At 39.6% G+C, this 70739-nt stretch overlaps 4 protein-coding genes across 4 annotated transcripts in view; 2 read left to right on the forward strand and 2 right to left on the reverse strand.

Annotated features, from left to right (window-relative positions):
- The first annotated feature begins 1942 nt into the window (after positions 1-1942).
- On the forward strand, positions 1943-5097 carry CKS2 (CDC28 protein kinase regulatory subunit 2). The gene is made up of 3 exons (XM_067315504.1): positions 1943-2076; positions 3398-3525; positions 4621-5097. Exons 1-3 carry the CDS (start codon positions 2018-2020, stop codon positions 4671-4673), a joined length of 240 nt encoding a protein of 79 aa, XP_067171605.1. The 5' UTR covers positions 1943-2017; the 3' UTR covers positions 4674-5097.
- A 1012-nt stretch (positions 5098-6109) lies between these two features.
- Positions 6110-35120, forward strand: SECISBP2 (SECIS binding protein 2). Its single transcript, XM_067316058.1, has 20 exons — positions 6110-6130; positions 6483-6910; positions 8585-8632; positions 10479-10671; positions 12588-12717; positions 13148-13380; positions 14486-14573; positions 16272-16417; positions 17006-17161; positions 20607-20708; positions 22013-22132; positions 23391-23523; positions 26230-26399; positions 28038-28176; positions 28437-28584; positions 30275-30495; positions 31281-31435; positions 32243-32444; positions 33265-33370; positions 34476-35120. Exons 1-20 carry the CDS (start codon positions 6110-6112, stop codon positions 34567-34569), a joined length of 3033 nt encoding a protein of 1010 aa, XP_067172159.1. The 3' UTR covers positions 34570-35120.
- A 2193-nt stretch (positions 35121-37313) lies between these two features.
- LOC106498618 (uncharacterized) lies at positions 37314-52149 on the reverse strand. Its single transcript, XM_067316390.1, has 5 exons — positions 51785-52149; positions 50572-50682; positions 39584-39793; positions 37974-38071; positions 37314-37396 (listed from the first exon to the last, which is right to left on the reverse strand). Exons 1-5 carry the CDS (start codon positions 52062-52064, stop codon positions 37367-37369), a joined length of 729 nt encoding a protein of 242 aa, XP_067172491.1. The 5' UTR covers positions 52065-52149; the 3' UTR covers positions 37314-37366.
- A 4718-nt stretch (positions 52150-56867) lies between these two features.
- Positions 56868-70739, reverse strand: part of LOC106483380 (semaphorin-4D-like) — a 21496-nt gene continuing 7624 nt past the window's right edge. The window contains exons 5-14 of the mRNA XM_067316389.1: positions 70392-70485; positions 69332-69445; positions 67862-68013; positions 65976-66151; positions 65712-65868; positions 64866-65088; positions 64315-64430; positions 59544-59716; positions 59164-59207; positions 56868-58019 (exon numbers count right to left, since the gene is read on the reverse strand). Coding sequence (XP_067172490.1) covers positions 57103-58019; positions 59164-59207; positions 59544-59716; positions 64315-64430; positions 64866-65088; positions 65712-65868; positions 65976-66151; positions 67862-68013; positions 69332-69445; positions 70392-70485 — 2166 coding nt within the window. The 3' untranslated portion in view covers positions 56868-57102. The remainder of the gene's footprint in view (positions 58020-59163; positions 59208-59543; positions 59717-64314; positions 64431-64865; positions 65089-65711; positions 65869-65975; positions 66152-67861; positions 68014-69331; positions 69446-70391; positions 70486-70739) is intronic.

Consider the following 70739-nt stretch of genomic DNA (forward strand, 5'->3'; position numbering starts at 1 on the left):
CTCTCTGCTGTTCAACATGCATGAGATTGGCACATAGATAAAATATCTTCAGTCCCACAAAATCTCTTTGTTGCAGTGGGTTTATCTTTTTTCCATTGTTACATTCTTAATAGAAAAGTATTCTGAGTATTACCTTCCTTAAGTATTAGAAAAAGAATAGCTGTGCAGCCTGAAACTAAGCTAAAAAAACATATTTTACTTCAAAGAATGCAGGCATGTTAGAAAACTTACAGGTAGTCTGTACTTGCATGTACTTACATGATTATATTAGAATTGATACTCCTATTGAGGATCTTTGCTAACAACAGGAATTTTGACAATCCCAAAGATTCAGTCCAGTGAAGAGAAAAATATTACCAGTGGGTTATGAGAAGCACTAGCACATACCACTACCATTCATAATCATTACTCAAGGCCATGTTATCTGTTAGAGATGAGCAAACACTTTTTAATGGTTATGAGACTGTTTAAGCTTTAGCATTTAACTTCACATTCAGGCTGCAGTAACAGTAACAAGGCCACTTTCAGTGAGCTGCTGCTAAAAAGAATAGTGTGTCAGTATTAGACTCTCACATGGCTACAGATCGGACTTTTTTTTTCCACCAGAATAGTTTTCAGCCATATCTATTACATGATCAGAAGGGCTATGCGAGTGTGCTAGCACTATGGAAGCAGAAAATTAAACTAGTCTTCTTTTACTTTAGAAGTACAACAAGGAGAGGAGAGGAACACACTGTAGATGGAGAATGCAAAAGGTGAGGAAGAAAGGAATACTGAGCTCACCCTTCCTGGTGACATACACATTAGACAGGCTTACCTAATCCTTGGGGGCCATTACACCCAAGAAATACCACTGGAATTTAGAAAAGTGCAGAATTCAATATTTATCTACTGAAAAATTTTCATGTTAAAATTAACATTCACAGCCTAGAAACTGAAATATCTGTACTCAAATTTTGAGAAATTGCTACTTGATTTTACTACAGAAATATTAACTATGCTATTTTTCTGGTACTCAGAATGCTAGTCCCACTATTCAGAATGCTTCTACGTGGGAATCCGCTTCCACGGAAGCCGCATGGCTCTGAACATCCCTGCTCCCTTATACATATTTTCTGCTGCACTCTAAGCCTGTTAACACAGTCCTGAGGCCAACACAAAAGCAGTAAAAGGAACAAAATGACAGTCCCTTCATAGTCTCTGTATTACAAGAAAAATTTCCTAGAAATCCAACCATTTGCTCTACAGGCTGCATAGCAGTATTGCAGCAGCCACAGCCTAATGTCAAGGGCACAGATCTGTTTGCATAGGAATAGCCAGGGCTCACTATACCAAGAGTTCATAAACCCAGCTAGGCCCCAGAGGATGTAACAGAGAGATACGAAGGCAGAGTGTACATTTAATGGAAACCTGAAGCTTTATTAGCAGATCGGAGCAGGCTTCCTCCCCACCGCCTGCCATGAGCAACCCCCACAAGGCCGGCCCTGCAGAGCGGAGCACTACAGCTGCTTATGCTGCCAGGAGGGCCCGGGGCGGCCGCAGCAGCCATACCAACGCATCGCCACACGACAGAGGAGCAGCAGCTCCAGCCACTAACGTCCCCGATGCTCTCGCGCACACACCGCCGAGTGGGCTCTAGAAACTGCTGGAACCGCCCGGCCCCCGGCCGCAGCTGGCCAATCACGGCGCCGCCGGTGCTCACGCGGGGCGCCGCTGCCTTGGAAACGCCGCAGAGCCCAGAACTCACGTTCGGGCCGACGTGCGCGCGCCTCCGCCCCGCTTCCAACCGTCACCCTCTTACGCAATCCTGCACTGTCGCTTCCGGGGATTGGTGGAAAGGCGAGAGCCCGTCTCCGCCGGCGCGGCCGCGCGGCACGCCATTGGCTGGCCCAGCCCGCCAATGAGCATGGAGCTGCTAGATTCAAATCGAGTGGGGCGCGGCAGTGGGCGGTTAGTCTTCAGCAGCCGTCCGTGAGGGGAGTGTGCTGTGCTGTTACTGCCGCCACCGCCTCGCGCCATGGCCCACAAGCAGATCTACTATTCCGACAAGTACTTCGACGAGCAGTACGAGTACCGGTACGAGACCGGGGCGAGGGGCGTGTGCTCCCTGCCGGCTCTTGCTGGGGGCGGCTCGGGCAGGCGCCTCTCCCGCGGTCAGGGGGGAAGGCCCCGGTGGTCGCGGTCGGGAGTGCGGCCCCAGAGAGCGGCTCCGCTCCGCCGCCTACGCGGTGGCCTCCAGCTGGCGGGAGGGGCAGCGCCTCGCCTCCTCAGCACGGGCCCTCGCGGAGCTTTCGGCCGCTGGCGTGAGGCGGGGGGATGGGGCGCTGGTCTGGGGCGCTTCCGGAGTGGCCTCCGGTGAGCGGGCAGCGCCGACCCCGGTCAGGGGGCCCCGAAAGGGGGGAGGGGGTGGGGGCGAAGCCCGCTGGGCCCCCGCGGCGGTGGCGGGGGGGCGCTCAGCCCCTAGCGACGAGACTGGGGCGGCAGCCCCGGCTGCCCCGCTCCTCTGGTGGCGCGATCGCTACCCGCACGGCCCGGCGGCGGCGCCTCCCCCCGCGTGTGCCTCCGAGGCTGCCGCGGTCCTGCCGCCTCGCTCTATATGCCCCGGCGAAGTGAAGTTGGGTATTCAAACCCAGGCGTTCAGGAGTCTACAGAACTGGGGGTAACGTCTTGTACTGCCTCAGTAACTGATGCTGTTAAAGTTTAATCCCTCAAGCTTACCTGAAATTGCTACTACAAAGCAGCTTTTTGCTCATCTCTGTATGTAGAAATATAAGTGCCAGTTAATTAGTTGACTTTTACTATTAAAGTCGCTTAGTCTCAAAAGCTAGACTGAATACTTGTCTTTGCTTTCTATTAAGTAATAAAAGAACTTGCAAATGTGAGAAGCAGGCTTTGTGCTTCTCCTCAGTTGGCAGATCAGGCTTTAAGTGCAGTTAACGTTCTGTGCTTCCCAACTACCACCACCTTAATATCTGAGAGGAAAAATATATATTTGTGATTGCAAAATACTAATAGGAGTGATCTTATATGAACTTTGCACTTTAGAGTGATTGATATTTTAAATCCAATTAGTCTAATGGGTGGTATGACAGCCACCTGCCAGGGGTATGTATACCTCTATACAAGTAGAGTGATTATAACATGCTGGGGAATGACTCATTTCAGGAAGTAGGAAGATGTAATGTTTTGTAGGCAGAGTGAACTTCAAACTGTCTTTTGGAACTGATGCATGGTAATCAAATTAATTAGTAGTACCAATCAACACCTGAGGCTAGAGAAGATGTTGGCATAACTGACCTTGCTTACTATCTTTCAATATAGATATGTACAAGTTTTAGTGTTGACCAAGACAGGCATTGAGTTATGTAATGTGAGATTAATTATTGAACTTCTACAGACATGTGATGCTGCCAAGAGAACTTTCAAAACAAGTACCAAAAACCCATCTAATGTCTGAAGAGGAATGGAGGCGACTTGGTGTTCAGCAAAGTCTTGGCTGGGTTCATTATATGATCCATGAACCAGGTAAGCACAGATGAAAAAAGGAGTCTAAACCATCAACTGTCTGGTGCCCAGAACTGAAGGTTCAAGTGTATAATTGCTTTTGCTCTAGAATCCAATTGGAAGTTCCTACTAGATGTTTAGACTTCTCTTTATCTGCTTGCTACTCTAGCTGCTTGGGAAAGCAGGCAATGTAGCAGCCTTTAATATCTCAGTGATGGCCCCAAACTTTATACAGCAGTGTATTTTTATATCATGAAACAGTACATTTTCATACTCTCAAAACCCTAGCAGATGCCCTCCTGGACAAGGTCCTTTGTGAGCGTTCAGGAGAGTCTACAGCATAGTTTGAGCTCTAGCTACACTGCCTGCTAAAAGCTACACTAAAGCCACAGTCTTTCAATTAATGGGGTATGAAGCTCTAAAACTTGACTATATATATATAGTCATGTATAGTGTACTAAAAACAGCCATTCAGGATAACATTGGTAAGACTGACCAAAGGGTAACTTAATTGGTAATGATGAATTGCAACCAGTCCTGTGGAGTTCCAAACTTCCAAAGATCCAGAAGAAACAATTAGCCTAATCCTCCAGTGTTTGCCTCATCTGGACAACTTTGATATTTTGAAAGTATTGCCTGGGGCTTTTTTGGAGGAGCTGACAAGTCAGGTCAACAGTTATGTTTATACAGGCAGCTTACATTAAAGTGGCTCTTGTTGATGCTTGACAGTCAGTATGTATGTGACCAGGACAATATCACTAGCTGGTTAGAGTAAACTAGTGATAAAGCTCATGAAATAGCCTAGTGTACAGAGACAGAACTAGTACCAAGTCTGCTGTATTTTTCTGTACTTCCTTCCTGTAAATATCTCAAATTTAGAGGACTGCCAAATTCCAGTATAAAACTTTTGAAAGCATCTGTTTAGTTGTTTAAGGTTACTGCAAAGTGGTTCTTGAAATTGTTCTGCATGGGGAGCTGTCTGAGGTCTTAATTTTTTAGTCTATTTAATATCTGACAGTAAGCTTCAGTTATTGTTCGAGCTCTCTTGAACAGAAGAAGACCCTGTAATCAGGATTTAAGGACAGACTAATGCTTTGTTCAATTTTATTTCCACAGAGCCACACATTCTTCTTTTCAGAAGACCTCTTCCAAAGGATGAGCAAAAATGAACTACCTTCTAGAAATCTCCTAAATCTTCTTCTGGAACTTTATGTATATGAGTGTATATATGTTGGTAGTATTCAGTGAATACTTGAAAATGTACAAAACATACATCCATACCTGTGCATGAGCTGTATTATTCACAGCAACAAAGCTCAGTCAAATGCAATTCCAAGTAGGCTGCTATGGTGTTCAAAGATTAATGAAATTTTTCTTTACTGTTAATGTAAGTGCCTATTTGACTTTTCATTGAATTTTTGTTTATTAAAGTTTATGTTGCATGTTCTGACTAGATGATCACTTGTTACATGTGTTCAAAAACTTTCATACTGAGCTTTTCTGCTAAACAGTGTAGCATGTTCAAATCCAATGGCTCACTTGTTCAGTAGTAGGCATAAAGAAATAAACTCTATTTTTAATGCTCTATAAATACCTAAATGTCTAAAGTTTTAATTCACCAGACAAAATGACTATCTTGTGTGCTAGAAGGGGGGTATTCACTTGAGAGAACTTGGGAGTTGGCAAAGCTACTTTGTTTCTCTACAAGAACTGTTTTGCCCTACTGTCTTATAGTTTCTGACCCTTACCTGAACCTGTCTTAAATCAAGTGGGTCCTACAACTGCTTCTAGCCAATTTAAAAATGAAACTGGTGGTGGTAATACTCAAGGTATTCAATTAAGCAGGTGACATACTGTTAAATTGAGGTAATACTCAGACTAGTCTATGACATCCTAAAATTATAGGACTGTAAAGGTAATGATGATTATGATAACTATTTATCCTGCAGTTACTTAAACTATCTCTGTGGTATAAACTTGTAAGATGCTAATTATACTAAACTTTATTAAGCTTTTTGCTCCTTCTTGGTTACTTTGCTTGTACAAAACTATCTTCCTGTCTCAAACTTTAATTAGTCTGGGGTTTTAGCCTATACTTCCAGTCTTTCACTTTTTTTCTGGGAAGCTAAGCTGGTACTCTGTCTTGCTATGTAGACAGTAGTCCTTAAAAGCATTGTCAAAGTAAAGTGAGTGCTTTTCCTCTAATAAAAGCAGCTGCTGGTAGCAGGACAGTACAAACCCAACTTTAAGTATAAAGGTTCTAGGTCAACCCAGTAAAATTTGGATTAGTCCTTACTTAGAAACCTGTGTGCCAGCACAGGTGAGCTGGTGTATGGACTAAAGCTAACAAGTTCAGAGGTGACCAGTTGCTTCAAATGGGTCCCTGTGGCATACTGAAGCTCTCTAGTAGTGGCCCAACAATCAACTTTTTTGAATGGGTGCTTCAGTAGAACTTTGTTCAGTATTGGTGCGACTGTAGTGAGAATTGCAAGCTAGCATTAGATCTGTAAGGTTAGGAAGGCCAAAAGAAACAGGAACATCTTCATGTCACTTAAATGATGTGGTACATGATCTTCCTGCATAATGTCAGCATGCAGTGAAGGTGATGTTACAGTGCCAGAAGGAGGTAAGTGACCTTATGGCCCTATATATAACTACTATGGCTGGAAGCTGTAGAGATCAGAGCTGTGTGGCCAAGATCTTAATATCCCATTGTGGATCCTTCATCCTAACAAAGTATGATTCCTCAGTGTCCTTCCTATTGCTATGAACATGCTTGGTCATAGATGCTTATGTCAAATTTGATGAGGCAAGTCATCCTCATGGTCTTGACTCTAGAATTGCTAGAGCTGCCTACTGTCGTGGTGGCTCTTGGTGCTGCACTGCAAGGCTCTAGTCTTGCCCCTAAGGTGGCGTTTCAGGCAGCCTAACCAGAACCACCAGCAGAAACCGTCATCTTGAGCCTGGCTTTTCCTCAGGCCCTGGCGTCAGGCTCTTGGGTGTTGACTGCAGCTGCCCCTCTACCGTCGCTGGTCTTCAAAAGCCTTGGCGCCCCTCTGTTACCCCTCAGCAGAGGGATCAAGCAGGGCCGCGCACCTGCTCCGGGCTACCAACGGGATGTTCTGCTGAACTGCCTTACCGGCTCTCGCCGTGCTCACCACGGCGGGGCCGCCCGGCACGGCCCGGCCCGGCCCGGCCCCCCCCGCCTGCCCCGGCTCGTTTGCCGCTGTCCCGCCCCCCCCCGCGCCCCGCCGGCCGTTGCTGATTGGCGGCGACGTCATCGGGCGGCGCCGGCGCCGGCTCGGAAGCGGGTGCGGAGCGCGGCGCGGCACGGGGGCCGGGGCCGCGGCCCGTCCTCGCCATGTCCGCGGAGCGGCGGCCGGGCGCGGGCGGCGGCGGCGGCGAGGTAAGGGCGGCGGCGACCCCCGCTCCGCTCCGCTCCCTCCCCCCGCCCCGGCCTCTTACGTAACCGGCGCGGCCCCCACGGGGGCCCCCGCGCTGGGGCAGGGCCGGGGCCGGCCTGCTCGCCCCCCGGAGGAGGCGCGGGGCTGCGGCCGCAGCGGGAGGTGCGAGTGCGCGACCCGCCGCGGGGAGGCCCGCGCTCCCCCGCCCTGCGCCCGGGGGGGTCGCTGCGGAGGGGGGGAGTCTTGCTAGAAAGGCCAGACCCGGGAGAGCAGAGGGTGCGTGAGCTGATGCCCAAAACCACGTCGCGTTTGGGGAGCGCGGAGTGCGCCGGCAGGGCGCGCAGGCGCCGCTGTCCCTTGAAAGACACAGCCACAAATCCCAAGTAATCAACGTGACGTTGCGTTGCACATGGGTTTCCTAGTCGGGCTGAGGTGGCCTTAAAGTAAGCCGCTAGCCTTAAATCACGGCTGCTTCCTGTAGCACGTTACTTGCTTAGTGAACATGGGGTTCCTGATACCTTACCTGCTCGTTCGGTATTGCCTCCCAAGTTTATATATATGTGTGTATATACATAAATATATATATATATACACATATATATTTATGTATCAGTACAGTATTTGTCAATGTTAAAATGGATGTTCTGCATAGATTGGCTCTGCCTGATCACTGCAAGCTCTTTGGGTTCTGAATTTATCTGTTGTTTACTTAAGAAACCTCTTTAAATGTTTACAACGGATGTGAGTGTTGAGCCACCAGAGGGTGCGCTGAGTCTTGTTTATCTGCTCAAGCATTGAAATTACTGTTCCTTTATTTTAAAAGGCTTAATGTGTTATTGTAGGTGTTGAAATGGGCTTTGGCAAGAAGTAAAAAGATCCCAATTATCCTGTAGTGCGTTAGTTACCCCAAAATATATAACCGACTATAAAAATGACTTGTTGCATGTATTACAGTGAGTAAAACTATACAACACTGTCATGGCAATAAATACATTTTGAGTCTCATTTTGATGTCCCTTCATATAAGAGTATTTGGTTTAAGTCGATGGTAATTCAGAACAAATGGAAAATCAGTATGAATAGATTTGTGATGTGTCAAAAATGTTAGAAGGCTGCCTAATTTAATATTCATTTCACATGAACTCCCTTAAAAATACTAATATACACAAAGCCATTGTTGTTAAATACTTCCAGAGTTGGATCTTGCAGTAATGGTAGTTACGTGTTAGGAGTTTTAGTTTATATTGTTATAATATAAAATAATGATTCTTATTTTGGAGTTTATTGCCTCTTGTGTCAAGCAGGCCTCTGTCATTTTTGTAATGGGGCTCTGTTAGTATTTCGTATTAAAGGTGGGCACATTAAAGAAAATAGTTTTCCAGAGCAGTCACATTTCTCTTAGAATTCCTTCTCCCTTTCCCTCCGTTTCCTTTCTGTGAACTTTATAGTTTTGCATGTTTTATTAGAAGAGCGCAAACTAACTCTTTCCTAGGATGGTTAAGCTCACCAGGATGCATATTTTTCACTTATAACATTAATCTCAAAATGCATGTAGCCAAAAAACGTTTTGTTTCTCAGGGCATCAAGTTATCAGCAGAGGTCAAACCGTTTGTTCCCAAACATGCGGCGGTAACTGTGGCATGGTCAGAACCCTCAGCAGCATGTGTCTTTCCTAGGTACTTAACTACATGCTACCCATTTGTTCAGGAACCAGCTCTGGATAAGTATGTATATTTTCTGGATCTTATTTCTTGGGGTGTTTTTACCTTTCCAGTTTCTGACATTGAATACCAAGCTGAAGCTGTGACACGTTAATATTCTAATTGTAGAAATGCTTGTTCATTGTCTGCAGGATTTCAGTTTTGCATTTCTGTTCTTCGGGCATATGTCTGGTACCTAGCCTCTTGCTCATGAGGGCGTGTATCATTACTGAGCATTAAAGAGAATAAGGGAAAGTGGTGTTGGTCTGTAGCGATTGATCTGGATATTTTATATTTGGGAAGGAGTTAAACCCACTCCTTGGGTGACAAGAACAGTTGTTACAACAAGACTGAGATAAATACAGTTGTGTAAAAGGAAGAGGAAGATCCTCCAAGAAGGTTCTTCTTACTTTAAAACATTTAAATAATGGATGGGATTTTTCCTGGATCTTCTTCCCCTCTCATTCCCTCATACCCCCCTGCAAAGGCAATTTCATTAAGAATGTTATGGGTTTCTAAATTTTTTTTTCTTATGAGGCCTAGAAACAGGTCTTCCATGTAGCTTTATAAATGTATTGTTAACCCTGCGGCAATCTAGAAATAAAGTCTGCATATCAGGATAGGAAATAACTAAGTTTTGTAAGAACCTTGTCAGGTTCCATAATTCTGCAGAATGCTAAACAATTAATTTTGCAATTAATGCAAAATTATTGCAGTGTCCTAAGAAATTCAGTTAGAGCCTTAGAGAACACATTCATTGTAAGCTTTCTTAGTACCACAACCATTTTATACTACAGGGAATCTCAGTATTTTCAATCCATTTTGGTTTTTAATTTAAATTTAACAGTGAGGTGAGTATGGCCTGATCTACAGTATTTTTTAACATTGAAAAAATCCAGCAGACAGCAGCAGTACTTCTGTGAACTTTTTGCCTTGCTGGGGGGTTGAACCATAGTTATCATTTTAACTCAGATGTGTTATTTTTCTTCTCTGTGTGTAAATTATGATAATGAGAATTGCTTTGACTTCAGTCTTTCAGAAATTAAACAAACAATAAGAAATGTGTTATCTGAAGTCTTATCTTGATAAGGATGTTTTTCTGTTTTCATTATCTACCCAAGGTTATGGTAAACTGTTATAAAAATTAAATGCAACTTTTTCAGACTGAGAAATTTCCTTTCTCCCTAAACAAATTTGGATCTCAGTATACAGTTTCTGCAGAAAGTGTAGGAGGAAATTGGAAGAGGACTTTGAGTATACCTTTAAAGAAAAAGGCATGCTACAGACATGTTGTATTTTCATAAAATGTGATGGCTAAGTTCAGCTCTGGTTTTGACTGTTTTATAATCCTTCATTGTATTTCATACATACCTCATACCCTGTAGTGTGCTATACTCTTTGTTATTGAGGCAGTTTAAGACAAGTTTTACTATTTAATATTTCTGTTTTTCCAGTCAAATGTGTAATGCACGTCATGTAGTTATACTGTGCTTTTGGTTTGTTACACAAGAAAAAAACTACCAAAAATAAGTAGCAAGAATATTGGTATCCCTACAGAGAAATGGGGCTTGTAACTGTAACACAGACTAGCTTTGAAATTTGGAAATAGGTTTTCAGATAACACCTGTATTTTTAAATATTAACTAAAATACATGTTTTCTCCAAAACAGAATTAAAGTATTATTAAAAGCAGTCTATAACCGTGAATGAATACTTAGTTTAAATAACATGGAATACTTTTCTTTTGAAGTATAGCCTTCTTGTTAAACAAATTCCTCAGCCAAGGAATGATGTGCTTATCTAGACAATAAGTATATGCTGAAGGTTTGTCCCATGACTTCTCATGTCTTTCTCAATATCCCTCATGTAGCCTTGTGGGAGATCCTACACTCGGTGAATACTCCTGCTGCTCTTATTCTCCCGATGTTGTTCCAAGTGTCTATCCAGTAGCGAGCTCACAATATCATTCTAATGCCTCTACATACTATAATAGTGCCGGAAGAGTCAGTGAATCTGCTGAACGAACGTATCCAGTCAGACCGGAAAGTAGGAATGTTTCAAAGGTAAGCAAATATACTATTTCAAAAAATTAAAATTAAGACATTCTTATTTTAAGTCAGTCTTTCCAAATGTTGTGTCCGTTTTTGAGGTGAATAATCACTTTCTGTTCTTGTAGCAATAATGAGGCATTTTAAAAGGATGGTGGTATTAACACACTCAACTTTAGATTTCAAAGAAGGTTATGGAATTCTGTAATTCGAGCGAATACAGGTTTTCAAGTAGTATATTTGGAAAATGAGGGGCCTGTATTTTTCTTCTCAGAAAGTAGCATAGGGAAAAAAAATAATCATGTATTTGTGAACTGTGCTCATTCATTGTCTGGGCTTTTTCAGAGCCTGGTGTCAGCCCCTGTGACCTGAGTTAAAAAGACCCATGGCTGATATCAGCTAAGCGGCTGATTAGTGATGCAGACCACATTTATCAGTGAAGGAATTCCACCTGCTACAGGTGGAAAACAATCCACAAGCAAGAAAAAACTTGGGTTGGAGTGCAGAGGGAGGAAGGGTTAATGTTAGACATGTTCTCCTTCAATCAAAAGGAAAACAGATGTTTGTGATTTTGTGTGTGTTTGTCCATTTGAGGATAAATTCCCTGAAACTTAGATAAAATTTTCAAACAAAGAATAGACAAGCTACTCCAAATTTTAAAATCAGGAAAAAAAATCAAATGTAGTATTAAGCCATTTCCCTCCGTGGTTGGACACTGTGAATCTTTAATTATATGCAATGAGAACAGCCTTGCAAATTAAAGTTATCTGTACTCCAGTCACATCCTTCTGGTTGGACCTTATTCTCTAGGCAGAGACCTGGTATCTTCACTGTGGTAAGGCACGTGTAGAGGAATTGCAAGGCTAACAGTTATATTAAGATACAAAGGCCAGAGACTTAAAATAAGCATTTTTAGTGCTGAGAGAAAAGTTAAACACTGAAGCCGTATGGCTCACAGTACAGGTGAGGTAATATTAAGAAATATAATTTGACTTCTGGGAGGAATTCTGTGATCTATATAGGGCTGGGCTGAGCGCTGTTTCGTGTTCGTTTATTTCTTTGTGAGCTTTAAGAGAGAAGTTACTGACCTGTGTGGCTTTGCATTAATATGAGCACATCTCATAAGGCCTTAACATGTTAACTTTAGAGGTCAGGAAATATCTCTTCCCCCCCATCCAAGAAAAAAATATTTGTGCCAGATGTACTTAGCCCAGTATCCTGTAATCAGAAAAAGTTAAGCCACTCTTCTGTGTTGGTGTGAGTGCATGCCTAGTGCTTTTTTCTTGCCTATTTAGACCATACTGATTCCTGAGCCCAACTCTGGCAAGGTAAATGCCTGGTGAGAATCACAAGGCTTCAGGATTTGTGTGAATATGTTTGCTTTAGTGGGATCACATAGGTGCTTCTTTTCAAATTACTTTCTGGCTGCTCGAAGTCTTTTGGATGTTGCTGGCACATCAGGCAAGTTTTGCCCGTAGTATGTAGATTAGTCAAAGGCTTGGAATGCTTAAAAGATTTTAGCCCTTTTCCAGATGAAACGCAGTTTTAGAAAGTCAGACTGGATGATTTAAGACCAGGTTTAGGTTTTAAACTATTGGAAATGCTCCAGTTAATTTTAATGAGATCTTGAAAGTACAGTTGTCTAGAAACATATGGATATGATCCATCTTGCTTAGGCTGCAGTATGTGCTAAAAGTAACACAGTTAACCAAATGTAAATAGGATTCAATAACAAATCTCTAACTGGCTGTTCCTCTGGTTTTTATTGATTATTGATGGTTATGGTGTACTAACTGTTTATGGTGTATTAACTTAAATTTCAAACTCCAGATGCGCAGTTAGTTAACTATAACTCAAGTAATAGTAGGGCAAATTTGATGATTTAACAAAGCTCAAGTAAAATCAACTAAATATGTCACAAATATTTGCAGCAGAGGAGGTCAAAAGAGGGTGAGAAAAAATTGGACAAGAAAAGGCATGATGGAGATGACTCTTCTGGCAGAATTGTGAACAGGACTTCTTTCCAGACCTCTGCATGCAGCAGAGATTCCATGAAACCAGGTACACATGGGCTGTTTGGTTACAAATATATAGAGTAGATGCAAAATAGTTGATTGTGCTATAACCCCCAGTTTGTGACCATGTTTCTAAATCTGTACTAGTTAAGGAGTAGGTTTTTTCCCGGGTAACTTTTTGACAAGAGATGGTGACTTACCCTTTTTGATGATTCCCCAGGTTCGTGTAAACTGATAAAAAAAGAATTTCCGAAGCAAGCAACTGAATTTACAATTGCTGTGGATTCACTGTTGTTTATGCATCTTGATTATAATGGCTACTTGGTTTTGTTTTGTTTTGTTTTTTTAATATGAAGTAAGTGTAGCCATAGTTCTTGTGACGATTACTGTGGTTATGTCAATTGGTGTGCTATAAGACATACATAGAACTGATCACAGGCAAGTTCTGTTGTTTTGACTTTGTGTACTTTATTCAGACAGGTTCAATAAAGCCACGATCAAGAAGTCAACACAAACTCCAAAAAAAGAGAGTTTACCTGTACCTGCTGTTGAAGCTTCTGCTTTGGATTTCTCCAAGTCACAGATTTTGGGAAGCAGTGAGGTATTGGATGTACAGTGTAGAAGTGGATCAGTATGTTCAGTGGAAAATAACATTACGTGCCTTAGTCAACCACTGAAGATACAGATGTCTCCTTCGTTCAACACAGAGGTTAGCTGATGCTTTCATGTTGCAAAGCTCATAAAAACAAAACTTGCATTAAGTTCAAGAAGTTATTTTTGCATTCGCTATGGTAATTTGATACCTGTTTAAGTAGCTTGTAAGGAAGTTTTATAGCCCAAGGTTTTTACAGTTCTTTTTGTTGATGGTGGTGCCAGTGCTTGCCATCTCCTCTTTTATTCTTTCTCACTATTCCTTCCCTGACTATGCTGGCAGTAGATAGGGGAAAGCCATGTACTGTTAGAATGTAGATTGGTGCTGCTATGGTCTTAGATTTCTAGCTTGCCTGTACAGAGCACATATATTCCTAGAGGTTTCTTAATGGCTTTTTGCTTTATTTCTCTCCTGGAAATAATATGTAAGCAACCATTTATTCAGCAGTTTTAACAGATTAAAAAAAGGAATCCTGTGTCTGTAATATTGGTCTTAATTGCTGTGAATATTGTTCTTAATTGCTGTGTGTTAAAGGATAAAAATAAGAAGCTGAGTTCCCGAAGGAGGGAAGAAGTTATTGTTAAGATATATAGGTTTCTTAACTTAATTATTCATGTAGATTTCCTTGTTTCCCTGGTTGTTAGTAAATACAATACTGATGCATTCAGCAGCATGTTAGATGTGTTGTATCAGAGTTTTCAACAGTGATTAAAGATGATCCTTCTGTTTGAAGGATTCAAATAGCATAGTTTTTCCCAGTTTTGCCTTTCAGTGGAAATGCCTGTGATGGAGAAAATACCTTGTTGCTGACACTGTAATTTCCTTTTTCATTGCTAGTTTGAATTTGATGATGGACTTTGTTTTTAATGTTTTTAGAAAGTTAAAACTTTCTTGTTTGTTCTTAGAATTATTGTTTGGATGCTGTTGTGAAATATAAGCAGACATCATCTTGCTCGTATAGCAGTAGACAGGCATCTGCTTGCATTTTGTAATGTTATAGGGTCCAAATAGTTCCAGTAAGAAGAACAACAGAAAAACTAGGCTACAAAATTCCCTACACCTTGATCTGTGTATGGATTGGGGACTTTTTTTTTTTGTTTCGTTCAATTTAGAGTGGTCATTATATTCCTATTTTTATGATATCTAACCATCTATTTTATAGGAAGATGTTTCTATGGAAAGCAAAGCTCCTTTAAAAACTTCAGATGAAACAGTAGCCAGCTTAATTCCCTCTTCATTTAATGGTAGAGGTAAGTACTACAGACATAAATTATTTCTCTGTATTTGAACTATTTGCATCTTATTAATTTGAAAAGATAAAGTATTCGCAGGAGCTGTTGAACAATAAAGGAATTAAACAGTAAGCTCATTACAAAACAAACAAAACAAACACAACTCCAAACCTTCTCTAGGGGCCTTTTAGTAAAGCAGCTGGCTACATCTCTTTCTTTGCAATACCAGTGTGATTTGGATGGTTTTGTAATTTGTAACATTTGTAAAATTTTTTAATTTAACACTTTTTGAAATACAAACAGATACTCATGAAAGGAATTCAAGTGAGAAATCATTTAAAGTTAATCTTCAAGCACAATGCCAAAAATATCGTGGAAGCAAATATTTGAATGAATTTAAATTTTCTTGTATTTTCATTAATATGCAAGTTGATTGTGTGCTGTGTAGTGTGCACCATGTTAATGGCTTTGATCAGTTTTAAGTGATACAAAGCTTTATCAGTTTCTTTCAACTGAGATAATCATTTATGGCTTACTCTTACTTATAGATTTCATTAGCAGATCAGAACTGTGATTGTCCTATTTTTCTCTGTGGTCTCATTGATGCTCAAGGGCTAATGTTGCTGCAGTTGCCTCCTGTGTTGATTATGAGGAGAGAGAGTAATACCTGTTGATTTGTTGGAAGTCTGTTGAGTCATTTACAAATTTTTCAGGAATAAGTGAGAGGTAAATATTTGATCAGTCTGGGTAAGCAGATTTTCTTTAAATAGCTGATGGTCTAGTAGGTATGTGTTTTTATTCTGTGGCATATGTTATTTTTGTCAAGCCTGTTAAAAAAGAAGATTGCAGTGGAGTACTGTGATATTCTACATTAGTGCTGAAACGTCCCATTTGTTGTTTTTGCTTACCTGGTCTGTGGCTGTGAGGATGCAGGGTTTTTTGTTTTTTTTTTTTTTTTTTTTTTAATAACCACAAAAATATCAAGTGGCTAGTTTCAGGTAAGTATTTAGATGTAATTGAGTTACCTAAGTCCAAAATTATGTGAATTGTCAGCAAGACTCGTTCCTGGAGCCATCAAATGTGTTAAGCACTGAAGTTGTCTACACACCTGTCACCATACTTCTGTGCATGCACAGAACTGCACCAGTCTGGACAGTTCCGTGGTTATCTTCCCTCTGACTGCCATAAGGATTCAGAAGTGACAGGCCGATCTGCTTAAGTGCCTTGAAAGGCCTACTAAAGATAAGATTTTTCCAGAAATTTTGAAGTCATCTGATAACATTTTTTTCCCAAATGCTGTCCTCCTCAGTTCTTATCCCCCAGAATAAAATAGCTGCAGTATTTATTTGCTCAGTAAAGTTTCTCTCATTCTTAAAGAAGAATTTAGATTTTGGTCAGTATTTGTTGTGTGTTAAGAATATTTTCAAGATGAATTAAGTATGAATTCTTTCAAAGTGCTGATATCTCTGGATGGTAGTGTGGATGAAATTCTTGCACACTAAAGCACATAAGAAAACCTTTCAGTTTGTATATTCTAAAAAGCCCTCTGGAGAAATGAAAAGTGCAAGTGAGCATCTTATTTCACTCTTTACGAGGAAAGAACATGGCTCTCTACTATATTTGATAGTACTTGATTCATTCATTACCAATCCTTTGCTTCTGAATCCCTGAGAAATATTTTTGTGACATCTTTGGATATCACTTTTTATGTAACAGCACTTCCTCAGACATCTGCAGATGGTTCTGCTCAGCCGCATGTGTCTTGGGCCATGGTTCTTTCACAGCCCCCAAAGAAAATTGTGTCATCGCCAGCATCTGAAGATCTTTCCAGAAGCAAAGGGAAGCAGGATAGTCAGGCAAAGGTACTTGAGAATTGTCTGCTCTAAACTCATTTCTATTACTGTGTAATGGTGTCTCTTGACCTGATGGATTGCCATTTTTTCTAGACTCCGTACACAGTGTCCACTTATAATGTAGCTTTTAAGAACAAATTAAAATTACCTTGTATATACTAGAACTTTTTTCTTAGCATCATTAAAAAAAATAACAGGACAGTGCAGCTCCAGCAACACTAACTTCCAAAATAACTGATTTGAATACATTATTTTTAAGCTGGACTTTTTTCAAATTTCTGACTTCGGAATCAGACAGAAAACATGGAAATCTAGTCTTATTAAGGGTGGATATTTCCTACTGAAATCTCAGTAGTGCAGATACGTTCTGATAACTGTGCAGTGTTCTTCAAGTGAAGAGTTCTTGCATTACCTCTGAATTTATGATAGGTCTTGAATTCACCTTGTCCACTTAGTATCCTAGCATAGGTTAATTAAGATATGCTTTAGCTGTGTAAGTTCGGTCACTTGTGATTATTTTGAATTTGTTTTTACTTTTATTTTCATATCGAAATAAATCAATGTTTAACAGTCACTCTCCATGATTTTTGTCAACAGTCAGAAACAAGAAATGATGCTAGTGAAACTGAGCCTGAAGAAGGGTCAGATAAGAAGAAAAAAAAAAAGAAAAAGAAAAAGAAGCCTAAATCATCCATTGAAGTAGAGAAACCTCATAATGAAACTACTACAGTACAGGAACCACCAAGGATTGAGGTACAGTAGAAAGGTCATGGTTGTTGTTATGATTTATTTTTATTGTTGTTTCAAGCGTAATGTGTGTATTGGAAGGCCAAATGTTAACCCAGCTTTCTACATATTCAAGCTCAGATCTCTTTTGCAGAGGAAATTTGGTCAGGGCTGTTTCAGTTAAGATGTTTGTTGTCAGAACTTACAGGTAAGGAAGAGACATGCCTTTTGATTACCAAGGATTGAATGAGCACAGAGGAGGGCAGGAGAGGCAAATGGAAAGCAACAGACAGAAAAGACTTGGGAGCAAATTTGGAATGATGAATCTGAGTGTCTGGATGTTAACAGATTCTGAAAAAAGTAATTTAATGTATTGAGTGCCATAGTGATGCCGTGATTTTAAAGAATGTGGTACTAGTATCATCTCAAATCTGGAAGTAATTTTTATGGAGCAGAGTTGTTACTGATTGTTTACATCCCTGATTGGAGGGTTGTAGTCACTATTTGCAGATTTTTTCAAATTCATTTAGTCATCGTATGCGTACTAGTATTTTGATACTTCTGTGTATCAGTATCATGAATGCTTTAGACTCTCCCACCTTAGAGAATTGTTGTATGGTCTGTGGTTAGGTCTCTCTGTTCTTCTGTGTTCAGCCTTCTGTGCTGGAATGACTGCCTGGGTAGATGAGGGAAGTGTGGGACAGGTGAGCAGACAGTGAGGTGGACTGAGAACTGGCTGAATGGCAGAGCTCAGAGGGTTGTGATCAGTGGCACAAAGTCTAGTTGGAGGCCTGTAACTAGTGCTGTCCCCCAGGAATCAATACCAGGTCTGATCCTGTTCAACTTCTTCATCAATGACCTGGATGAAGGGACAGAGTGCACCCTCAGCAAGTTTGCTGATGATACACCAGAGGGCTGTGCTGCCATTCAGAGAGACCTGGACAGGCTGGAGAGGTGGGCAGAGAGGAACCTCATGAAGTTCAACAAAGGCAAGTGCAGGGTCCTGCACCTGGGGAGGAATAACCCCAGGCACCAGTACAGGTTGGGGGTTGACCTGCTGGAAAGCAGCTCTGCGGAGAAGGACCTGGGAGTGCTGGTGGACACCAAGTTAAGCATGAGGCAGCAATGTGCCCTTGTGGCCAAGAAGGCCAATGGTATCCTGGGGTGCATCAGGAAGAGTGTTGCCAGCAGGTCGAGGGAGGTGATTCTCCCCCTCTACTCAGCCCTGGTGAGGCCACATCTGGAGTACTGCATCCAGTTCTGGGCTCCCCAGTACAAGAGGGATGTGGCACTACTGGAGCAAGTCCAGCGAAGGGCTACAAAGATGATTAGGGGACTGGAGCATCTCTCTTATGAGGAAAGGCTGAGAGAGCTGGGGCTCGTCAGCACGGAGAAGAGAACACTGATGGAGGGGATCTTATCAGCGTGTTTAAATATATGAAGAGAAGGTGTCAAGAGGATGGGGCCAGATGCTTTTCACTGGTGCCCAGTGGCAGGACGCAAGGCAATGGGCACAAACTGAGACACAGAAAGTTCCATCTGAATTGAAGGGAAACACAAGGAAGAAGGATCACAGTACAGGACACACACATTGCACCAAAATCCATGAAGTGGATGCAACATCTATTGTGGCAGTGGGGGACACTTTTCAAGAGCTCCTGGTTTGCTGGGAATGCTCATCAGTGCGAAAAAAGGGGGAAGTGCTTGTATGGTACTCTTGGATTAGAAGAACGTAAGAAGATTGTACACATGGAGTTTCTTGGGATGTAGGGGATTTAAGAAAATTCTGCTACGTGCAGAAGTTTACCAGAACAATTGGATTACTTGCTAGTTTTGTAAAAATTGCTAATTTATAAACCTGTTAAAGAGCATAAAGTGATGCACGTGGGGAAAAATAATCCTGTCTTTATGTACACAGTGATGGCTCTGAACTAGATATTTTCCTTCAGGAAAGAGGTTTTGAAGTTGTATTGATAATCAGGTCAGTGCTGGTACTACTGATCAAACAGGCAAACAGTGTTAGGAATTATTAGGAAAGTAGAAAAGAAAATAGAAAATATTATGACCACATAAAAATCCAGGACATGTCTGATCTAAATAAAATGTGGATTCTGTTTTCTTGTCTGTTCTCCACTCCTTAAAATTATTTATATACACATACACTAAAAAAGATACAGGAAAGGCTCCAGAAATGATCAAAGGTGTGAAACACTTTCCATATGAGGAAAGACTGAATAAACTAGGACTTCTCAGTCTGTAAAATAGATGACTAAGAGGGAATCAGAAGTGACAAGAAAGTAAAAATAAGCTATTTGTTTTTTCTTGTAATTTTGTTTGATGTCCTCTGGTTGTTACGGATAATGAGAACAAATAAAAGGAGGTGTTATATCACACTGAGTGCTAGATCTTACCTGTTCACTTTGTTACAGGATGTTGCAAATGCTGGAAACTTATGTGAATTCAAAAAGTGAATGGGCAAGCTGAAATAAAAATTTATTCCACTGAGGGCTTTTTAAATCCAGATATTACCTCTGGTCCAAGAAGTCCCTAAGGCAGAAGAGTGTGTCTGTAAATTCATTTTCCCTTTTTTGCATTTTTCTTTTGATATACTTACAAGCTTCTCTCAAAAGTGGGATATTGAGTTAAGGTATGACTGCTCTGACTCAACGCGTCTGTTCTTATGGGAGACTTTATTAGCATGGGCTATTTAAATTAAGATTTTAGGCTTCAGAAGAAGTATTGGTATGTTCGGTAGTATTGTATCACAGCTAAAAAGTGCAAGGAGAAACAATCAAACAAGAACAACTCTGGTGGATTAGCGTCATTGCTGACTGAGGTAGTGAGCTCCCCCGGACACAAGGTGGCCAGTGCAGAGCAAGCTCCGGTGTTTCTGTACTAGTGATTTAGTTATTCCATGATCTGGATAATGTATCCACTGCTAGTGAAATTTACTCATGTATCCAAGTGTACATAATCACTTGACTGATTTCTTTGTATTTCTACAGTATTTCTGTACTGTAGTCAAGAGTTACGACCCTTTTGCCTGTTCTTTCATTCTTCACCACTTGCATGTTTAAGGCAAGATTGCACAGCTGGAGACTGTACTAGAAGAAGAGGGGAAGTGGTTTACAAGGCTTTTAAATGGTTTGAAAAACACTCCTTTAGGAGCCATTTAATTCTAATTATTTGTATCAGATGACAGCAATAACAAGCTGCTGTTGGAAGCATTTTTTAGTAACTCTTTCATCCCTGAATTAGCTGCTGCTGCCTCATAGGTGACTCTTAATCATTGTAGCCTGATTACAGTTGATGGCAGACTCAGCTTCATGAATTTTTGTCTAGTAAAAACAAATTATGATGAGTCTTTGATAAGGAGCAGGGAGAAAAACATTTAAACATAGGAAAGCTCAGTTTTAGGAATTTGAACTTGATAGTTCTTATAAAAAGAATATCTTATCTTTTATTTATTTAGGATGCTGAAGAATTTCCTGATCTGGCAGCTGCTTCTGATAGGAGAAACAGACTGGGATCTCAGAAGTCATCATTTTCTCCTGCTGTCAGAAAGCAGTCTGAAGTAAGTACTTTTAGGACTTTACCTGAATGTTCAGAAAATAAGCAGGAAAAAATTGCAAATTTTAAATGAAACTGAAGGTGGAATTCATCTGACTAAATGTAGATGCCTGTGACGTAGGCCTGTGCCCATGCCACTCACCTTAGGTACTCAGTGGACAGTGAAGAGCTAGTCAGTGTAGTCTGTATCCTTACCATCCCAAAGGAGATGCCTGTTTGGTCTGTGAACTACTCCCTAAACTCTGGACAGCTGACTCATATGTAGACACCTATGCTGTAGACACTTGAAGTTAGGTGAGATGAATTCTGTCTCTGTGGTTTGTCTTCCTACAGGTAATGTTTTGGTTTAATTTTGCATTTCATAATTGTATTATGTTTCTAGGGCATCTGAACAGTGTAACATTTCAGTGTCAAACTGTGCACGGGTAAGAACTTGCGAGTCTGACATTGAATCCATCCCAAATGCAAGCTATTACATTAAAACTAATCCAAAGCTGTGCGTGTTAAAACAGAGGTAAAAAAAACATGAATCTCCACTGAAGAGTTATAAATCCAAGCTTTTTTTTTTTTTTTAATATGAGTGTTAATGGTACATGAATCCCAAGGATTGAGACTATGACTGCTCTTTCAAATCAAAGAAAATAACAGAAATAATAAAAGTGAAGTTCCAGCTTTCTTTTTTTTTTTTTTTTTGAAAGTAGCTTTGCTGCTAGAAGTTTTTGTCCCTTGGTTTTGTTTCACTGTGAATATTAGTGGTTAAAAAAGAAAAAAAAAAATTTGTTTGCTTTGTTTGGGGCAATAAATTGCATTGGCAGGGAGGAATGAGCAGGAAAAGGTACACTGATTACTCAAACCAGCTTTGCTATAAAGAAGGTGTAATGCAGACCTGCACTTTAAATGAGATAAACCTTTTAGCTTTATAAGCCTAAGTGGAATATAACTTCTCAAAATGTACATAAATTGTAGAGGCCTGCTATCATTAAGACACTTGTGCTTTTCTGTAATAAATATTTGAAGAGGAAGCTGCCTTGCTGTTTCTTCCCCCCCCCCCCCCCCCCAAATCTGAAGAAAGGAAGAAAAGCATGAGTCTCACTAATCAATACAGCACCCAATAAACAGTCATATTTTTAGAAGAATCTTGTTGCTCGCTACTTCAGGTCTAGATCGTAGCTTTACACCCCTTTTACTGTAGATAGTCTGACTAATACATTCCCTTTGAATTCAATGGTGTCTTTGCTTTCTCCTTTTATGTATGTCTTTAAATATTTTCTCTTCCTTCTTGTTACCTTTTGCCTCTAAATTTCAAAGGTTGATCTCCCCGAAGAGTCCTGTGATAGCCGTTCTCCCAAGCTGGATGGAACGCCCAAGGTGGAAGGAATATCAGCAAAGCAAACTACATCTGTTGCATTAGAAAGAAAGAAAATGCAGGTAAAGTAAATTCATATTTGAAAATAAGTTGGCAACCCAAAATGACAAAGGACACTAACATATTTAAATGTAAGACCTAAGTCCAAGCATGACTGTATTCATACTTTGTCACTGAGATAAGTGACAAGTTCCTCTTGATTGGGAACACTCAGTGGTAGTAATTGCTAGGCCCCAATTTCAATGTTGCAGTTTTTAGGGAAAAATACTAGCTTTTCATTAATGTATGCAAGTTTCAGGTATCAGGAATTATTGTTTCACCTGTCTTATTTGATCATGACGTAAGTCCTGTCCTCACTGATTGTCTTTAGAAGTTGGGAACCACTTAAAAGTGGTTCTGCCTCATTTAGATAAGAAGGTCCACTTAGCTTGGGAGAAGGAGGAGGAAAATGGAGCAACAGTGAGGTGAGTGTGTAGTTCCATGTGGATGAGTAGGTTGTTACATAGCTCTGAGGCAAGATGAGGTCCTGGGCTCAGAAGGAGGAAGTCACATCCCTTAATGCTATTGTAACAGAAGCTGTAATGAATTGAACCTCCACGATGGGGCTTCTTAAAAGTACTAAATCCATGAGCCATTTCCTTAGCATGTTCTGCAGTCATAGCTTACCCTTTCTTAGTCTTTGCTAGACTATGCATTTGTAATAACATGAATGTTCTTGTTTTAACTTCTAGTCTGAAATGTGACACTATTATAATCTGAATTATTGAATGTGATGCCAAATGTGGGACACTACTTTTACCTTCTCTTCAAAGCAGACAGAAAGGTTACTGTTAGTTTTATCAGGAGATGGTGCTTAAAGGAAGAGCTAATGACCTCTCTTTTCAAAAAGACACCAGAGCTGACGTCTATATATTGCAATCACATGCCTAGAAGATTCGCAGAGTACCTAAGATTCTCCTATTCTTTTAACACCACTTTGCAATTCTGTTAAGCCTTTTTTTCTTTTTCAAAGATAGGTGGCAGCTGGATCAAAGTAGGAGCCTGACACAAAGCAGCTATTTTAATAAAGACTTGATATTCTTATGCTTTATCCCAGTAGCTAGTAAAAACAAGTCAAATAATTTACTGATACTTTTGGACTTTTCATTTTTTGCAGTAAAGTTAATGTATATATAAAGATCAAAGTATTTTGATTTAATTAAGTTAAAAATCAAAAGTATTCTGGGTGAAGGTATTAAGAGTATATTATATACCATATGAAATGCAGTCTTTCACATTCTGAAATGGAGAACATTCCTAATCTGTACTGAACTTGTTCAGGAAACATCCAGGAACAGTGGTAAGAAGAGTCAAATTCCCGTGCAATTGGATTTGGGTGGCATGTTGGCAGTCTTGGAGCAGAAACAGCAAACAGGGAAGTCAAAACAGTCTTCTAAACCTGTGGTGTTTTCAGGTATTGGTTATGATTAAATTTCCTTTCTTTCAACTAGCATTGCTTTTAAGTGTTGTTCAAACCTTGCATGTAGCCTCATTTCTGCTAAGTGATGATCTCTGAATATGCAGGCTGGAGCACAGTTAACATGATGCAGAAGAAGATCAAAGTTTAAAAATAGCATGAAAATCTGAAGTGTTTAGAGGAAAACTTGAGGAAAGAAAAATCTTCAGGACAATGGATTGTAAAAGTATTCCTTGTATAACTATGAGAGGCGATTGAAAGTTAGCTTTGAGGAAAATATTTATGATTTTGGAGATTTCGCCTTGTGTTAAATAAATGTGCTGCTGTTGCAATGTGAACCTGCAAAAAAGAATCTGTTTTTAACCTTGATCAGTTCAGTGATTTAGCTTGTAGTGCAGCCTAGCAAATAGTTGCATTAGCAAAACAGAAGGTCTCATTTTGCTGTGCAGTAAGAAAGGCCTTTTTAAGCTCCTCTTTGCTGAAGACCCCTAGAGCTATAACTTTAGTGAAGAAGCACCTTTGCAGACACAGGGGTTATGGGAGAGTTGGTCAGCCCAAATCAGAAGATGAGTTCTGTCGTGCCTGATAACTCTGAAATAATTGCAGTTTAACAAAATTCCAGGTTTTGGTGGTGGAGTGAATCCGCCAAATCTTGTTGGTACATATCAAGGAAGCAGAAACAAATAGCTCAAGTGTCTTTTGTATTATAAGTCAAAATTTAGTCTTGGCTGTGTTAGTACAATCCATTTTGCAAAATGAAACATGATGTTTGCTAGAATTTAATGATGATGAAACTTCTCTCCCTATTTTGGTACTCTGGAAAGAAAGCTAATTGCAGGAACATTCAACTCACAATGTTTAATATGATAGCTATTTGTCTGAGCTTTTAAAGAAAAAGCAGAAAATACTGAGCATCAGAGAGAGATGCCTTGGCTGAGAGAATTTGTAAGATTTTTTTTTTTATTGTTATTCTTCTGCAAATGAAGAAATTTGCAATTTTTTTTATTGGAGTCAGTCAAATTTAGTGCTGCAGAGGTGCCAGTAACCAGTGTATAAAATTACACAATGCATGGACTGGCAAAAAAGACAGGGGAGCACAAATTTATGGGTCAGAATACATGCTTTCTAATATGAAGTTGCTCATATCTGGATCTGTGCACAAGAGGATTTGATGTGTCATGTTGGTATCCTGGAAGTATAAAGCAGATTTTACCTCAGCTTTATATTTTATAATATTCAGTGCACACATTAAATCAGTGTATACCTAAATGTAAGTTTGGTTTATAAAATGGCATTGTACTGACCTGCGTAACCAGAAGAGAAACAAAGCGGACAAGAAAGGCAAGGAATGTGACTGCAGAAAGTTATTTCCTTCCACTTAGTACTTGATTTAGTAAATTATGTATAGATAGAACAGCGTAGTGAAGCAGTAGTTACATGAATTCAAATTCAATTTTGGAAATGCATCAGTCATGCAAGATGTCATAAACTGTAAAAGCCATCAAGTTCAGGAACATAAGAGCTCTGTGAATTTGAAGTGAACAGATGATACACACAGCGAAAGAAATATTAGGTGTTTAAGGGATGTATGCTTCCGTATTGCTTCAAATCCAGTTACAGTTATGATTTTTTTTTAGCAACCTTTGCTCACATACTGCACAAGTTCTGTGGCAGCGTTCTCAATTTGCATTTGTTAGAGTGAACCAAAAAAGAAAAGTTGCAATGTAGCAGTTTTATAAAGTAACCTGTTTATACTGTATGTGTTACTGGAGGATCAGCATATAAATACTTTGGAAGCACTAAATGAAGATGGCTTAAGACAAACTGCCAGAAGCTTTAGGTGTTTTCTGGGGGATGTGTCAAGCTCATTTCACTGTTACTCATGTCATCCTATTCATTTAATTGCTGATGTAACCTGGTTTATATTGCAGGTAGCAGAAGTCTGACAAAGAGTGCTCTCTCTTGGTGCCTTAATTCTTATTGGTAGTGAGTTGAAAATGGAGCCTAGTTGTTAGGATGTTAGCTAAGGGTTTGGAAGCTCCAAGTTCAGTCTCTTGGCCGGTCATTTAAAGCTTCAGTGCCTTAAACCCTCTGTAAAATGCAAGTAAAGTAGACCTACCTTATGAGAGCTGTGTTGATAAGCAAATGAGACTTAGCAGCAGCTTTATGTTGCTCATTACTCATCTGCAAATTAACTTCACCCAACTTTAATGAAATGAAGCAAATGGTAGGAGTGAGTGCTTCAGGTTATTTATAGCAATTAAATTTAGAAACTCTAGTGCTGCAGCTCAGTATGTATCTTAACACAGTACAGACTCTGACCGTAGTGGAAGAAATGCCGCTAATAAACACAGAGGAACGTGGAGATTCCTGAAGATTTACCAAGCTGAAATGGCTTGATATTGAAGGTAGCTTGGAGTGCAGTGTTTTGCCAAATACTGCTTTTGAGATTGAGGGATAGAGCTCGTGATTCTGGTAGTATGCTACTGGTAGAGGACATGTAATTAATTTGGAAGGGAACAAAGGCTATCTTTAATAAAGAATTCCATTTAGTGGCACAGGATTGCCTGTGAACACTCTAAATAGCAACACAACACAAATTTACTGTGTTTGTACTTGTCCTAATTCAGTTATTAAACTTGCATTGGATTTTGGGTTAGGTATATGTTATGGTTGTCTGATGCAGACTTTCTTTTATCTCAGTTGGTGGTGCCATACCATTGCTTTCTAAAGAACCTGCTACAGCAACAAAAATTCACCGGTTAAACCAAGGAAAGATGCCTCATAACCCTTTGGATTCCAGCGCTCCATTGGTAAAGAAAGGGAAGCAGAGAGAAGTCCCTAAAGCAAAGAGACCAACACCTCTTAAAAAGGTGCTCATATTTTTACCTGAGACAGCATAATAAAGGCTAATATAACTTTAGTATTCTTCTCTGAGTCTGTTTAAACCTCCTGGTATTAACATCTCCATCTTGGCTTCCATTTGTCTATAAATTCAACTTTAGCTTTCCTTGGTTTAAAAAAACGGGGGAGAGATGGAGAGGAGTCTTGTCCAACAGCATAAAAATTCTGCCCAAGATATATTTCCTCTCTTAAGTCACTTGACAGCTCAAGAACAGGTGGTACAAAAGTGTGTTCAAATCATTGGTATAGGGGGACATCCAAAGAAACCTTTTTGGGTTTGGAGGAGATGTCCTTATTTGCAGGACTGGGGAGAGTGGAACAAGCGAAGGTATATGTAATGTTTCTGTGCTCTTCCAAGCCAGAACTTCAGCTGATTCTCCAGCAACTAATGTTAGATCAGCCTGAAGGTTTCTCTGATCTCTCCCTCCTTGCCTATTCATGCTTCTTTCTGTCATGTCTTCTATACAGAGGATTTTGAGGTACCATTGATTTCATATCTAGCATTTTCCTTGCCCCAGGGGTAACACTCCATCCCTAGGTCACTTTTGGTCTAGAAATATTCTTATGGAGCTAGTGGAGGTGATTTAATGGTCATTCTGTGCTGCTTAGTTGAATTTGAGGATGGGGCAACATAAAGCTGTAATAAACTGGGGGTTTTGTGCATTTTGGCTGTTCTATCTTCACACCATCTCTTCTCCAAAGTAAGTTTGAGAAGGGAAAGATGGGCTTTATCTGTATAAAACATCTGTGTTCTGAGTATGTTACGAAGCTTATTTTTGTTCTGTGTTCTTTGGCAAATGCAGATGGGCAAATTTACCTTGCGGTTATATTCTGTGGTGTGGTTCCTTGCGAAGTTCAGGCAGATTAGCTGAGCTAGTAGCTATGTATACAATAAGAGCTTATTAGCCGGCTCCTAAGGCAGAGAGGAAAGATGGCTTTCAAGAAACTGATGATTGCTTTTGCCTATAATAGCATTTGGATCCAGCATATGTCCTACTCTCTTTCCTTCTTCCATGTACCATACAGATTAGCTATCTTTTCTAATTTTTTCTCTCTTTTCTTCAATCTACAAGTTCAGAAACAGCAATCCAGTGCAGATTGAGTTTGGCTTTTGCACAGGGGAATAAGTGGGAAAGAGTAAAGCCTTAGTTAAGCAAACTACAGTGTGTATGATAGAGGACTGTGCATGCTTTAAGTATATATATGTGCTTGAGTGCTTGGCTGAATTGCTACCAATTGGCAGTCTGAAAGAGAAAGGTAAAGAGAGAAACCTTTTCATCTGCTTCTCTGCATTGAACAAATTTGTTGCTTTAACTTTATCTCTGCCCTCGTAGTTGATGACTCAAAAAGATTTTCTCCCTTTGCACACTGGTAGTCAAGAAAAACATTATTTTTGATGTACTTCTAGGGAATATCTTTCCTTCTCTGTGATGATATTTTGAAGAACTGTAAAATTTGTGTTTAAGTTAAAAAAAAATAAGTTGTAAACTTTGAATACTAGTGCCAAACTTCTTTAGGTATGGTCTGTATGTAAACACTTGGTAAGAGAAACTGCTTTGTTATCCATATGACATTGAATTGATTTAATGTGTTTTTTTGTTTTTTAGATTATTTTAAAAGAAAGAGAACAACGAAAACAGCAGCACCTGTTAGAACAGACAGCAATACCAAAAGATGGAGATGACATTTGTCAGACTATAGAAAATACTACTCAAGATGAAACACTTCCACAGGATAGCCAAGCAGGTATTTTTCAAGAGAAGGCTCGAATACAGTATGTAGATGGAGATATGAGAGTGCACGCACTTACTGCTTTCAAAAATGTGTACCAAAATACTGCCAAATGAAAACTGTAATTTTAGAAACTTCCAAGATTCAGTATGGGCTTATCGAGAATTTAGAGCACGTCAAAGCTGATGCTCTATGTACTTTCTCAGTTAGTCTTGTTCACATGTCAGCTTTTTGGTCTGTCTTTTAATCGAAATATCTTTATTTACACATGACAGCTGTTCCTGTAATGCAAGCTGCTATGGCTCAGAGTAACTCTGAAGGGTTTCCAGAGGGCCCAGCGATCAAGGATTCTACAGAGAGCTCCACAGCTTCAAAGCAGCTAAACTCCAATCTTCCAAAAATCCACAGTAGGAGATTTAGAGAGTAAGTATTGATTTTACTGATGTTTATTTTTCCACAGTACCACAAGCATGACATATTCCAAACAAGGTAGCTTCAGTTGCATTCTGTGCAACACTAATTGGAGTTTAGGCTAAAGGTTCTAAATTTTTTTTCCAGTTTTTCTGTAAGTTGGCACATAAAAAGAAGAAGTGATATTCAGCAAAATAGTACTTTGTTGTAATTCTTTCTTACAAATATGAATTCCTTGAAGATGACATCCCTTAGAGGCTATAGAAGGAAAAGGAGCTTCTCTTGAAGTGTAAATACCTGATGTTAGATAAATGGAGTACCAGCTTAATATTCAAGGCTAAGAGTAGGACACCATAATTAGGTTTAGTGTGTTCTTAGGTTCTCTACTGCCAGACCAAATGATAAAAATGTAAAGAATGAGACTAGTCAGATGACATTTTCATGTCATGGCTAGGCAGAGAAATAAAAGGAAGACTTATGGGTTATTTTGTACAAACACTTGAATTCTGTTTAAACAGATGTGTATGCATGTTTCCTTATAAAAGAAACAAAATGCTCATTACTGTGCTTGAAGAGGTCAGAGATCCAGCATAGTAGTTGTTATAGTTTATAACAGTTATTTTAGGTAAGCAGTACTTTAACTTTTAAGCCTCCTCCCATAAATGCACCACTGGCGTTTCCTGCAGTTCATGTTTATAGTAAATGTTAATATTGATACAGCCATTCTTTTCTTTTCTGATGCTATGTTAGCTCTGATTTAACTTTTAATTGCATTAAAAATTATTTAATTCACATCTGTGCAACAGTGTTTTACTGAAGGCCCTGTTTGTATTGAGTATGTACAGGGTGACTCAGTCCTGGCTGTTGCAGATTATAAAATATTTAGTAAGGCTTAGAATAGCTTATATCTTTAGATTAGTCTTTTGAAGTTTCCAGTATTTTAGTAGACTTGTCTTTGTAGACTTTTGTAGACTTAGTGAAACAAACTTGAAATAGTTAATAAGACGCTCTTAAAAGTTAAGTGAAATTCTGAGATAGTTGTATCTCCATTATCTCTGGGGTGGATCTTGGACTTTGTTCTCACAACCTTATGTGATTTTGCTTGTTTGGCATGTTTCTGTTGATTTTGTGCTGTTGAGATATCTTTAACTTTTACTCTTTGAGCATCATCTTTCCTTAACGATTATTTGTGTAGAAGACATGCTTGGGGAAAAATTAATTTGGAACCCTGATCTTTCCCAAGAAATGATAGGATGAAGGATCTATTTTTTATCCTTTCCTTATGAAAACCACAAGGGTGTGGTCTAACACTAAAGATAAGTGACATAGAACAAAAGAGAAAAACTACGAATCTGTGAAGGGGGATTTGATTCAGATTTACCATTTTTATCACAAGTAGCCATGTATTTATAGAAATCAAGTTGAATTTGTTTGCCATACTTTGATTTGCATAGATCATGAATGTCCTCAGAAAAATGCCTGAATATTTAAAAAGAAGGGGAGGTGGGTTGTATAGTTTGGTATGGGAGCCAGATATTATAAGTAACAAACCTTTCTGTAACTTCTCAGCCACTGAAAAAAACCTGAAGTAAATTTCCATTTTCGTGTACATAACAAGCATGTTTGGAATGGGAATAGAAAAAACACAAAGATATATTTGTAATTTCAGAGTTTTTAACATTCAGTTGATTCTTTCTCCCAGTTATTGCAGCCAGGTACTTAGTAAAGAAGTTGACAGTTGTGTGACAGATCTCTTAAAGGAACTGGTCCGTTTCCAAGATCGCTTGTATCAGAAAGACCCAGTAAAGGCCAAGATAAAACGCCGGCTTGTTATGGGGCTTAGAGAAGTTTTGAAACATCTGAGGCTGAAAAAGCTGAAGTGTGTCATCATCTCTCCAAACTGTGAAAAGATTCAGTCAAAGGGTAATGTTTGCTTAATGTTACTTATATTTGCTTAATAAAAGAAATGTAAAAAAAGCCGACTCAGTAATATTACGGCAGCAATATTATCACTGGAGGGCCTTATCTTGAGCTGCCTTTGAAATCCAGTCATATAAAGAGGCCTTCCTTGTTCAGATGGTTCAATGCTGCGCAGCTGAAGCGTGAACTGCGTCACGAATATGTAGGGTGGGGGAAGTTATTTGAAATTAGGATCTGTTTGCCTATTGCTTTGTAGTGCAGCTGCACAACTGGTCGCGCTGGCACAGCTGAGAGGAGACAAGAGTTACTGATGCCAGCTGTGCCACCAGCAGTCCTCATTATCGGGTTCTTTTAGGCCATAGATTGGCAATAAGTTATCAATGTTATTTTGTTTAAAGTTTGTTTGAGTAGTTCTTGTTATTACTTTCTACCGGCTTTTAAATAATTTCTTAGCATTCAGGGTTTTTTAATACTAGTTTTGTTTCTTTGCCTAGCTTTGTAATGTTATCACACTGAACAGTGTTAGTAAATACCATTGTGCCTCACATAACACAAAATACAGAGCAGTAGCAGTCTGAGGATACTACTAATTGAGAAAAAAATGACAAATTCCCTTTTAGAAAAGGAGATCTAACACTGTTATAGTATATAAACTTTAAAAATGCCCCCATAAATTTTCAAAATGCTCCCATAATCCCCTAGTTTTTGCAGTCTTTTGAGATTGCTGTCTTTTAGCTATGATCAGCTTGAATAGTGTCGTTCTTTGTTAATTCTGTTATCTGCTCCAGGTGGCTTGGATGAGACACTGCACAACATTATCGACTGTGCCTGTGAACAAAATATCCCATTTGTCTTTGCCCTTAATCGCAAGGCTCTAGGCCGCTGTGTGAATAAAGCAGTGCCTGTGAGTGTGGTGGGAATTTTTAGTTATGATGGAGCTCAGGTGAGTTGCAAGATGTAGGTTCATATTTTTCTTCAGCTTTACTTTTTACCGGTTGAAAAAAATACAGCTGAAGTTACAACTTTAGGATTTGGTTTGTTTTGCTTTCGCACGCTTACACTTTCTAACCCACGTCAGTGGCTTATATAAAAATTTGATTAAAAATGTGCAGCTGCTCAGCACTGTTCAAATAAGTAGTTTGGCCACCTTCTCCTGGCTCCGTCTTCATCTAGATCTCTTTCCTGAAAATTTTCTTCAAAGAGAATTGGTGTTTTTATAAATGCTTAGTTTGTTTTTAATGTCTTGCCTCATGCAGAGTTCTATCATTTTAGTAGTCCATGGATGCTTATAAACAATTTCTCGCAGAGTAGTGGAAAATCTAAGGCCAAAAGTGAATATGGAAGATAATTTTAAAGATCACCCTCTTCTGGTTAGCTGAATATCTGTTTGAATGAAACTTCAAGATAATGAGCTAGTCTTGAAAAGGGAGGTACTACAGTATTTAGAAAACTTTTTTAAATATTGCAGCACTTGGTTGTGTGGACAAAGCTACATCAGTTGGTTCTAAAATGTGTTTCTTCATTTACGATACTGGAGCAACTTATTCCTAGGCACATCTTCCTTTTGCTCTTACTGACTAAAAACATGCTTTGGGTTTCAGCTACACCATTTAGTATGAGGCTTTCTCTCTTGCTTGCCTGTATCCATGAATGTAATGCTCTTCGTAAGGGATGTTTATTATAGATATTCATGGAGATATTAAAACTTACTGTATGATTTAAGCTCTATTAATATTTGACATTTCCATAGGACCATTTTCATAGAATGGTACAGCTGACCACAGAGGCCAGGAAGGCATACAAAGATATGATAGCAGCTTTAGAGGAAGAAGCTGAAGGAGAACTTAGTGAAAAACCCTCCAGCATCTTAAACACTGAATACGGAAAAAGTGGCTTATCAGAAACCAGTAAAACATCTTCCAGAGACTCTGATGAGGATGTACCAAATTATAGTGAGTATTTACTGACTGATTTTTGGTTCAATTTTTATTTCACGTCAAAGTTCTCCTCTAATACACCATTTCACAGAAACAAATGACACTTGACATGTTAGTGGTTAGTAAGGGGAGAACTCTGCTTTTCTGTGATTTTGTTGTTGTTGTTGTTTTTCTTCATAATTTTATAAACCTGTGGTCAGGTCTTTGCAAAGAAACTCTTAGATAAAATCCCTTTCTGAAATCCCCTGATGGCAGTTGGCACACACTCTTTTTCTGAGGAGGCTTCTGAGGAGCTCCTTATTACTTCCTTAAAAAAAAAAAAAAAATCCTCTAAGTATTTTTCTAGAACTACTCATTTGAGCATTATGTTGGACTTAAGTTTTGTACTGAAGCTTGTTTGAGATGCATCTTCCTGTCCAAAAGTGTTCATGTTACATAAAGGCCTTGCACTTTTAGGAATACATTCTTCCAGTGCTACTAATGCAGTCGCCAAACAATTATCACAGATACTAGACAACTTAAAACGTCTTTGAAAGTTTTGAAAATTTTTGAGTTTTTGAAAGTTGGATCTACCTTCAGAGCTGTCCTTGCTTGAGCAGGAGGCTGGACCATGAAGTTGGACTGAAGGACCTCAATGGATACTTTCTAACCTAAAGTGGTCTTTCATTCTCAATCTAGCTGATGTCACATATGATAGGTACATCTGCCTGTGTGCCAACTTTCCTCAGTGTTTACTTTGAGGAGGAAGTAGAGAATCAGTGTGACTTTTCATTTAAAGTTTTTCCTTGAGTATTATACTGTAACTTTTTTTCTTTTTCATTCTCATATTCTGTAGTTAAAATCTGGAAAAAAAAGCTTGAAGAAGAGTATAACCCATATGCCCTGGAATTGGAAAAGAGTGCAACCACTGACGTGCTGGCGTTGAATTCAGAAGAGCAGCAGTAAATCCAGATTCAATTCTATGCGGCTTTTAAGTTTGTTCTTTTTGTTTTGTTTTGTTTTTTTTATAGACCTGTAAATACTGAATTACATAAAATTTTAATTTCCAGGTCCAGGTAGGAAGAGGGTATAGAAAATGAAGATAATTTAAGAAATGTCTGAAGTCAGCTAAGTAAACTGTTCTGACTCCCTTTAAGCAAAATGCACACTGGAGCACATGAGGCACTGACTAATTCTTCTAGATTTCTGTGTACTTGGCTGATTACTACAGCAGACTATAATCGTAAACAAATTGTCTTAACCCAGAACCACTTGAACTGGTGTGGTTACTTGTAATGGTTTAAAGGACTTAGCATTGATTTGTTAGTGGTACCATATGCCAGAAGAACTTGCTAGAAAGATGGTTTTTCTTTGGGAAAGAGATTCTAAGAGCCAGAAGTTTGGGTCTTGGGTGTTTTGTTTTCTATTTTTAAGTCAAGTCTTGTTTAAAGAACATAAACTGATTTTTTTTTGTTTTGTTTTGGATATAAAGCTGCTAAGGTGGGCAGGCTGGCATCAGTGTCACTGTCTTCCAGTAGACAAGAAATGCATTTTAGGCAGGCAGCTTGACTGAAACTAATTAAGGAAAGCCATGATGACAGAATTCCCAGTTAGCTCTTCCCCTGTGATACTTTGTTCTTCTGGGGGATCACACAGCAGGTGTAGGGGAGACAGCACAGACTGCAGAGGTCTGAGATTTCTGAACTCAAAAAGCTCTGTTTAGGAATTTTATGAAGCTGATGAGGTGAGCAATGAGGATGTTTCTGCTCCTTGATGCTGTTAAGACAAGTTTACTATAGGTCTTGCCTTGAAATTAGAGGATGTTGAAGGTCAGGAAACAGGCCAGCCTGCTCTCTCTGCTTCTCCACTCCTGCAGACTCTTCTTTGCTTCAGTTTGAGGTTCTGTCATTGTGTAAATGTAAGAGTTTCTAGTCGATCTTGGTTTGCATATAAAGTAGGGAAATTTTATATCTTACATAGGATAGAAACTTTATAAAACTAAACAAGCACATAATGGTGGCAGAGCATATTAGGGGGAATTCCCAATATAAATGCCATTGTTTACAGCTTGCAGACCTCAGATGACAAGCCTAGAGAACTCCCTTTTCTGCAGTGGAGGATACATACATACGTAAGTTCTGTCAAGCATTCTGAAAGATGATATTGATGCCAGGAGCTTCAGCCAGCATCTCTGAAGTATGTTTGTAAATGCTTTACCACACTTACCAGTTGCAGTGTAATACTTCAGAAAGTAGCTGCCCTGTGAAGCTAGAGGTGAGATATTATATATATAATATACATATATATATATAAATAAACCTATAAATAATTTCAAAGTTCAAACAATTTTGTAGAATGTAAGAAAGATGTATAAATAATCTGCTATAATATATTGATTCTATAAGTATGGTTGAAGTGCAATTCTTTGTGACTTGAGTAAACTCTTCTGGTGGGCAGTTAGTGGATATCTGAACTGTCAGCTTTGAGGAAGAACATCTTTAAAGGAAGTGAACCAGCCTTGGGCTGAAATGCACAGTTGTTCACTAGTTACAATCTTTTTTTTGGTATTAGTTTCACCTAATCTTAAATGGAAATTGAGGATTAAAGATCTCAGTGATGAAGAACAGTTTTGGCTGGCAGGAGATATCCTTGGTCCTAAGGTAGGTTGCTGTTTGTTGACACTCATGCCACTCTGATGCACATTTAAAGCTGCTAAATGTTTTTTTCCTAGTCACTGCATGGTAGCATGGAATGTTAGTTGGTGGAGTGTGCACGTCCTGGTGTTTGCTGTATTTTCTGTAAAGCTTTTGTCTTATCCTAGAGGAGCATTCAGAGTGACTTTGGAAGCATTATGGCTTGTTCTTAGCCATTTTCTAAGGAGAAGGTGAAGTAACTCCTTAAGAAATTCACTATATGGGGTCACTGCTCTGTTTACTAATTCTGTTAAACAGATGATTTTTTCATAATGACTTCAGAGGTGTTTGTTAGTATATAACCTCCTCCTGAAATTGTCTTGCGCAGATTAAGAATGTGTGATGAAGCCTTATTGCTAAAACTGATTGGCCCACATGTGTGTTCAAAGAAACGAGGATTAGAAAAAAAAGCCTGTGATCTGCTTAATTACAGGTGTAACAAGCTTTGCTTTAGCCTTGCCTTTCTTGTTATGACAGGTTTTACCAGTAAAAATTCTGCTGGTGTATTAAGGCTAGGCTCTCTGCTGCACCAGGCCTAAGTATCAGAGGGCCTCTGCTGCCTCAAGCAATGAGAGAAATTGGTCAGTTTGCTACTCTGTCCTTATCTTAAGGGTAGGGTGGTTTCTTTTTTCGAATGGCGCACAGTAAATTGAAGAATAAACTATTTTAAGATTAAGGTAATATCAAAAAAGCTAATGGGTATAAAATAGTGTGATCTAACAGCTATAGCCACCCTGACTGGTAGCACCTCTTTTTCTTCATAGTGGTTCCCCACCTGTACTAGGTTAATGTATTGATTGCCAACAGTTTGTATGTTTGCAGCGACAAGGCAAAGCACAGCTATGCTTATTTAAAAATCTCTCAATTCGGTCTTGTAGAGGTCGTACCTTCTCATTCAGCAACACAAAACCAAACTTAAATCTGTTCAAAATCAGTTTAATAGATGAAAGAGGGACAATTTAAGAAAAGGTTTTTTTAATTGTCCCTTATAACATCTTTTATGACTAAGCAGAAAAAAATTAAAAAAAATACTTCCCACTGAACCTTGATGTCAGAAGTCCATTCAAGCATTAATTTGTGATTGTTAATATGAAAAATAGGGAAAAAGGCTTTTGTATAAGAATTTTCACCCTGCGTGCATGACAGTAAGGTGGTCTGGCATTGAAAATGAATCATTCAGAAAAGTCTCAAAGTTAAAGTTTAGGAGGGAGAGAATGCTTTCTTTAAAGTCAGAAACAAACCATCTAATTTAAATCTTACCAGTTTGGGATTAATTTAGGGGTAAGTATGAAGCTTTCCCCTATTGCCTGTGGCTCCATCTGTAGTGATTCTTAGGTAAACACAACATCTTACTTCCAGGTTTTTGAAGACCATTGAGAAGACAAAGAGAAAACCAACTGTGCCTCAAACTTTTTATTTATTGGTTGCAGAAAGACAAAACTGAACAGCAATGCAGTAAAACATCATTTCATTGTGGAATAAGTAGGTCCCCACATTTATAGTCTGTGGTTGTTCACTAAGTGAACTTGATACAATTTTAGTCTTAAAATTCATTGAACATACAAGTGTTTAAAGTTACCACAACTATCTCAAATTTTGAAGAATAATTTGCAATAACTCAGTCTGCTTTAACTTAGGTGCTTTGTGAGCCACCTATATTTTGAGCATTGTCAGAATTTCTTGATTTGGTACAGAAACTTTTGTGACCAAGGGTACTGGAACAGCTAAGTTAAATCTTAAATGAACGTGCTGACACCAGAAAGGAACGCTCTTTAAAACACTGGGAATAGGGTTTAAGGGTAAACATATTAAAAGAAAATAAACGGGACTGTGGAAGTGCCTTTAAATAAATGCCATCCAAATCTTACTTATTGATCTCTAATTTATATGCCAAGATCATCAAGCCCCAAAAGAACTGGTTTTCTTAATGAACTCAAAACAGAAGCCATAGACCATATTATATTGTTTGAGCAGCACAAGTCTTACTAAGACCACTTTTGTTCTTCATTAAGCTGAAATGACTGGCATCAGATAACCAGAGATGGTTCCAACACAGGACAGGTGGCCTCTCTTGGAGCAAGTAAGTTATTCTTTGGTGCACTGAGGAAATCCTGTTCCACTTCAAGCTTCAGCTGATTCTCCTGAATATCAGCCCCAATGCCAGCACTAGCACTTGCATATACCTCTTTGAACACAGTGATGTTAGAGTACTAGGCATTCTAACGCGCATACATTTCTTATCCCAGCCTGTTATTCCTTTGTCCATTAGAGGGTGTTTTTCTTGTTGCAGCTCTCCTGAAGGAGAAGTTCAGAATGCAGTGTTAATGCAGGTTTAAAATAAAATGGGTTTTAGAGGTTGCCTATACTATCTATTCCACGTGCAACAAGTACTTGTCATGTCCAAAAGATATCAAAAGTAACCTCTGTTTTAACTCTTGGACAAAAACATTGAAAGTGACATACAGATTTTTTTTTTTTTTTAAATAAGAAAGGCCAGCTTTGATAGACAATACCAGTTACGAAGTCTGATAGTCTCTGCAACCCAATTAAAGTCTTACAGATGGAGTCAAATGAATCTACTACGTTCAGTACAAACAGTCTCACCCTTTTCGGCAGTATGATTTATTTCTTACTGACTTAGCTCTTGGTAAGTGGACAGAAGGAGGAAGCTGACATAATGGCAATACACAAAATAAATGAAATAGGTCTTACTGTTCAGCGGGTCCTTCCAGAATGACAACATGCACAGAAACACTGATCCCTTTGTTATACAAATGCTTTCAGTTGCAGAAGTGGCATAGGCCATTATAAAATTAGACTGTAGTGTTATGTAGAAAGTACAGTATGAGGTATGTATTCCAAAAATTCTTACCCATGTCTTCTTCCAGTTTTGCATCATCTTGTCATGTTCACTGATGGCAGTTCTCCAGCTATCAAATTCTTTGGTCCATCCATCCTGACCAGCACTATCTGAAAATTGTAAACAGGATGATTACATAACTAAGTAATAATCAAGTAAGTTGACCTATTCAATTGCAGTAATTCTCATAGAAGGCAGGGCTCAAAGGAACAAAAGCCACCATCTCGTACTCTGTTCTGCTCTACCTGTTCTCAAGGTATTTAGAAATAACCTCTATTCAAACTGTCATGTCTTTTCCCCTCTGCAGCAGACTTTTTAACCTCCAGAGCAAATAACTTTAGTGCCTTTAATCTATGTGTCAAGGTCTAGAAGATATGACCTACCACTTAGAAGAGCTAAATCCATCTAGAAGCACAGGAACATTGCAGTTGGATCATATCAAGGCTGGGGAGAAGAATGACATGATGCTGCTGGCTATGTTAAGTTTGTTATTTCCCCCTTTTTTGATAATGTTATGTAGCTAGTTATTCTTTGTTCGTCATTTTACCACATCTCAACTTGACAAAGTTTTAGTTCTAATACCATCTGCCAGCTTTTCTTGCAGTCCCTACTACCGCTGTGGTGCCATACACAGATTTAATAAATATTTTCTATTTATCCTTCAAGACACTAGTGACAACATAGAATCTTTTGGGTCACAGTGAAAGCAGCCCACTGTTTTACACTTACAGTAGTTTCACTGAGATGCTCTTTGTTCTGCTTCTGCAAGTAACTTTAAAGTGCCTGGAATACTTGCAAGAAACTATGCAACTTCCTTTGCTGCTTTCTTTTATCTCTGAAAAAAGCTGGGATAAGATGCTCTTGAAAAATTCACATTTGATATTGACCAACTAATTACAAATAATTCATTTTTCTTCCTCCAGAAAATACACTCTATCACATTCGTTCCTCCTCCTCTCTTTTTAAAGACTACGTATATCCTTCTCCAGGTCTAAGTTTTCAAAAGCTAGTTGCAAATAATGCTGAAGTTGCTTCAGTCAGTTCTGGGTACCCAAAGATGAATTTATCTTGTCCAGCTGCTCAAGTCAACTAGCTGACTTCCTGCCCATTAGTATCAAAATGAAGAGGTAAGAACTGTCCCCACCTGGCTACAGATGATTTTAAAATCATTATTTTTTTTTTAAATAGAGGGGAGAGGGCAGGGGTGTCTCTTTATTATTTGACTTCCTTGGCATTAAAGAATTTTTCTTTGTTACCCAGTATAGTTCTTGCAAAGAATTATTCTTTTATAATCCTCCTTAATACTCACCTGACTTCCAGTATGTCTATTAGTTTTGTGTGAGGTGATGATTTGCCTCAGATGTACTTAGTCCCCTAAGTTTCTGCAAGACTTTGGTAATAAGTAGCAGTTACCGTTTCATTTCTAGATCATAACTGCTAATTTGCAGGTTAGTTCTGCGGGGGAGGGGAAAAAAGCAATTTTTATGGCTGTAAAAGCTTTTCATAAGCACTTGAAGGGGGTACATCTCCACCTATGTATGTGTTTTATGGGTGAAATAATTACAGAGCTCTCCTTGTATCAGCATCAGGACAAACAGGGTATACATTCAGCACCAACCTACCTTTATGTTCAACTGTGATGAGCACTTCCGATGTTGCGTTCCCAACTTTCGAGACAACCGAGCATTTATATTCTGTACTTTCTGATACTGAATCTTTCACCCAGCTTAGAATATGCAATCTGCCATCAACCAGCATATGAGATTGCTCCATGATGCACGCCTTCATCTTTTCTCCGTTCTTCTTCCAGACAAAATGGGAATCATCTGGACCTGTAAAAATGTCAGTCAGCTTACGTTGGGAAAACTACTAAGATGAGTCTTTGAATAGAAAACGGAAGACTAATCTTAAAGTCTTAGACTCAAAGGTTGATTGTAATGTTTCTTAGGTTTCTTTAACTGAAATGTTGGGTACCAAAAAGCCGAGATAAAAAAGAGCTAACTTTGATAATGAGGTTCAAGCCAAAGTTGTAAATGAGCTCGTAGAAAGGAAGCATCTGGATTTGCACAAGTGGGAACTCATCCCGCAAACATGATAGACCAGATAATGAAATCAGCACTATCTGCCTGTGTGATCACCTACAAAACTAGGTAATGCTCTCTAGTGCTTGATCAAGCTAAGGAACAAAGTTGACACCACCTGAGACAGGCGTTGTAAAATCTGAAATAAGGGACAGGAGGGGAAAAAAGTTCAAGAACGCAGTGCATCAAAGATCCTGGAACTAATGAAAGCAGCAAAATCAGAAAAAGCACAGAACCATTAGTCACAGCAATTAGGCAAGACAGAACTTGGAAGAAGCTTGGATTAACAACAAAGAGCAATGTAATCTTTTAGCCTTATTGCCGTTATTCATCTTACCTGTGAGGACAGAATTTGAATAAATCAGAGATTGACAGTAGCCCAGAGGACAGAACAGCTGTTCCCAGAAAATTAGCAAGTTTGGCTGAAGTGTATTTTGCAACATCAGAGCTTTTTCATTTAAAAGAAAAATGTCTGGGCCAAAGAAGGAACCTTGCAGTAATACTGACTTTTAAAACATGTCTGTTACTCCCTTGGGGGCTTATGATCCAGACTAGACTTAGCAACAGAAGATGTAAAATTCAGGGTTGAGAGAAAATAAAGGATTTTTGCGAGTATGGCCTGAGGGAACAGATAACTTACTACAGAAACTAGCTGTAACTACTGAGTATTTTTGACTGCAAATTGATGTGGCATTTTTCTGTAGAAAAAAATACTTGATTCTAGGTCTGTGTCCTGAAAACTATGTATACTTTAGATTACTGTGCAAGCAGACAAAAAAAGGAAGGTAGTCTCTTTATCTGTGCACATTTGCACTGTAATGACGTAAACTCATAATTTGTTTGGAAACAAAACTAATACCCTACAATTTGAAATAAAATAGTACTAAGAGCAAGGATGAATGATAGAGAACACGATTCAGTTAAAACTGGTAAGAGTTTATCTCTTAGGGAGAGGGGGAGGTGGCACAGTCTCTTTAGAAGCACTGGCAACAGCTCTGACAAAAGTGGGGAGGGCAAGTATATGCTGAACACAGCTAGCTTAGCAGACAGTCATTTTTAAAAATCAATTTTTTATGGGTGATTGTACTACTATTAAGAGTATGTAGGTCATATGTAGCTAAAAACATGGGAAATCTGGAACCATGAACAAATTATTTCAGTATAGTAAGGCTGAAGTTGGTTTTGGACAGACAGAAGGAATAATAAATACGAACGTAGTCCCAAGCCAGAAATCTTGAATTAAAAAATTAGGTTTTGAAGAGCTGAAACCTGCCTTCAGAGAACATTCTTGGGTGTTATTGTGGATTAGAACTTCTAAGAGATGCAACATCTGTATCTGGCACTGTATTAATACAGAGGAGAAATTAAGTGATAGTGTCACTGGAAGTCAAGCTATCATCTAGAATGGAGAAATGAAGACTAACTTGACCAAAATGAAGATGAATAAGAAGAGGGAATGATGGGACAAAGGTCTCAGGATGAGCTTTGACAAGTGTCAAAGAAAGAATTATTACTCAGACATTGTAAAGCTAAAAGCCAGGTGCTCAGGTCTAAGGACACAAACTCACAAGATTTATTAGCAGTAGTTCAGGTCCTAACACATGAGACTAGAACTATTTCTTGCCTAAAAGCAGGGTCTTGAAAAACCTTATTTTAGCACCAGGCAACAAAGTGACATGTTCAGTGCAGGAGACCACTTCCCTAAAATTACTCCAAATATTTCCCTGTTCTTATTTACATCAGAGAACCTGCTCTGCTTTTGCAGTGTTTAAGATCACAGTGCTACTCAAAGCTCAGTTTAGAGACACAGTTTTCCAAAGTGTGAAATCCAACTATTTACTTATTTGGGTAATCTTGCAAGCAGTGTTGTCTTTGGTCAACCCCTGAACAAGCTGCAACTGGGCAATTTTGCTCTTCTCAGACCCATGAATACCTCTGTTTTGCACGCAGCCAGAAGCGCTGGGGAACCCCACTGTGCAAGACTTGTGCAAGTTAGCAGCAAAATCAAGCTGCAAGCACTGGTCAGGTGTCTGTTGTGAACTGCATGGAAGAGGGGGTTTCTCCTGATCTTTGCGTTTCACTGTGGTTCAGTCCTGATTCTCAGGCACTGCTGTTGCTTTCTCTACTTTTTGCGTCTCGTGATTGAACAACAAACATATGCTGACAAGCAGGTTCATCTGCAAAAAACTTGAGTCCCGTTCTTTAAATCTAACTTTGCTACAAGTCTAGAGTAAGACAAATTCAGACTTAAAGATGCAACAGAGAAGTACTTTTCAAATATAAAAAAGTAAATGTATGCATTCTACATTTGTTACAGTTGCCATAACACAAATGAAATGCATGACTAGTGCAAACCTTCAAATATGAATTTCTAAAACGTGATCTACTTACATTGCCATCCTTTTTAAGAATGCTTGAAAGATTTAAAAAAGTGATCTTATTAATACATAATATTCAAACAAAGAAACAGCAAGACAGTCTAGATATGTAAATAGCTACATTTAAGCAACAAGGGAAGATTTTTCAAATGTTTTACTTTGAAACCATTGCTCCAGTCTCCGTAAATAATTATTAACAATCTAATTTACCACCTAATCTATTTTAAAAGGAGGAAGGCTAACAGTTATAAGTATAAAAAATAAAGGTGTATCAAACAAAAAACCCTTGCTACACCTTTGGAACGACCCATTTTCTCGGTGCAAGCTCCTCCTCCATTGTGAAAATGGTTGTTACTTTTGCCTATGTTTAAATTTTCTATGCCTCTGCTGTCAGCACTTGGAGTGAAATGTTACTGCCCTTGCAGCTCTACTGGGAACACAGGCTCTCTAACCTACTTCAAGTCAGCCAGGTTTGCAAAAAACATACATTTAAAGGCCAGATGGATTTTCCTCTCAAGATCTTCCACGGGAACAATTTCAGCAGACAGAGGTAGTGGTAAAAACTTAAACCACTGCAGCTGCTTGTAAAGTAAATTTCTACCCAGAGTCTAACTTCGGTCACTGAAGTATTGGTGTAAATTCCCCATTTTAAGAAAAAAAAAATCCAGGGCAAAGGAGTTGAAACTAAAGTATAAAGCTACTGATTCAGAACAGCAGGCTTTCAAGAAAGCTCTGGGATACAAATTTAAAGGCAAGAGATTATGGATTAAGTAGAGCTCATTGACATAATAAGGTTGAGGGGAGCGGAGGGGGAATACTGGCCAACCCATTTCCTTCTGTCAGATGCAAAAACCTTCAGAGCTGTGTGCACATTTCAAAAACACCTAATGAAGCTGTAGAGTAAAATACTCCAGAAGTGCTACCATGCTGTTACTGCTTTAACCCAGTGTTTTTCCACATTGTTAGACCGTTCCTGAAGTTAAAGGATAACATCGAAACAAGGCTTTCCTAAAATTTAGCCAGAGAAACATCTCAAGATGGAGGGAGGTGAGTTGGGTAAAACAAAGCACAAACTGTCAGCAAGCCTAAACCTCTTAATGCTTTCTCCAGCCAAACTAATCTCCAAGACTCAGGAACAAGTTAAAATCCAGGGAAGATAATTGACAGGTATCCCATAGAGAAATTTTAGCAAGGTAACAAAGAGTCTTTTTCACAAATTCCTAAAATCCAGACACAGCAGTGCCACCAGAGATAATCTTAAGTGACAGAAGGTTTAGGTTTGGAAATGACTCTCCGTTATTCCACAACAGATATAAAACAAAAACCCTCCCAAAGTTGACAGCAAGCAGCAGATTAAAAAAAAAAAAAAAATAGAAACAGAAAAATTAATCTTAAAAAAAAAAAAAGAGTGACATCTGGGTTTAACGCTCAATATTTAGCTTGGAGCTTTGGCTTGTATTGAATGCTGCTGTACCAAACATCCCAGATTTCAGAATATCAAGATCATATAGGAAGCTGTCATCCAGAGCAGGGATTAAGTTTTAAAAACACACTATAATCTGAGTGCGGAAAGATTATTTTAAATCACATTCAAAGTGAGCCCAGGAAAAGGTTAGTCCATCCTTAATCATTAATGTGGAAAGCAACTACCAGCATGACTCAGTGAGTGAAGGGAAGCTCAACTGGAGGCTGCTCAGAGCTCCATGAGTCTTAGGAGTTGCAGTCACTGCCGGTGACAAGTAGCTAAAGAATAAATGAAGCAACCAGAAGGGCGGCAGGTTGGGGTGGGGGTGGGGGGAAGAATCCTAAAATCCAGATTCTCTTACACAAATACCCCTGCGGTTTTCTGCAGCGGACATGTCAGGCAGGGCCTTGTATTTCAGTCTATACCCCAGCTAACTGGGTCTTCCTTTGTAAACTGAAGCACAAGCCGTTAGCCTTCTAAGGAAGAAAGTGCACATAGCTTGAAACAGCAATGAAAAATCTCACATAAAAAGCCCAAGGGAAACAGACCTTTCCAAAATGCCAACAAAGATTAGCACTTCAAGCAGCAAGTAATGTACACTGAAGAACGCTGACACCCTCCTTCAAAACTCTAGTGCCTTTGTTAAATTACTAGTACATTTATAAAACATCAACTCTGCAAGCTGATGCTGCCTTATCAAAAAGAGAGAAAAACAAGAAGGGCTTGGCGGGAAACATGAGCCACATACAAGCTGGAAAAAGCCTTCCTTCACCAGCGCAGGCAATGCGCAGTGCACACAGATGAAAGTGGGACACAGCATCTGCCTTCTCAGCCAAAAATGAAATGCAGATGGGGAAAATGGCTGGCTCGTCTATGAGCTGGAAATGCAACACAGCTGCTGTCGTCTATGAGCTGGAAATGCAACACAGCTGCTGTGGATCCCAGCTTCAATAGCATGTATTTAGATAGTCTCTCAGTGGGTCTCAGAAAGGGTTTGCAATGAGAACCCAGCTAATAGCCTGTAAAGATTAATTAGACCAAGTCTGAGCAAGCTAGAACTAGAGACTAGTTAGATCTAGCTACATCAGCTAGAACTAGGTGTTGAGTTTCCAGTTAGAGTTTGGTTACTTACTTTGGGGCTATCAGCTAACAAGGCTACTACATATATTTAAGCTTTAAAATAAGGTGAAAAGGGAAACTGGAAAACACATTCCCTATTTGAGGGAAGAATAAGCTCTCCAGACAACACTCTTAACTTTCCAGAGAGCGTGAACTATGCCATCTGCTCAATTGTTTGCCAGACTGAGCTGGCAGGAAAATGGCTGGAAGAGAAGGAAGCGAGATTTTGATCTTCACTGAGGGGACAATGCACACGATATTGTTGAAGCAGCTTTGGTTAGCAGTTTCTGCTGAAATGGTTAAAAAATTAGTGACAGCTGTGTTCCAAATAATTACCCAGTTAATCTGCCATCAGATTGAGGGATTAATTATTATAAGCCTACCAGCTGTAGCTGTCAAAGGTAAGTGGAGAAGGGTAAAGATAGCCGCTATAGTCTGGGGCCCAGCACATCAGTTTGCAAACAGGGTTAGCGGGGTAACAACAAGAGGTTCTTAAGAACATAAACATTGACATTATGTTCCAGGGATTTCAACACCAACCCAAATCTGTCATATGTCTTAAGAGGTCGGATTGGGAAATCCAACTTCTCAATCATGACAAGGGTTTAGGAGTTAATACCAGCCTTGAGCTGAGATATTACAGAATCAGAGTTCCATATTAAGCAAGGAGAAAAATAGTTTAAATATTTATGATGAATTACAAAAGAAGAACAGCTAAGCGAGGAAGTGAAATAAAACCTTATAAGCAAATGGTATATAGAAGCAAACACAGAGCAAAGTGAATGTCTCCTGAGATTTTTCAGATGTGCTGGAAAACACTTTAAAAAATACGTTTGGATCTTGAAAACCCAAACGTGAAGCAAACTTCACATTTTCTTTATAGCTAGTCATACCACAAAAAGCTGTTTTGCAGAATCCATGACAGCTTCTTCTTGCACAGTTCTGGTCCCCCAATAATCCTTGTTAGAGGTGGAATCTATGATTGTCAGTAATGTGCACATATTTAGCTTGCACGTGTACATTAAAATTCAGGTGATGCATACTGCTTTTTTTTGGGGGGGGGGGGAGGGGGGTAATCAAATCAGCTTGGCTCTGCAAAAAGCCTATGCAGCACCTCATTCCAGAACGAAAGGACTAAACTGAAGCAGCACAGCTGTTGCTTCGCACAGGTATCCCTTTGTACGTTTTTTAACCAAAAGAGAAGGTACCAGTTGTTTTCCTGACTCTCAGCAGACCTTTTGAATAGATTATTCTGTCAAAAGAGTAAAGGATCCTGATCTAAAAAATTTTAACATTGGGGCAGTTTCAGATATTTGAAGACTATCAATCGTCTTAATTTACCTATAGTCCTCTGCTAGCAGATGAGGCAATTGATACAATTTAGCAATACACAAGAACACTAACAAAATTCACTGGTATTTCGATAATACGGGATAGGCTACAACATGAATGTAATTTGAAATGTTTTAAGCTTTAAGCACATTACAACAGTAATAATTATTTGCAGGCTACAATTACTAGTCCTAACCAGACAGATTTTCTCATTGGGGAGAAAGAGATTTTGACACTTGCTAATTTATAAATGCTCCAAAAAAAAAAAGAAAAATCATACAAAAGGAGGTTTCCCAACTTCTGCACACTATTATTCATTGCACAGGAAAAACCTGTATGAATTCTGTCAGCTGTACAGTACTGTACAAGAAAACACTTCCTTAGTTTTTCTTTGCTGATTTGAATCTTTTGAAGAGGAGTTAATAATACACCCTTGGCTTTACTTCCCCCTCTACTTTATGCCCCCATCTTTATCCTGATGTGTCTTGGACTGACATTATCTTTAAGGTAAGCTTATTCTAGTCCTTAAAAGAAAGCATACATTAAGAAAAAAATATATAGTAATTGTTCTTGCACATTTTTCCACATTTTTCTTAATTTGACCGTTGTCTTTACATATCAAAGTGCACAGCAAAAGAAATTTTTGCAGGATTTTGTCAAATTCGCTGCTGACACCAGAATTTAAGAATGTTGCATTCATGTCTTACATAGGTGCCACTACTGAGGAGTCATCAGAGCTAGGATGATAATACCAACACTTAATCAGGCTTTTTTGTCATTTATGTATACAAGCTGATGGATCTATTAGGGCCACAGCAGTCCCAGATTTCTGAAACAACAAGTGCCAACACTGTCATAAGATAGTGACAGCCATAACCTAACTGTAACCTATCATGTTCTAAAGCAGGAAAAAGGATGTTTTTAGTTTAATGTCTGCATGGTTTTTATTTAAAATTGGTCTGAAATATTCAGTTGATCTTCCAAGTGATGACTTAAGTCCTCTTCTGTTAACATATTAAGGGAACAATCTTAATTTTTTAAGCTGTCTTGTATACTTTAAGTAATATACTTATTAAAGTATACTTTAAGTATACTTTAAGTAATAATAATAAAAAAAAGGGTGGTGCATCACAGATGTACATGGAAGGAATGGTTTTATCATACCAAGGTGCCTTTAAGTGATGCAGCCAGTGCAGAAATCATTAAAGGAGGCAGTACAAAACCACAATATGCAAAAGGACAAATTAACAGTTACTATCAGATTACTGCAGCCCCAGATGCTGAAAGCGAACTGTAGACAGCTAGCACGAGGTAAGACACCAGAGCTTCGGGGACAGGCTAATACACCAAGCAGGATCTAGAACTGGTTAACAGGGTACAAATTTAGCATTCCCACATGAGGATAAAGATAAACCAAGTGCGGATTAATAAGTAACTGTACAGATTAAAGTTAGCAGTACTGCTTCAGCAAAGCACACCGTGTTAATCTCAAAATATGCTACATAAAAGTTAACAAAATATTTTAGGAAGTTTTCAAGTATTTATGTAGTGGGTTGACTGTTTCTGGGGGAAGCCAAGCTTTTCCTCTCTAGGCTCTCAGTTTTATTTAAGAGACTTAACTGCTGCTCAAACACACAGTAGCATTTTCATGTTGATGACACATCAGTCAGTTAAGAAACACCTATTAAGACCTTCAGAAGAGGTGATGCTCTGGGGATTATTTTATACAGCAGCCCACAAAAAAACAGGTGGAAAACAGCAACTGGTTTAAAAAAAAAAAAAACCCACAAGTGTATTTTCTGTTTGTATTCCACTTGGAACAAGATTACAACATTAACAAAATCCCACCTAAACTGAGCTGTGAGATACTGAAACACTGTGATTTATAGTCCTAGACTCAAACGTTTTGCTGTCCAGCATGAATGATTTTTCTAAGCAGCCCCTTGCTGCTCTGGGCGCTGCAGGTCTCCATCCCTCTCTCGGCTGGGCTCCCTAGCTGGACACGCGCACCACCGTCACGGGCGCCCCGATGCACAGCAGCCCAGAGGGCAGAGCGCCCACCCGCAGCAGTGGCACGGCTGGAGATGCTGCTCATGGCAAGGTCCTCACCCAGGAGCCACTGGCCAAGCAGCACGCAGGGAGGGGAAGCTCCCCCGTTCCTGCTGGTTGGTGGCTCTGGGACGCATCCGGGGGCAAATCTGGGACTCGTCAGGCTTTGAGAGGGAGGACACCTCTGCCGAGACCTGTTTCACATCATTACTTGGTGTTATCGGGACAGGCAAACCTCAGGCATTTGGAGGCGGCCTCGGGCAAGGTCTGTTTGGGACTCGCTACGCAGACGCTTTGTCTAGTTTCACTCAGGGTGCAGCAGGGCCCCACCAAGTGCCACGTACTGCATTTCCCCCACTCTCCTCCATGCCTTTCAGTGGAACTTCAAGCTTCACTTGAGAGAGAAAAACATCAATAAATCACTCGTGATTTGGATTCTGGAGAATTAGGGATCTTCTCCCACACTAACGTGGGAAGCTTTCTTGCATTATGCCCTGCCTTTAAAATAGCATAACCACAGTGAACAGGCATTGTACGTGGATGTTATCAAGTACCCATCTCGGTACCTCTAAGAAATAACAACTCCCTTGAAGTATACTGCTGTGTTTGCAGAACGTTTATTTTTGTTCCCCGAGTAATTTTAACAGGAGGGAAAAGTTAAGGAGCAGTAATGGAAAACCTCCAGCTTCAGACAAGCTAAGGAAGGAGGTCAGAAGTCTTGACATCATGGAAACAAACAGAGCCCAAAGCTGCAGGCCAAAGCCACAAAAATAAAGCCTAACGCTGCTCACGGTTTCTTATTATCTATAAATCCATTTATATTGTTGCTCAGCATAATATTCTAGTACAAAACTTGTCCGTGAAATTAAGGTCAAGGTTATACTCTACAGTTGTGGAGGGGTCAAAGTAAACATATTTAAGCAGAACCGACCCTACTAAAAAAGCCTGTTTCTACTATATCTATATTCAACAGAGTACAGGAGAGAGAAATTATAAAGCAGTTCTGTACCTCATCAACTCACTGCCTTTTCCCCTGCACCAGATGGTGTAGTAGTCTGCTCAATTTATTTCAAACCTGTCTCAAATGTCTTTAAAGTGTTTAAAAATTCTGTAACGCAGACAAAGTTACATTAAAGAAAGTATACAGGAAACTTAATATTTGCTAGCGCGTATCTAACAGGTCTTTGGAGACATGTGAAAACATGAGACTTTTCAGGGCAGTAGAGAGAAAAACTGAGAAGCAATTTGTTAATAGAGCAGATATATTTCTTTCTTTTCAGGAAGGGCAGAGGTAACTCATTCTTAAAAAAACCCCTCTTTTTCCAGAAAAAATAACAAAACATGACAAGTGGCTGTTGGTGCTGTATCCACTTCAACTTAATGCTGCTGTTGAAAGAAGCCAGTTACAAGGTTGTGAAGTATTATCCTTAGGCAAGCTTTCAGGTTAAAACATGTGGGATGAACGAGAGATGAATAACGGAACTATTGCTGAGCTTCCAGACAGCTTGAAGCAGCCATTTATGATCAAGAAAAAGAAGAAACTCAATCCTCCTCATTAAAATAATGTTAGAAACCCGATTAAAAAAAAAAATAAGGTTCAGTTTTTTGAGCAGAGCATGCAGCAATCTATGTGTTTGCATTATAGAGAGGGAACCTTACTAAACCACATCCTTTAATCGGAAGACCAAATACGACACTTCAGCTCTCTGCCAGTCTCATTTTACTCTTCTGTTCCTTGCAAACGCATTTTGTGTTATAATCATTGCTGGGGGAAAAAGTTCCATTAGAGCTATGTTTATTTAAAGAAGTCTCAACAATCAGTGAAGGAATGTGAATAAATCCAAGTAGAGTGCTTCTTGGTCAATGCGTCTGCTTATCCCCCAAGAATAAATTTATACATCCTCACAGACACATCCCAGAAGGATGCAGAAGGCTCATTTCAGTTTGGTATGCTGGATTTTATTTTTATTTTTTAATCAATGGAACAAAAATTGCAATTCTGAGTAAGAGGAGGAGTGTGATGTATCAGCCAAATGTCTCATTTCCTAAAGAGGATGAAACACCCATCTAAAAGATAAAGTCTAGTGATTCACTGCTTTTTGAGAGACAGTGGAAACCCCTTCCCAGATGACTAATCTCACCCTCCACACATGGGGACGCCTGGTCTCCCTGAGTCATTACTGTACCTTTTGGAGTCTGAGTCCTGTAACAGCTCCTTGCACTACTTGTCCCTACCTTCTGCAGCGGGGAAATCCAGAGGGTGACTTTAGGACACAGTTCCTTCTGTCTTAAGTTTACTGCCAAGGCAATTACAATTACTGACAATTTTTAAGAAGCAGCACGTGAAAAACGTGTTAAAACAGACATTAACAGATACCAAATACACAGATATCACTGCATTAAAAAAGGAAGTAATTTAAAAATAAATTCCTGATCTGTAGCATGATTATGAGACTATTTAAATCTCTCTTGCTCCATGAGTTATACTATTATTCCAAATTTTTCTCATGCTGGAAATAAAAAGCTTCTAAGCACCTTGTCTATAGCAGCAGTGAAGAAATTCTTGTTACAAAACCTGGTCCCACTGTTGTTTTTAGCCATGGAAACACAAACCATACCTTCGTAAAGACATAACATTAATGAAAATTCATGCATTTTGATCTGATTCCATGTAACATTTTAAGAATCATAAACATATCAATAAAAAGAAATGTTACTTTTAAAATTAATCTATATTAAACGATTTCAAACTTATTCTCTTATTTCAAGGAATAAAGTTACATCTTAAGACCAGTTACATCTTATATCCATTAAAACTCACTTAGCTTAAGCAGACAACTACTGTCCAAACAAAAGCTGAAAGAGAAATGTTGATTTTCCATTGAAAAAATAGCTTTGACCTTTGACTGTAGGCCTCAGATAACATTTACTTCATAAAACAAAAGTTATCATTACTGTAAGAACTTTACCTTTTAAAATAATTTTAATAATAAAAAAAAGTAACAGACCAGGTCCAGGAAGATAAATGAAATAACAAATCCAATAGAAGCTGGATTCAACAGAAGTATTTTTAAAACTGTATCCATCCCAATAGCGAAAATATTTCCTTGCTAAGCTTATTCATACTCAATCATGATCCCATGAGTGACTCGGGCATGGAAGTGAGCCTGCTGACTGTTAACGTACTTAAGCAGGCTGCTAAATCAGAGCCCGTATTTTGCAGTATGCTACTTGCAGCACCCAATTCTGAAAAGTACTAAACCGCCGACTGTTGCCACAACGTTCGTAACACGTCCCGAAACGGTCACCTTTCACGTCAAACGCGTTCCTCGGGACGCGGCCGCACACCCAACCCTTTAACACAGAAAGGGATGGCTCGCGCGGGGTCCTCCAACTTACCTGTGGCTTGGCAGAAGAGGCGAAAGGGTCCCCGGACACTAACATGCTGTGCCTGGTCACTTAGGAAAGGTGGCAACAACATGACCTTTACAGGGTCTGTGCCAGACCAAACGTCAGGCTGGGCACTGGTGGGTGAAGGAGGTGAATCACGTCCCACACAAGACAAAAAGGAGGTACCAGTAGGAGGGAAAGGTATAGGAGATGAGGCTGTGCGACAGAAGAGGACAGAAAAGAAAAAAAAAAAAGAGGGTACTAAGGAAAAAAGTTGCAAGAAATACATCACACACTGAAGAAATAATGCCAAAACACAAATGAATTTTAGAAGGGTAATACAAGGAAATGTCCCTAGACTGCCAGGAAAGAACGCTTTCTTCCTTCACCCACGCTCCTTTCTCCATCCTTCTAGTCCCCCACAGGGATATAACCCGTTCAGTTAAAGCTGAAAAGAGAATCTATTTCAAATTAATCACAAAAGCTTTCATTTCTCCCCTTAAAGAAAACCACAAGGAACATTAGGGTTTAGAATACAGAAAGCGGTTCTCCTGTGTCAAGTTTCATAAAAGCCAAGATATAATACAATTTATTTTAATATTTATTCTGTGTATTTTATATGTACATAATTAAAAATAGAAAAATAAAACCAAAATGAATCTTAGAAAATATAAACTGTTTACACTAAGATGGTCAAAGTTAAGGTTGCATGGAAGTTCAACATGGAAAAGCAGCCCAGGCATACTGCTATTTACTGTTAAAATGTACTCTACTTCTAGCAATATTTACAGAAAAGACGCAGTGAGAGGAACAGCTCTTCAGGACTGTATCACACAAAATGCTTTTACAGACAAACAGTGCTGCTGTGAACCAGGCTTATAACAAATGCACATTTTCACTTTTGCAGGCATGATTCACATAAACAGTTCGAGTGACTGATTGTTCGAGCAGCTCCAGTTTCAGACTCCAGTTGCATAGGAGATTGGGAGATGTCATCCAGAAAGGGTGACATTGCAAAGATTTGTCACAAAAAGAAGCCGAGTTATTTCCGAATCTGGAAGAAAAAAAACGACTGCAATGTTTTCTTATCAGGCTGTATCCTAACAGTCCATTCAAGCAAGTTACCAATAGAATTATCGTAGTGAATTTTCTTCTCAATTCCTGCTTCGCTTCCACAGTGCAAAACCCTCTCTGTGTCATAGCTACGTGATGGCTGCTTGCCTTTCATTAAAAAAATTAAAAAAAAAGAAAAGAAAAGAAAACCAAAATATCCAGTTCTGTATAGAAGACAGAATGTGATTATGTCCAGCTTGCCAATTAAGGAAAAAAAAAATCCTCTATCTATGATTTCCTCCCTCCCCCACTTACTCCAGTCCAAATATTTTGCACTGATATTATTGTTGTACCTAAGTTTCTTTGATTTTCCAAGTTAATGACTGGCTGCGTCACTGGTGTTGACAATAGGGTTTTGGTTTCTACGACCATGGGACCCTGTTCGAAGATCGATAACTGCTGGGGAGAGATGGGATCCACCTCACAAGGCAGGGCACATGTGTCTTTGCCAACAGGTTGGCCAACGTGGTAAGGAGGGCTTTAAACTAGGAAAAACGGGGAAAGGGGAGAGTTATAGCGCCAGGGTAGTTGGCAAAAGACAGCTCAAGTCAGGACGCCTCCAGCAGGTGAATGCAGCCAGGGAAGTGCGCATGGGATGTGGCTACGGAGGATCCTCCTTTACCCCTCCTGGGAAACCTGCATGCTCGATCACCTCTCTGAAATGCCTGTACACCAACGCACGCAGCTTGGGGAACAAACAGGAAGAACTAGAGATCTGTGTGCGGTTGCAGGGCCATGATCTCATTGCCATTACAGAGACATGGTGGGATAGCTCGCATGACTGGAGTGCTGTCATGGATGGCTACGTGCTTTTTAGGAAAGACAGGCCAGGCAAGCGAGGTGGTGGAGTTGCTCTTTATGTGAGAGAGCAACTGGAATGTATTGAGCTGTGCCTAGGGGTGGATGAAGAGCAAGTCGAGAGCTTCTGGGTAAGGATTAAAGGGCAGGCTAGCATGGGGGACACTGTTGTGGGTGTTTACTACAGGCCACCTGATGAGGAAGAGGAAGTCGATGAGGCCTTCTACAGACAGCTGGAAGTAGCCTCACGATCCCAGGCCCTGCTTCTCATGGGGGACTTCAACCACCCTGATATCTGCTGGAAAGACAACACAGCTAGGCACAAACAGTCCTGGAGATTCTTGCAGAGCATTGGTGACAACTTCTTGACACAGGTGGTGGAGGAGCCAACAAGGACAGGTGTGCCACTGGACCTCGTACTAACAAACAAAGAAGGACTGGTGGAAGATGTGAAGGTCGGGGGCAGCCTTGGCTGCACTGACCACGAGATGGTGGAGTTCAGGATGCTGCGAGGAGGAGGCAGGGCACTGAGTAGGATTGCAACCCTGGACTTCAGGAGAGCAAACTTTGGCCTCTTCAGGGACCTGCTTGGAGGAATCCCATGGGTTAGGGACCTAGAAGGAAGGGGTGTTCAAGAGAGTTGGTTAATATTCAAACATCACCTCCTCCAGGCTCAAGAGCGGTGCATCCCTATGAGTAGGAAGTCAAGCAGAGGAGGCAGGAGACCTGCATGGATGAGCAAGGAGCTCCTGGCAAAACTCAACCAGAAGAAGGAAGTATACAGAAAGTGGAAAGGGGTACAGGCCACTTGGGAGGAATATAGGAACGTTGTCAGAGTATGCAGGGATGCGACGAGGAAGGCTAAGGCCCGTTTGGAATTAAATCTGGCGAGAGATGTCAAGGACAACAAGAAGGGCTTCTTCAAATACATCAGTAGCAAGAGGAAGACTAGGGAAAATGTGGGCCCTTTGCTGAATGGGGTGGGTGCCCTGGTGATGAAGGATGCAGAGAAGGCAGAGTTACTGAATGCCGCCTTTGCCTCAGTCTTTACTGCTCAGGCCAGCCCTCAGGAACCCCAGACCCTGGAGGCAAGAGAGAAAGTCTGGAGGAAGGAAGACTTTCCCTTGGTCGAGGAGGATCGGGTTAGAGATCATTTAAGCAAACTTGACACCCACAAATCCATGGGCCCTGATGGGATGCACCCACGAGTGCTGAGGGAGCTGGCGGACATTACTGCTAAGCCACTCTCCATCATCTTTGAAAGGTCATGGAGGACAGGAGAGGTGCCCGAGGACTGGAAGGAAGCCAGTGTCACCCCAGTCTTCAAAAAGGGCAAGAAGGAGGACCCAGGGAACTACAGGCCAGTCAGCCTCACCTCCATCCCTGGAAAGGTGATGGAGCAGCTCATCCTGGAGGCCATCTCCAAGCATGTGGAGGAAAAGAAGGTGATCAGGAGTAGTCAGCATGGCTTCACCAAGGGGAAATCATGCTTAACCAATCTGATAGCCTTCTCTGATGGAATGACTGCCCGGGTAGATGAGGGGAGAGCAGTGGATGTTGTCTACCTAGACTTCAGCAAGGCTTTTGACACTGTCTCCCGTAACATCCTCATAGGGAAGCTCAGGAAGTGTGGGCTAGATGAGTGGACAGTGAGGTGGATTGAGAACTGGCTGAATGGCAGAGCTCAGAGTTGTGATCAGTGGCACAGAGTCTAGTTGGAGGCCTGTAGCTAGCGGTGTCCCCCAGGGGTCCGTACTGGGTCCAGTCTTGTTCAACTTCTTCATCAATGACCTGGATGAAGGCACAGAGTGCACCCTCAGCAAGTTTGCTGATGATACAGAACTGGGAGGAGTGGCTGATACGCCAGAGGGCTGTGCTGCCATTCAGAGAGACCTGGACAGGCTGGAGAGGTGGGCGGAGAGGAACCTCATGAAGTTCAACAAAGGCAAGTGCAGGGTCCTGCACCTGGGGAGGAATAACCCCAGGCACCAGTACAGGTTGGGGGTTGACCTGCTGGAAAGCAGCTCTGCCGAGAAGGACCTGGGAGTGCTGGTGGACACCAAGTTAAGCATGAGCCAGCAGCAATGTGCCCTTGTGGCCAAGAAGGCCAATGGTATCCTGGGGTGCATCAGGAAGAGTGTTGCCAGCAGGTCGAGGGAGGTGATTCTCCCCCTCTACTCAGCCCTGGTGAGGCCACATCTGGAGTACTGCGTCCAGTTCTGGGCTCCCCAGTACAAGAGGGATGTGGCACTACTGGAACAAGTCCAGCGAAGGGCTACAAAGATGATTAGGGGACTGGAGCATCTCTCTTATGAGGAAAGGCTGAGAGAGCTTGGCCTCTTTAGCCTGGAGAAGAGAAGGCTGAGAGGAGATCTTATCAACGTGTACAAGCATCTGAAGGGAGGGTGTCGAGAGGATGGGACCAGACTCTTTTCAGTGGTGCCGAGCGACAGGACGCAAGGCAACGGGCACAAACTGAAACACAGGCAGTTCCATCTGAACATGAGGAGAAACTTTTTCACTGTGAGGGTGACAGAGCACTGGAACAGGTTGCCCAGAGAGGTTGTGGAGTCTCCTTCTCTGGAGATATTCAAAAGTCGCCTGGATGCAATCCTGTGCAATGTGCTCTAGGTGACCCTGCTTGAGCAGGGGGGTTGGACTAGATGATCTCCAGAGGTCCCTTCCAACCTCAGTGATTCTGTGATTCTGTGATTCTAAAAAGCATCAAAGAAAAAAGCCTTTAAACAAGATTATCCCTGAGTCTTATGTAAATCAAGCCAAACCTATCCCCTTACACATTAAAATCTAAAAGATACTTTAAAAGCAGTTAAAAAAATTAACTTTAACTAAAAGAGATCTAGTGTGCCAACACACAAACTAAAAATAACCACTAGAAGCAAAGAAAAAAAAAATGTCCCAATCTGGACAAAAGTCTGTAATTTACCAATCTGATAAACTAAACTTAATTTCCAATTTGGAATTAAAATGAAACTAGATTATTTTTTTTTTAATGGCAGCTAAAATATGTGCAGACTGAAATACTTTTGAAAGCCAACTGAATCAGAAAGTTATTTTTACTCAGTGGAAGAATTGGGTCGAAGAACGAGTAACTATTCGCCAGAGCGAAGCACTCTGAAAAAAAGTCTGGGGAACAAACCAGTGGGAATCTGAAACTGGCCATTTAAAAAAAAAAAAAAAAAAAGGAGAAAAGACAGTACAATACAAGATGCTATGATCTGCAGACAAAAGCACCGCTCTTCTAATCTGGTGAGATTTGCAAGGAAATTGGCTTGCTGAATAGCTTAAGCACATATAAGCTCCTCTGGCTCAGCTGTCACACCCACGCTCTCTCAGCTCCGATAGTTAGCTGCAAGTACCACAGTTGATTTTGTCACTAAGTCAGAAGACGGTTGCCTTCAGTCACCCTCTGCGTCCGAGTCGGCGTATTTTAGTTCACATTTGACATCGAAAGGTTTGTCCTTGACTTCTCGGAAAGCCTGTGGCTCGCCAGGTTGGACCTGCCCGTTCCCACAGTCCGGCTCGGTCTCATACCCGGTATCATGCGCCGGCTTCGGCTGCTCCCCATTCTGGTGGCTGACGCTGCCTTGCTCCACCAGGGTTTCTTTCACACTTTGCTCGCAATCGGAAAAATCTGACTTTGTTTTTTTCTTACCAAGCAACATAACCGAGCGGAATTTCAAGCACTGGCCTGGCAAATATCCTTTGTAGCAGTTGTAGGAGAGCAGACACAGGAAGAGAATGAAAAAGAACAAAAAGAGGAACATTAAAAGGAAGTTATCGTTTGACTTTAGGAACATTGTCTTTTCGGGGACTGCATCAGGAATCAAATTGAAGATCTCTGTGTTGGAGGCTGCACTTGTTAGGACAGGGCCAATGGGCTTTGTTATTAGCCTTGCTGTTGTTACTGGCATAATCTGAGTGGTCGAGGTCTGAGCAGTAGACCCTGAAGTGGATACAGCTGACACTTTTCGTACATCCCTATTACCTTCTGTCATTGCAGCTGCCACAGTTGGGCCCACCGTAGCATGCTGGATTTTTTTCAGTTCCAAAACATGCTTAGCCAACACTTGAGAAAATTTCTTATTCTTCACTTTTTCTTCTGACAAACACTGATAAACGCCACTGTCTCCCTCTGATAAATTGAAGATGAGCAGTGCCTTTTCCAGCAGACGGTATTTGGGGCTCTCCACTTTCAGTACGTCATCCTTGAACTTCCAGACTACCTGTGCCAGATTGGACTTTTGAGAACACTTGAGTTCTGCTGTGCTCCCATGCTTGAATGTATGCTGTAGAGAATTCTCTCTTACTTTATCTGGAACATCAAAATAAATTTGCAAAATATCAGCAGTGATTTTTGTTTGCACTAATCCATACAGTTTCATGAGACTGTGCTAGTCATAACGGAAACATAAAGATTACAGCGTTACGATTACCTCACAAGACCAAGAGGACAGCGTGCAAGAACCTGAATGAAATCCTAAACTACATCTGTGTACGAGATGTCAAAAGAAACTAAAAGATAGGACACTCCCAACTTTAAAACAGCCTCTACTTGTAGGGAAATAGGATGAGACCTTGTCAATCCACAACTGAGTATGCATCTGAGATGAGTCAATGTTTGAAACAAGATGCTGAACGTGGTATCAGTTGACATGCAATTAGGGCATTTTAAGTAGATCAGTAACTATAAACTATCCAAAAGGGAACTGAATAAAGCACGGTTACTTAGAATGCCATTCTCAACTCAAACTCTCTTCTAAAAATATCAGCACCTATAGCACACCCAGAATGCAGTGTGATAACTTAACAAAGTAACCAACAAGCACAAAAAACTCCTATGGTGACCTACGCTTTGCTTAAGAGCAAACTCTTAAAAACTTTGTTTACTGCAATACAGAACTCCTATAACACTACTACTCTTTAAGACCTCCTTGATCTGGTGGCAGCAATACATACTATAGGAAAAAAGGATCTGCGATTACTTGCCTTAAAGCACACTGGAGGGTATTTCAGCTGCTCTGTATGATGTTCTTAACCCCCCTGCCCCCTTCACTTCATCATAAAAACAGCTTTTCTCAGGATCATTTCATCTGATCCCACAACAAAAATCAAGCACTTATCAAGGCTAACAGCAGAATCTCAAATGATATATCACAAAGACACAGGTCTCTGTGCTAGAAGTACTCATGGTAAATATTGCTTTCATTTGCAAGCCGCTGCTGAGGTGCCCCAGTTCATGTCAGAAGTTTGTGCGCTACTGAAATGTATACAAATACAGACATTTTCAGACAATATGCAGGCTGTACAGATACTCAAATATTAAAAAGCAGGATTTCATACCTAGTAAAATATAAATGTGTATCAAGATAAACACAGAAAACCAAGCTAAATGAAATAGAACCCTTTCACGATTGCACTTAGATATGGGAAATGGCTTTTCAAAGGCCATAACTTACCAGAACAAGAAGAAGCATCTCCACCTATGTTCTGAATCCAGTCCCTGTAAAAAGAAGCCAAGAGTATTACAACCTCAAATCCTACTTCCTACAGCCTCCCCATCTCCCTACACTACATGAGGCCTATCTTATCTAAACAGTGTAAACAGACATTTTTGCAAGATGCAAATTAATGGACAGGAAAAAGTGTGTATTTGAAAACATTCAGTTAAAAAAAATACCAGTTATCAGTAAGGAGCAAGACTGATATTGCAAAGATAAAACCACTTTTAAAAAGATTTGTGGGTATTCCAGTATTACATGACCTAGTAAATGAACATAGACAGTACCAATGAGATCTTCCTTATTCTAACTGTACGGTAAACCAAAGCTGCCATTACCTTTTGATTTCACTTTCTTGAAGAATATCGACGCAGGAAGCTTCAAGGGGTTTCCAAGCACAGTAGGGATCCCTTGCTAAAACACAGTCCACACAAGTGGTGTACTTGTCACAGAATGCCACAGGAGACTGAACCACACCAGAATTTGAACCAGCATAGAGGTACCTTTTGCCCTAAAGAAAGAAAAAAAAAAAAAAGAACAGCTAATCACCTTCTGAAAGCAGAACAATCATGTTAAATTCATCAAGCAATTAAAAATTATTAAAAGTAAACGGATGCAAAAGATACAGCCGTATGTTTGTAAAAACTGGAACTTGAGGGCAATAGTCATTTGTTTTGATTAGCCTTTATTTTATAAAGGAAAGGAAACTGCTCTTGAAAATAGTCAGTGATACAGGAAATGGAAAAAGACAAAAAACACAAAATTGAAATAACTACACTCTACAAGAAAGGAAAGCAAATGGCTAAACGTGGCTTTATTATATTTTTCCTAAAATATGAACGCACTGACAATCTTTGTACAAGGAGAGATCTGTGTGCGCAGACACGTCCGAAAAGGGAAGGCTTTTTCTATATCTACAACCTACTCCAGCTCTACCAGCTACATCTCCACAGCCCCATCAGTGGCAGCTTTACAAGATTAGAATGAAACCGCCTGCTTTCTACCGAAGAATACCGAGTATGTTGGCGTAATGCCTAGCAAAAGGTGGGGGGACAAACGGAATGATTGCCTGACCTACAGCCACTGGGGATCCGTTTACAAACAAATCCCACTCCACGCACTGCTGGAAAAGGCCAGACTCACTCTGAGCATCCTTGCCATAAAACGCAAGCAGCTGCGTATTTCACTCATCTGTCTCAGAGACTGTAGAAACTGATGGCTCAAGGTATACTTTGAATTTATCCTTTATTATGCAAAGCCTCAGAAAAGATCCCCACGCTGCAACCCCAGAACATCACTGACCCATCCTCTAGTATTTTTGAGAGGCTGTGTACACAAAGCCAGAAAGCACACCCCACCTTGGCAGTGGGCTGATTTTACCCTGAGTAGAATACTGAGCAAGTTTATCAGTATTCTCCAGCAGTTGGCATGGCAAATAAGTTGGATCCAAGCACCGAGTGGCTTTTCCTGGGCTGCAGCCGTACGGATCTCAGTATGTAGAAATGCACTCAGTGGTCGTCTTTGCAGCGAGGCGGCTTGATTCTTTGGCAGGATGAACATGGTCACAAAGTGATGGGCAGATATCCAAACAAAGCTTGCTAGTAAAAAGCAAGATTCATAAAACATCTCACAGTCAAGGTGCAGACTTTCAGTCCTGAACAGTCAAGAACAGTTTCAGGAAAATCACTAACAGGCTGTTTTAGGACTGAATTTATGTTTTGGGGCTCACTATCATGTTTTCACAGAGATATGTAAGGAGGTATTGCTACAAAAACTCAGAGCAGTCTTCTTCCTTAATACAATGACCACCAGCAAGTCTGCTGAAGAGTAAACTAATGAACGAAGCGTTCTGACTAACAGTAGCCTCTCGAGGCAGATTACAAGATCAAGCATGAGTCAAGTTGGGTCCCTCAAACCCATGGAAGAGCGCAGAGGACTTTCAAGGAACTCTGGACACTAGAAAACATAGCAAGACGTAACTGGATCAAAAAAAGAAAAAGCTGGCACTGCTGGATATGGGCTTTGAAATAGAACCAGCTGTCAGTGGCATACATTCAAATGCAGTCTTTGATCTTAAGACCTAACTTAGGCTATCTTTAGCTATCCACTCTGTCAGAAAGCTTCCCTGAGAGCCGTCCAGCTCTCTAGGCTCTGACAGCTAACATACAAGCTGACAGGGCAATGCTGCGCATGGGTTGTCTCTGTAGAGGACCAAGCTGCTATGTCCAGGGAGTGCAGAAAACACAAGGAGAGCTGAGGAGCCAATTTCAAAAACTCAGACAAATCTTTCAGCCAAACGGGAGTTATCAGGATTGACTGCAGGCTCATCCGACTACCATCCTTGAGACGAGGTATGGAGGAAGGCCCGGAGACTACTGCAGCGAGAAGATGTTCAGAAAGGGCTCTTACTCCAGAGGGCCGTTGTGGTTAACAGATCTACTACGGGATGCTGCTAAACATATCCGCATACCAGCTCTGAGAAGGACTTCAGTAGTAACTACATGTAATTGCTTACTGGATGTCCAAGGAGGAAAGCTTTCATGTGCTTTCATGCTGGGAAGCAGAAATAACCCCAGCTTGGTTGGTACCACAATAATACAACATTCATGATTCTGGCACCCCAGCCCAACCACCAGGTACCTCATCACTGAACAGGACCTCAGTTTTTTGGGAGAATACTAGACTGCTTTGCTTCAGGGTTAGGTGTCAGCTGCAGAGGTTACTCTGGCAACATGGAAGTTTTTACTTGCTCAAGATACAACACTACTAGTCCATGGTGCCTTGCAAGAAGCAGTGTTATATTTAAATCCTAAGCTCTGAAAGTTCTTTTTCTGTAAAAAGGTAATGGGTTCCCTATGTGTCCCTATGCTCCGTTCACATTAGCCTCTTTTAGAGGGTTATACTTGAGTAAGCAAGAACTTGGCACTCGGATTCAGAGATAAAAAATTCGGTGCCAGCATTTCTGCACTAGTCTCAACTATCAAGTGTGTACCAAAATTGCTAGATGATGTGTGTTTGGTACGAGGCTGTAACATCTATCCCTTCCAAAAATAAAGGCATCATAATTAAGCCAGTATAAGAAGGATCGTGGGATTTACCCATAATTAAGAGAATGGGCATTAAAGTATTTATTAGAAGGGTTATCTATTCTTATTTTCTATCACAGGGCAGATGCTGAAACCTCCAGTCAAAACAAATCACTGGAAGCATTCCTTCCAGATAAAGCAGAGGAGTCCCGAGAGCATTTATAAATATATATATAGTCATAATAAGAGATTATCAAGTCAACATTCACAATCCTTTTTCTCACTGATAAGGCTGATAAATCCCTTGCCCTTTATGTCCTTGTATACAAGCTTGAAAGGAAGCCAAACAAAGCACTATCATTTAAAAGACAAAACCAAAAAAAGATGCTGCGGATGTTGAATGCACAACATACATGTCTACTTACAGCAAAATCTATGTAATTAAAGGAGAGCAAAGTAACATTTGGGGAAAAGAGAGAACTAAGAAATATTGTAAAAGAAGACTGAAAGAAATAAGCAAAATAACTGCCAGTAAGCAAAGAAAATTGCTGTGTATTAAATTTCAATCATATCTGTGGTAAAGTTAATTACTTTAAGAATATTAGGATGTTTGCATATTTAAGAAACGTGTTTTAATATAAGTTGTAATATAAATTACATCCCATACAACAGTAGAATGGAGAAAAGGAAAAGTTCATCACGTTATTTTTTGAAGTAATATTTCTTAAATACATGCTCATGTCATTAAATAAATTCAAACACAATGAAGACAAGAACTGTCCTATCTTTCTAGTACACTTACTTTCAGAATTTCAGCCACATAGTGGTTGAAAATTGCATCATACATACCAATGCATACATACAAATAACACATTTTTACTGAAATCCATAAACATGGAAGTCTATATCACACTGCTCATTCACCTATCAAAAGTATACTCTGTCTTCATGATATTTCGCTCTATTGTGAACATGAGAGCGCTATCGAGTATACAACAGCATAAAGCTCTTTTCCGTAGAGTTGATCATGTTGGCACACACAGTTTGTTAAATATCACACAAAAATAAGCGCTGCTTTTGAGATACCTTAGCAGTATTCCTAAATCGCTAACTGCAGAGCAATTATCGATCACTAGGTATTCACTGAATGTCAGTATCACTACTAGCCCCTTCAAAATAAATAAATAAAATATAAACAAATAAATAAATAAATAGATAAATAAGATCATTCTTTCCTCAAGAAGCCCAAAAGTTTCACCAACTGAGGGGTCTGATACTGAAAAAACATTGTTTATGGCAATATTATCAGGGATATTTACGAATCTACAAGTCTGAATAACCAACCAGGAGCAGAAGGCTAACCAGCATTCACAGTACACACAGTGATTATCCTCCCACTGCCACAAAATCACTCTGAGATTAAACCCAGCAATTGTTTAGTACTGCAGAACAATCACTGAGTTTTGAGCCCGCAGAAAAGCAAGTATTTTCCAGTTGGAGCTGCAGTTGGAATTGCATCTGGAAAGCAGAGTGTAATGAGAGATCCTGGCTGGCACATAACACCCAACGGTGACGCTAACGTGCCTACTATCATGACAAAACCTGTGGCATTTAAACAATTAAAAATCCATCAATCATTTATACAATCTGAGACAACGAGTCTTTCTGCTAGACAGACTGCTCTCTTCTTAGGTTAATTTCCTCAGAAAAATATACAAATCTATTACATTCCTGAGGATTTTTCTTCATGGATTTGTAATGACCACAAGGGGTCAGGATTTTTACACTACCCCCATCTAAAAACTGGTACCTTTAAACACATCACGGCTTTTAGCTCCTGTACTAGGGATCAGAGTTGAAGACCAGCACACCTGAGCTTACCCCACCTTGCCCATATCTAGAGCTTCAGAAGCTTGCCACCTACCTACTACCTATCAGGTAGTCTCCAATATTGCCACTGCGTGAGAAGTTACAGATACGGCCTTGTTTTTCATAGTGATGGTCTCTTATCATGCCAAAGTTAAATATAAATCCTTAAAGTCTTGTGGAAGAGCAAAAGGAGATGCATGCTTACAGTACTTACTTTTTTCGATGAAAGCAAGAGAGTTTGGACTGGCTCAAAGTTTGGGAAAAGCTGTGTTTCTTCAACAATATGCATTCCATTTTCACAGCTGATAGCTTTGTGCAGGGCTCCTTGATCTGAAATTACAAACTGAAATACTTCACTAAGAGCCTTATAATAAAAAGGCAAGAAAAAGTTGCACACTTGCTATAATTTGTCTCAATAATCTGCTTGCTGTTTAACAGAAGACTTCACATAATTCTGTGCCAATGGCAACCATTATATCTGCCATCATAAGGAACTGAGCAAGAAATGTTGTTTCAGTACAACAAATGACTTATTTTGATTTACATTTTTGCTGCAGTTTTTGCAGTTCTGCAGTTCTCTTTCTTGCAGTAGTTCTTCAAATCGTGCAAGATCCTCCACTTACTTGCCATGGCCTCTCACTTTTAAGAAGAATATACTAGCTGGTGTAAAGGCACTGCAAATTTGGAAACGTCTGATTCCTCTCACAGCACATTTCATCCTAAATAACCACTGCATCATCAAACAAAGCGTTTTGAAAAACTCACCTGTACTGATGAACATAACATCATATATGGTACCATTGAGTGCTCTGACTCTGTCTACTACAATCTGGGTGTACTTCACATCTCGTTTTACTAGTCGGGGTCTGTCTCCCGTCGGGGTCACTGAATCATCCATTAGAGGGTGATCTTTAACAAACTGCAATGTTTTGTCTGGTAAATTCAGAGAACTCATGTAGCTTGATGCTCCGGCTTTGTTGTTTATACACTGGCAAAAAAAGACAACCAAATTATGCCATTTGCTTGTACACAATGGAGACAATTTAACAGCAGGTACATGTATTTTCTTTTTTTCTGTCACCTTCCTCAAGCAATAGCAACAAAATGACTGCAGAAACATGAGAAAGTTTAAAAAAAAAAAAAAAGTGTGGAAATGGCCCAGCATGACGAACATTTTAGTTTGTAAAGCAAAGCACTACAATGGCTAAACCTGCTGAAACTAGGAAGATAATGCAAGGATTGCTACACTTTTGCTCCCCTGGTCTTTGGTGATATCAAATGTATACCAACATCTATTTCATCACTAGAAAATTAGTAATGAAATAATGAGAATATGAAAACTGCAAATAACAAAAAAAATCCAACCAACCAACCAAAAAAAAACCTCCAAATGATTTCCAGATAGAAACTTCAGGATAAACCACTTAAAGCAATTTTCTCAGAAGTCTTTACAACAGAAGTATCCAGATTAGGGCAAACTAATATTACACAAACCAATATTACTAAAGTTACTAATACTTATAATTAGTAAATTATCTATTTTTTTCTAGTTTCTTCACTCTTGAGCATAACAAAACACCAGCTATCAGATTCAAGGTTATACAAACTTACCGCCCCAGGTCGAGGATTGGGAATTTCCCCGTTGTAGCGTACCCATTTTGTATGAGACTGTTCTACCGTAGCGCTCTGCATATATTTTCCTTTTGAGAAAACTTCTTCTACAGTAGACAGATTGTAGGCACACACTGCTGACAGACCCACATTATTCCTAAAAGTACAGAAAGAAAGAAAAATTATCACCAGAGTATTCACTACTTGTTGCAGCAACCAACCGAGATGAATGTACTCATCCAGGAAAGGCTGTATCACACTTACAGTTGTGGGGTGAAAACTCCATAGATCACTGGTTCCTTCAGACTTGGAGACTTCAGAATAAAAACATCATTGATAATATTGAAGATTAAATTCTTATCAGGTATGGTACAAATCAATCTGGCCTTGAGAAAGGAAGTCCATTTTTTCTGCAAAGTCCTTAATCCTCCTTGGTCCCTCTTTTGAGAGAAAAGAAGAAAAGGGGAGAGAGGGATTAGATTGCGTTTTTTTTCTTTCAAGAACCACTGGCACACAGCATAGGACTACTGAACCCCTGATATTCTCTCACGTTTAATCTACACCAACATCAAGAAACGTTAACATATTCACAGGCAGAAAAGTAAGGAAGTCACAGGAAAGTGTTTTGATTTAAGAAAAATAATACATAATGGTTTCTCTCAACACATGGAGGTAAGGTGAGACATAAGACTTATGCATGAACTGCACCTTAGAAACACTTGGTAAATTGAATGTTCATAAAAAAGTATGCTCATTAGAGCAATTAAAATAAGCACAGAGGTATTATGCTTGTCCCTTAAAAGGGACAAACAACTTTGTATCCATTCTGTGACATCTAAGCATTAATAATTTAAATGCTGATGCTGCAATACACACTTAGCTTGCATAGTTTCATCAGAAGAAATGCACATGGCGGCCTACTCCTGCAAGCAGTTACTCCCTTTATCAAGGATTTGCTAGATTAAGGCTTAAGGAAAAATAAGATATATTGACTACAAATGTTTCAAAATACTTGATTGTCAAGCGGCAGCTGTGTTACTTCTTTTCAAAAGCAGACATATTTGAACAAAAAAAATATATTTCCTGTTTGTTATCCAATATTGCTATCCAAAATATTGAGAGGAATCTGCAAAATTTCAAAAAACTACGTATAAATGCCCATAGTTTTGCAATCTGCCATTAATTTCTGTTTAAACAGGCAGTAGCAATGAAACACTCTCATATTCTACAATACTCCCATTTTAAAGCATGCACAAGCTGTTAGTGGGCAGAGGGCCATATTAATAAGCTCCATGTAAACCTGCCTCCAGCTGCTTATTTAATGGAAATCTCAAGGGCACTAACTTGTTATTGATGTTTTGACTTTCATGTTTAAATATAAAACAGCAAAGTCAAAATAAAACATTTCAACCTCATCAAAATGAAATAGCTAGATAAGTTTCCTGTTGAAAAAAAAACCACTGAGGAAATTGATACATTCCAGTTCAAAGGTTTTTGTTGAATCAACGTTTTCTACTGGAAAAAGCTCTTTCATCAGAAGATTTTTAACCAACCCTCCTGAGTACATACTTGACTCAGCCTCAGATATTGAAGTTTAAACACTAAGTGTGACAGAATCAGGCTGCTGGTGACTGTTTTCTTTGATGCGATGGTAACTACAATAGCGTCATGGAAGTCCCATCTGCTACACTGCAGTCAAGAACCAGCTCTGTCTACAGGGGAAAGTAGTTTTGTTTGTCTGCAGCTACTTGAAAATAACTTGAATTCTTGGCAAACATCCTATCTGTTCAGCTCCAATGAAACTCCCACTTTTTTCAGGGGTTTGTACTTAAACTTACAATAGCACAAACAATAAAATAAAAAAATTAAAAAGGGAGACCTTTCTTTATTTTTACATTATTACTTATAGTTACTTATTACTTTACTAATGAGATGTACTGAAATCGCAACACTTAACAAGCATTAAAACAAGTATTTGCTCCCAAATTGTCAGCTAGACTTTGAGTTATGAAGAACTGACTAAAATTGCTGATTCGCTAAGAACAGGCTTGACCGTTTCCACTTAAATTGCACAAAGTCCACAGTAATTAGTGTTTTTACTCTTAGAAACATTTACTGGAGTTAGTAAAGGAAACAGAACTATGTCCCACCTTACACACTCTAGCTATTCTCGGAATCAGCAGCTTTCCAACAAACTCATACTCCACAGACACCTCGGTGAAAAAGAAGTATATCTTGTCATCTTCTCCATCTGTGCTGTTTTGATCCGCTCTAATCACATCAGTAAAAACAAAATTGGGCTCTAAGGATACAAATAAAGAAAAGGATTTTGTATTAGATACGACTCTTCAAATTTAGTTCTCTCTAAGATTCTCTAGGAGTCCTCTTTCTTCCAAACCTCCCATTGCATTTAACTGCTCTCCAGCTGGTGACCTGCCTACGCAGCTTGTTGTTGAGCCCATCAATATCACTGCTAAAACCCAGAAATACTGGTGAGAAAAACTATGTGAAACATTTGCACTGAAACACAAACCGACTTAGAGATCTGAGAGATCTCTAAGGTCTGATATCTCATTACTTCATATTTTTCAGCCCACACTCAAGAGTGATTTTCTGATATGTCTGGATAGGTATCGTCCCTTGCCTGCCTCTCCCCTCTCTAATCAAAAACCAAGATGTCCCCTAGAAAAAACACAAACTTAGAGAAGGGAAACAGTATATTCTGGTTCGTTCATCTTTGATGACAGAATTAGCTGAGACCTACAAGCAATAATTTATCAGGGTTGGCCAGCTAGCAACACCTGCAAAGCTAGTGGTTGAGTCAACCCTCTTACAGAGTCTGCACAGCCCTGAAAACCCCCCCACTAACCACACTCCTAAGTCCTGCTGGCTTTCAAACGCACATAATCATATTCTTGTCATCAAACCCTCATACATAAAATCAGAACATAAAAATTTACTTAAGATTTAATTCATCCTTCTCTTGCAAAAGCAAATTTCTTTAAAGTGGGCATGCACAGTACCAGCTGCTTAAAATCCGTGCTATTAACTGAAACCCTAAAAATGACAATAGCATTACAAAATACATTATGAAACTCAGTATGCTGTAGCTTTTGGCCATAAAGCAATTTTTGGAACATGCTAACTTCATGATTTTTGTCCTCTTTGGTAGAAAACCAACAAACCTTTGAGCATTCATGAAACTCGGTGAATTTTGAAATTCAGGAACTGAGACAATCGCTAACCATGTTCAGCTCAATTTGAAAATATATATGTTAGGCAAAAAACGTTCTCCTCCTTACTGCCAAGCTATATCATAATACAGCTAAGATGAATGAGTGAATACAAAATAAACTGCAGCCCTTTATCATCAAGTCAAAGTCTGTATGTCTCTAACCTGTTTTCATCGTCAGTGCTGATAAAAGTCCTGAATTTTCAAAATTAAATCTCTTGTAGGCACACTTAGAGGTCAATGTATACCAGTAGAACAAAATCCATTATCTTTGAGATATTGGGCAACTGTCCCTTACTTCTGATAAGAAACTTAAATTCTTTGTCTGAAACTGTAATTCTGAAGAAGGAAGAATGATTTGTTTTGGCCTGTTCTCACGCCCACTTACCATTAAGCCAAGGTATTGCATATTCTGTTCTCAAAGGACTCTGATGAGAGTTTCGTGAAATAATAGGTTCACTTCCCAAGAAATTGTAAGAAGTCCCAGAATAAAGCTCCTCATCTTTAACACAAAAACAAATATTTTAGACTGTCTTATGCACTGAATACCAAAAAAGGTACATAAATATTTCAAGAGAATATGTTAGCTTAAATTTCCCATAAGAAAAGATAAACAAGGATTTCCTCTGAATTGCCCCAGACATACTTACATGTTTATCTCTGCTGTTTTTAAAGTTAACACTTTACACTTGGTTTATTATTGCTCTAACGCAAACAATGAACAAAGGTCAGCACCACTGTTCTTGTGGTACTTCAACATTTAATATATAAACCTGCAGTTTATGCATGAAAATGCAAATCACCTAAACACCATGGAAGTTTTGGAATATAATTATTTTTCCCCCTCCTCTAGGCCAACATGACTGAAATTAAATTTTTAAGAATTTAGATGACAATGCAATGAGTGTGTTCTTTTCTTTTTCATTTCCTGTTTTGTGTTACTTTAAACTCGTCTTTTATGATCTTACGACACCATGACACAGCCATGAACTCGGGTTTCGCCAAATCAAGATTTGGTGGTGTTTAATCTTGCAGTAATACATTTGCAGGAAATATCTCACTTCCCTATTCTGTTTCATGGAGGTGTCTTCAGGACCTCTAAAAATTCCACTGGTCAGATTTACTGAAATGACAGTAATTGACACTATAGAGGCAACCAAAGTACATGGTGAATGAATATATCAACACATTTAGACTACCCAGATTAAACATGTTAAACACCTAAGATAGTTTAAACTATTTTAAACATTACTTCTGAAACGGCCAAGAATTATAAGTTCTCCTTTGAACTTAAAGCTGACTACACAAGTATTTCAATGTCTGCCTAGATACATGCTAAAGATTTAAAGAGGGGACCAAATCTAGCATCTTGAGAGGGACTGCAGAAAGACGGAGGAGAGGACTGTATGCTTGTATGTAATGATGAGCTATGCAAAGTCTGAACTTACCAACCATAACAGATGTGTAGCTTTGAGCAGGATCAAATGGACATCTACCTTTACCATCTTCATTTTTACCTCCAAGCTCAAATGAAATTAAATTCTGCAAAAAAATTACATTGAAAACCAGAAAGCAATAGTTTTTATTTTATTTTTTTATCTTTGCACATGCCAGGTGAGTGAATAATTGAAAAGCCAATACTAAATAACAGACAATTCCATCAACTTTCAGCATCAAATACATGTTTTGAAAGATTGTAAAAGGCATATGCATTTTCAAAGAATCTTTTCAAGTCCAAAAGACAGAGGAAACATGATTCTATGATTTGGGAGGGCAGGAGCAGAAAAGAACAGAAG

This window comes from Apteryx mantelli, chromosome Z, assembly GCF_036417845.1.
Source record: "Apteryx mantelli isolate bAptMan1 chromosome Z, bAptMan1.hap1, whole genome shotgun sequence".
Taxonomy (NCBI): Eukaryota; Metazoa; Chordata; class Aves; order Apterygiformes; family Apterygidae; genus Apteryx; species Apteryx mantelli.

Excerpts from the sequence above, each read along its gene's own strand:
- SECISBP2 (XM_067316058.1), top strand. The coding sequence starts at position 6,110 with ATGTTACAGTGCCAGAAGGAG. Across the intron at positions 12,718-13,147 it reads CAGAGATTCCATGAAACCAG|ACAGGTTCAATAAAGCCACG; the intron begins GTACACATGGGC and ends TACTTTATTCAG. Across the intron at positions 33,371-34,475 it reads TTGAATTCAGAAGAGCAGCA|CTTGCAGACCTCAGATGACA; the intron begins GTAAATCCAGAT and ends CATTGTTTACAG.
- LOC106498618 (XM_067316390.1), bottom strand. The coding sequence starts at position 52,064 with ATGTATTTCTTGCAACTTTTTTCCTTAGTACCCTCTTTTTTTTTTTTC. Across the intron at positions 39,794-50,571 it reads CAGGACTCAGACTCCAAAAG|GTCCAGATGATTCCCATTTT; the intron begins GTACAGTAATGA and ends ACATTTTTACAG. Across the intron at positions 37,397-37,973 it reads AAAACTGGAAGAAGACATGG|GAGAGCTGCAACAAGAAAAA; the intron begins GTAAGAATTTTT and ends CTTCTCCTTCAG.
- CKS2 (XM_067315504.1), top strand. The coding sequence starts at position 2,018 with ATGGCCCACAAGCAGATCTACTATTCCGACAAGTACTTCGACGAGCAG. Across the intron at positions 2,077-3,397 it reads GACGAGCAGTACGAGTACCG|ACATGTGATGCTGCCAAGAG; the intron begins GTACGAGACCGG and ends GAACTTCTACAG. Across the intron at positions 3,526-4,620 it reads TTATATGATCCATGAACCAG|AGCCACACATTCTTCTTTTC; the intron begins GTAAGCACAGAT and ends TTATTTCCACAG.